At 38.9% G+C, this 72,089-nt stretch overlaps 1 protein-coding gene across 2 annotated transcripts; it reads left to right on the top strand.

Annotated features, from left to right (window-relative positions):
• Positions 1–29,498: 29,498 nt before the first annotated feature.
• On the top strand, positions 29,499–47,893 carry LOC309803860 (dual specificity protein kinase CLK4-like; the record flags this gene model as incomplete). Of its 2 annotated transcripts, XM_082620702.1 has the most annotated exons (14): positions 29,503–29,659; positions 30,427–30,493; positions 34,495–34,581; positions 35,347–35,482; positions 36,533–36,623; positions 37,020–37,086; positions 40,040–40,156; positions 40,249–40,415; positions 40,622–40,716; positions 40,968–41,097; positions 43,873–43,955; positions 46,768–46,847; positions 47,570–47,660; positions 47,744–47,893. In XM_082620702.1, the coding sequence occupies 14 exons, from the start codon at positions 29,557–29,559 to the stop codon at positions 47,882–47,884; spliced, it is 1,455 nt and encodes a 484-aa protein (XP_082476828.1). In that variant the 3' UTR covers positions 47,885–47,893. The 2 variants fall into 2 exon arrangements, with proteins under 2 accessions (XP_082476827.1, XP_082476828.1); XM_082620701.1 differs by lacking the exon at positions 30,427–30,493 and having other exon boundaries at positions 29,499–29,659.
• Positions 47,894–72,089: the final 24,196 nt, after the last annotated feature.

Raw genomic sequence — 72,089 nt, 5'->3', positions numbered from 1 at the left:
CATTTTTGTATCAGTTGTTCCCCCAGGTTCATCACTGTTAGCAAACACGTTGATGTATTGTCATGAAAACAACCGTGCCAACGATAATAATACGTACATAAGTGTAGGGTCCTGCGAATAAGAGCAGAGGATTTAGGAGACTGGAAGGTGATGAGACTTATGGCACATGTCAACAGACACAGAGAAGATGAACTTCATTTAGGAGATGAAAACCAAAGGAGACATTTACAGACAGCAGGAATTACATGTTCTGATGTCTCTAAAAGAGCTCTCATGAGTAACAGAGATTGGATGAAGCCAAGCAAGGGAGTGGGAATTCCGCCAGGCACAAGAAGCTTCCTTCATCTCTCATAAGGTTTTGATCTCCTTTCCCTAGCATCTCTCCTCCACACACAGACATTCATAACTGTTCTCAAGAATGACTATGTGTGTTCACCCTCTCAACAGATATAAGGAAATGGCACACTACTAAAACACCAGTTAATAAACAAAAGTTTGAACATATCCTGTCTTTAAGAAGAAAGGTACCATTGAGGGTGCCTGGGAGGGGATATATTGTCAAGCAACTGTGACGACACATATACATATGCATATGTTTGTATGCATACATACAAATCTGTTGCGTGTGCATGGGTGCATTATTCCACAGAAATAAATTTTTGTCAGAAATTTCATTACCAGAGTTGAGGAATACCCTCTAGAGCCTTGCTATATAAAGTGTGGTCATTGAGCAAGCACCATCATCACCTGGGAGCCTTTTAGAAACTCTCAGGCTCTAACTCAGACCCACTGAATCAGAATCTGCATTAACAAGATCCCTTATGATTCATGTACAGATAAAATGTTGAAAATGCTGATCTACAATACTTTTTTCAAAGAGCCTAATAATCACTCATGAAATCAGTTTAGGCTGTTGGACCCAGCCCTTGAAAGAAAAATCAGGACAGGGGGATGGAAGAAGAGATGGCAGGAGACGGAAAGAGAAATGGAGAGAAGGCGAATCAAAACAAATAGGAGATATGAGAGCATACTGCAGTTAATATGGATAAGTATTATTTCATGAGCATGTGGTTTCCAAGGTCACCATAGCAGAGGAGCAGATATGGAGGCTGCACACTGGCTTTATACAGCCTAAACCAGAAATCTATGAATGCCCACAGTCCATTGGCCAGATTTAGTCACATGGTTCCAACCTCACTGCAAGGAATGCTGGGAAAAAGAGAGGAGCACATGAATATTCAGTGAACACTGTCTCCTCCACAACCCATGCACTGTTTTACCCCACAAACTTGAATGTGACTTCTATGAGAGATTTATCTGTTAGGCCTCCCTGCTGGATCCCCAGCCATGAGCTCTGTACCTGGCACAGAGTATGCCCTTGTTAAATGTGTAGAGAATGAATAAATGTGTAGAGAATGAATAAATGTGCCTTTACCATTAAGTTAACTAGATACTGAGATTACAAAAATAAATCTGATGCCGTTCCTCTTTTCAATGAGCTCCCAGGATTCTTCTCTCACATTTTGGAAAAAAACAAAACAGGTTTCAGAAAGTTCACCTTGCCATCTCTATATCTCCTAAGAACTTCCTTTGGCCTTAACTACATCAATCATCACTTCTCTCCCTTGGTCATTACTCTTACTCTACACTTACAGGATTCTCCTGCTGCTCTCCAAGTGACTTCACATCGTCCCAAACCTAAAATAACCTTCTCTCAAAACTGCTTCCCCTACATGGCTCCACACCTCCCATTCACATGCCACAGTCTTCTATCCTCACCTATTTATACTCTATTTAAAATGCTTCCTCAAAAGCTATTGGTGACATCCTAATTTTTAAAGCAGATTTATTGATATATAGTTCACATACCATACAATTCACCAACTTAAAGCTCAAAATTCAGTCATTTTTAGCATATTCACAGATATGTGCACTCATCACCACTCAATTTTAGAGCATTTTCATCACCTCAAAAAGAAACCCCATACCCTTTAGCAATCACTCCACATCTTCCCACCATCCCCTACCAGCCCTGAGCCATCATTAATATACTTTCTGTCACTCTCTTTTCTTTCATATGAATGGAATCTTATAATATATGGCCTTTTGTGACTGGCTACTTTCCTTAGCATAATGTTTTCAAGGTTCACTCATGTTGCAGTGTGTATCAGTACTTCATTGCTTTGTTTTTTTTTTTTTTTGGTGTACATGGCCCTCTCACTGTTGTGGCCTCTCCCGTTGTGGAGCACAGGCTCTGGACCCGCAGGCTCAGCGGCCATGGCTCACGGGCCTAGCCGCTCCGCGGCATGTGGGATCTTCCCGGACCGGGGCACGAACCCATGTCCCCTGCATCGGCAGGCGGAGTCACAACCACTGCGCCACCAGGGATGCCCCCTTCAATGCTTTTTATTGCCAGATAATATTCCATTGTATGGATATGCCACATTTTGTTCATTATTCATCAGCTGATGGACATCTGGATTATTTCCACCTTCTGGGTATTATGAATAACACTGGTGAGAACATTCATGAACAAGTTCTTATGTGAACATGTGTTCATTTCTCTTGGATATATACCTAGAAGTAGAATTACTAGGTCATATGGTCATGTGGTAACTCCATATTTAACATTTAGATGCTATCAGACTGTACCATTTTAATTCTCTCAGCAGTGGACAAGGGTTCCAGTTTCTACATGTCTCACTAGACTAGTTATTCTCTAACTTTTTGATTTTAGCCATCCTAGGGGCTGTGATATCATACTTTATTATGGTTTTAATTTGCATTTCCTTGAAAATGAAAGACTTCCTAACTTTTTAATTCATTTTTTTCCTCATTCTTTATCCAATGTGTCCTTTCCTTAGCTTTTAACACAATTCTTGACACAACTCAGTTCTCTCCCCTTATATGGTACCTGAGATCTGCTGCTCACCCCAGGTTCTGTTCCTGAATCTCTGGCCTCTTTTTCTCAGTCTCCTTCACTGTCTCTTACACCCACCCCATAAACTCTGCTGCCCCCCAGGACTCCATCCTCACCCATGCCCATGTCCCTCCATTGTCCGTCCACTGACCCTGTCCCTGCCTGTGCCTCCAACCATCACCCAGATGGAACTTTGGAATGTATATACTTCCCAGGTCTTAATACCAAATTTACTTTTAAAGTAGTTTTAATAAGAAACCCAATTAAAAGTTCAATCAAATATTAATAAAACGTTCATGGCTAAGATGCACAGAAAATATTATAAACTATAATTAGTGATATGATCCCTTCATCAAGCTATCAGTTAAAAATAGGTACATAGATAACATTATATATTAAAACAAATCCCCAGATAAAAGAACATTAAGTTGTATCGTACTGTTTTCTCAGTGTCTTTGTGGTCCAAGAAGGCAATTCATGCTGTAGCCCAGGAGTCAGTAAACTTTGCTTAAAGAGCCAGATATTCGATATTTTAGGCTTTGCTGGCTATATGGTCTCTGTCATAACTTATCACTCCATCTTTGTAATACAAAAGCAGTTATACACAATATGTAAGTAAATAAGCAAGGCTGATTTCCAATAAAACCTTGTTTCTAGAACAGCCAGCCAGCCCACGGGTTGTGGATTCCTGCTCTAGCGGATGTGATGACATCTGCATCACAGCCAGCAGGAGGAGGAAGGAGAATAGAAATGTATACCTTCAACATTTAGGAACATTTCTACTTACTTATCATTGCCTGAAATTTGTTCACAAGGCCTTACCAATCTGCAACAGAGTTGGCAAAATAGAGTCTTTCGTCTGACTATCAGCTGCTAAATATTGGGGAGGAGAACTATTACTGAGGAAGTAGGAAAGAGTAGATTTAGGGACAATTAGCATTCCCTGCATCAGTAAGCTATTTTTATGGGAGAAAGACACGTACTATATGACCTCACATGTAGAATGTTTAAAAAAAAACAACAGAGTTCATCGATACAGAGAACAGATTGGAGGTTGCCAGAGGTGAAGGTGGGGTGAGAGGTGGGGAGGGGGAAACACAGTGTGGGGGGAAGGCCAACATAGGTGAAGAAGTCAAAAGGCACAAACTTCCAATTATAAAATAGATAGGTCATGGAGATGTAACATACAGCATGGTGACTCTAGTTATTAATACTGTATTGCATATTTGAAAGTTGCTAAGAAAATAGATCTTAAAAGTTTTATGACACAAACACAAATGTGTAACAACATATGGTGATGGATGTTAACTAGACTTCTTGTGATCATTTTGCAATATATACAAATATCAAATCATTACATTGTGCACCTGAAACTAATATAATATTATATGTCAATTATACCTCAATAACTTAAAAAATGAATATCAGGTAAAAGGGAAAATGAACCCCTACCATCAGAACATTCCACTATAGCTCCTGAAAATTAATATAATATTACTATTCCTAGGTTCATTTTACATTGGAATAAAATGAGAACATGTATCTTTAATAAAAAAAATCATTATTCTTATGTTGATCTAATTTTTCTGAAAAGTCTTTCTGGTAAACTTTCCCCAGCTTGGGATTGGCTTAAGAAAACAGAAGTTATGGAAACATATGGTCACTGAAGACAACTAATCCCAATCTACATGGCACATGAAGACATGAACAAAAGAATCAGCATTAACAGAATTCTTGGCCAAAAGCAGCCACATTTCTTATTTAAGAAAAATAATATGAAAGTGACATAATGCAACTTCACATTAAGGATGTTAACCAAGAATGGGACCCATCCCTTCACTAGATGCAGATATGGCTCCTAATATTCTAGTTGGGAAGTCTACACCTCATTCTTGCGGTTATATTTTGCAGTTCTATCATCTATTTTTCTCCACAAAATACTCTCTACCCTATAAGAAAGAGAACAAAAATAAGGAAAAGTGAGCTGTTGGCTCAAAAAGGTAGCTTCAACCTGATTGAGACCAAGAAGACCTAAAGTTGTCACCAGCCAGCTCAAAAGCTTCTCTCAGGAGCTTCCATTCACTGAATTCCTTAACTCCCCGTCTGAAATATCCTATCCCTAAATCTCTCAGAATGCCACCGCTTCCATAGATACCTAAGAGCCTGAGTTCCCTGTGATTCAGCTCAAAATATGACACTACCCTCACCCTCCTTCTCAGCTGTTTAAAAAGGCAATACTTATAACAAAGCAGGGAAGGGGGAAGAGGAGCAGGGAGAAAAAAAGAATATAGATCTACCACAGCAAAAAGGATGCAAAAAAAGGCCAGTTTTCCCATCACCCTTGTAAAATATCTTCATGCATTACCATGACATATCCCTCCCCCTTCATTAAACACACACACACACACACACACACACACACACGGAGGAGGGGGCTGTAGCTACCACCTCTTTATCATTCCCCAAGGAATCCACCCCTGTATTAGACACATAACCAGAATTGTGTGTTAGTGAATATGTTCATGCACAAACCTATTCAATCTTCTCATGTCTAGGTAAAGATCTCCAGTGACCCATCTGCTCTTTTACATGCCTACACTCCCATGTTAAAAAGATATTATGCCCCCGAATGGTAAACACATATCACCTTTCCCTTGAACAAGTCACCTCTGGTAACTCTCCCCAGTGTTGCCCTATTCCCAAGGTCATGTCCCAGATACAGAAAAGAACTTTTCAGATCACTTTTGATGGCCCTCAGACAGCTATCTTGTGGTGCTCCTTGGACTGATGAATTAGCCTGCAGCAATGTGAAAGGGGGTAAGACAGTGAGACAAGATTTATGAGTTCCAGGTTTCTCTAGTATGACTCAAGTAATTCCCAAGACCAAATTATAGGCTATTGTGTGATGTCTCCACCATGAAAGGCATTTGTAAATATTTAGGCTGGTTTTATACAACAAAGAATTATTAACATGAAAGCATAATAATGGCATGTAATATATACATTCTCAGATTATGTAGATAACGGAAAGGTTTTTTTTTTTCATTTTAAATTGTGAGATATAATGCATGCACAGAAAAGAATATATTGAAAAGTAGAAGCAAGGTTTTTGAAATATTTGGGGTTTTTAAGTTGTAACAGATATGTTCATTTTAAAGCAAGGTATATTTTTTTGCCTATTGACTTGGAAAACATAAAAAAATATCATCTTGTGATATAAGGTTTTTGGGGTATGTATCAGAAAGTCTTAAAAAATGTGTACACACTTCTACTGGAATTCCACTTCCAGGAAGTTATCCCAAGGAAATAATCTGACCAATGTATAATTATTTAGTTACAGGGATTATTGCTATGTTTTTAAAAAATCATATTCCGAAATTGGAAAAAAAATGTATCACAGAATCAATGAAATAAGTATAAAAGCAAATGTAAGATCTGGGAAGGAAAAAAAAAGAAATGTATAAGCAGGGTTGACAAACTTTTTCAGTATAGGGCTAGATAGTAACTATTTTAGTCTTTGTGGATCATTCAGCCTGTCACAGCTTTTCAACTCTGCAGTTATAGTGCAAAAGCCACTCTAGAAAATATGTAAGTGAACAAGCATTGGAACTGTTCCAATAATACTTTATTTACAAAAAACAGGCTGGATTTGGCCACGTTGGCCATAGTTTGCCCATACCCAGGGTAAAGAAAACTCACAAGGCAAATACATAAGCAATCACTAAGTCCAGAAAGAGTGCATAGCCAACATTCACAAGACTTAATTATAAGAGTAGTAGAAATTCAGAGGTTGACTTCTCAACCCCAGTAAGTCTTCTATGCCGTGGTCAGGACCCTATGTGGGAAGGGGTAGGACCTGACACTTGGAATAAGGCTATCTGAGTTGATGCACTCAAGTATCTTGAATTCTTAGAATGCTCTGAGCCTTCTGGGCATGCAGAAGTAGCCTACTCTTCCCTGTAAAAGGCCAGTGCTGCCCCCCATGCTTGAAGATACTGAGACTTCTGCTTCACAAGTCAGCATGCGCCTTACTCAGGGTCCTCCCACACCTCCCCTCAGGTGACCAACAACTAACCTGGCCAGGGAAGTCCTAGGCCTGTTAAGTGAAGAAAGGGACTGTGGGAAAAATAAGCTCCAGGGCCTTGCCAACAAATACTGGTGAGAGCTGAAAGAGTATATATGGACCTGGATCCTCCAGGTACTAGATAAAGAGGCCAGGGTGAGCAGGTCGGTGAAACAGAAGCTTGGAAGAGGGAGAGTTTATCAATATGGGAGAACTCACCTGTGACACAGGATTTTAATATCCTGGCAAGGACCCTGAGAGACAAATCTAGTATGCTTCTAGAATTGCTCTTAGAAGCTTAGAAAAAGTGCCATTCACACTATGTAAAGTACAAATGCTGGAAATGCTGTGGAGAATGGTAGAGGAAGGAATCAAAAGACCCAGAAGTGGGCATGCTAGAGGGAACATATTCTATAAGACCAGAAAACTCATCAGCTGACTACGTGTTGTAGGAGGGCCTGGAGGATGCTGCATTTACCAAAGTGATAAGAGAAGTGCTATTGAGAGGGTCACCAGCATCACCAAGAAGCTCAGTGGTGAATATCCTCCAGTGACAGCACTGCCATAGAAGAAGTTATTCAGAAATGGAGCTCAGAGCAGGAAATGGCTATGTAGTAGGTCTAGGCTTCGGTGTACACAGCCCTGCCACTTGGGCTATACAAGCTGGCTGACCTATTGGTATTAGAGGTATCTGTGGTGGGGAAAAATATGCTATGAGGGGAATTTGTGCTCTATTTCCCCACAACTCTATGCTCCGTTGTTCCAGAGGTCTTCATTCTCAGAGGGAGAGTGCTCCCACATGGACACAGAAAGAGTCCCATAAAACTTTAAGCTACGACTGCTGCCCATTCCCTTTGTGCTGCTTGTGCCAAGAGGGAAAGGAGTGAGTCAGAATACTGACCCCGACCATTAGGAGGAGGCAGGATTGCTGTTACACGATGGAGACAGGACGAACATGTTAGACACTGAGATGATCCACTTGGTGCTCCTGGGACTCTATTTTCCAGTCTTGACAGTAAATGGACAAGTATAGCAGCGATGACCTGAGAAGGACACAGTGACTAGGGGCTCAGACCACACAGGGTTGAAGGTCTGACTTACTTCACCAGGTGAGTCACCAAGATCAGTAAAGGAGCTAGCCAAAGACGAAGAGAATCTTTCTTTTCCCCTTGGTGAAATCTCTATTTTCCTACCTGGTATGTGAACAATGTGAACATGAGTCATAAAAGTCAGCTGCACTGAAACACTTCAGCCAGTTGTGGAAGAAGGAGAACATGGTTACCAGCTGTGACCTGGGAACCAGCTGTAGTGGAAGGTGCTATATATACTTCATCCCACTAGCCTACCTCTATTCCTCAGGAGAAGAGAACAACCAGAATCCTGGAAGAGTTGTTCTGGATGGAGTGGATTTATATGAAGGAGGTGGATCTGAGTAGTAGAAGAGGATAGAGTGCTACCCAGATCCCACTTCAGGACCAAGGCACTCGTTCCTCCAGCTGCTAGAAAGTTTGGGCTTTGCTGGCTTATAACTCATTCACTCTCCAGAAAACGCCTTCAGCCAAAAGAAGCTTCTTATCTGAAGTAACATGCTTTCCCTGGTGTCAGCCTACTTCTAATGGCTAGTCAATGTGTGAACATAAATATCTGGACTCAACTGGGACAACTGTGAAAGGTGACTTCAGAACTAGATTTCCTAAGAGGATCAGCTGGAGATCACCTCCACCCAACCCTGCTTCTCTTACATTTTTAGAGGTGTTATGCCCCAAAACATTCCTTAATAAACTTCTTGCCACAAATCTCAGAGTCTCAGGGTCTGTTTCCTGGGGGACCCAACGTATAGATTTCTGTTTCTGGGCTCTCTATTCTGTTCCATTGGTTTACCTCCCTTTGTGCTAATACCATACTCTGTTAATGACTATAGACTTACTATAATATTAGAACATGTCCCCTACCTTATTCTTCTTCAAGTCACTTGGCTATTTGGGCCCTTTGTACTTTCATAGATCTTTTAGAATCAGCTTGTCAGTGTACAAAAAAAGTCTCATTCTGATTTTGCTTGTGACTGCTTTGAACCTAATGGGTCAATGTTTAAAGAACTGGCAGTTTTTTTTAAAAAATATTGAGTCCTTCACCCAGTGAATTTGGTATATCTTTATTTAGGTCTTTCAAAGGTATCTTAGTAAAGTTTTTATCATTTTTGCCATAGAGGTTTTATGCATATTGTGTTAAGTTTACTCTCAGCTATCTGACTTTTTAAAAATATTTACTTATTTTATTTATTTAGGCTGCACCGGGTCTTGGTTGCGGCATGCAGGATCTTTAGTTGTGGCATTCAGACTTCTTAGTTGTGGCAGCATGCGACTCGTAGTTGCAGCATGCGGACTCAGTTGCGGCAGGCATGTGTAATCTAGTTCCCCAACCAGGGATCAAACCCGGGCCCCCTGCATTGGGAGCACGGGGTCTTACCCACTGGACCACCAGGAAGTCCCTCAGCTACCTGATTTTTTATGTTAATGAAAATGGCATCCTTCAAATTTAACTTTCCAACAATTTGTTACTTGCATATAGAAATATTTGATTTTTTTACATGATTTTACATCCATCAGACTTGTTCATAATTTATAGGTTATATTGCATTTTCTACCTATATACACTAACATCCACAATTATGATAGTTTGTTTCTTCCTTTGAAATTCATTTATTTCTTTTTCTTGCTTTGATGTGCTAGGATCTCCAGAAAAATACTGAGTAGTGTTGAAAAAAGCTTAAGGCAATGGAGAATAGCATAAGATGCAGCCAGATTTTGTAAAGCCTTATAGGTCCTAGTAATGAATTTGGATTTGTTTTTAATTAAAATTTAAAATTATTGATAGCCTTATATAGAGTAATCAGTTTAATATTTTTCAAAGATTACTAGAACTTCTGTGTGGATAATGAATTAAAGGAGAGTAGAGAGAGACCCAATTTATTTCATGGACACAGATACAAAAATCCTTTTAAAAAAAGTTTGCAAACCACAACAATGACCAAAATGTATAGATATGAAAGTTTTATCAGAAATGCAAAGGTAGCTTAAGTTAGAAAATATCTAAATATAATTTTTATATTACTATAAAAATCATATGACCATGTCAGAAGAAGCATAAAGAGCAAATTAAATGCCTACCAAGAATGTGTGTGTGTGTTTGTAAATTAAGCAAATTAGAAATAGAAGGCAACTACCTTAATCTAGTGAAAAGTTGCTACCAAAAACCTGTTATACATATCTATCTTAATGGCAAAATCTTAGAAATAGTTCCTGTAAAATCAGACAGGACAGTGTTGCCCACTATTACTGCTTCTATTTATAACTGTCTTAGACATCACAGGAACAGAAGAAAAATAAGTGGTGTAATGGTTGGAACAGGTGAAACAAGTCCATTATTATTTGCAGATGATATGGTCTTATATAGAGAAACTCTAAAAGGATCCAAAGACAGAAAATTAGACATAACAAGAGAGTTTAACAAAGTGACCAGACATAAGATTGATATTAAAAATCAATTGCTTTTCTCTACTCTAACAAATGTTAGAGCTGTATGCTCAGTATAGTAGCCCCTAGCCAATATGTCTGTTAGACACTTAAATTGTGACTAATCCAAATTAAGATGAGCTGTAAGTGTAAAATATATATCAGATTGCAAAGACAGCATTTAAAAAAATGTAATGTATTTTATTAATAATATTTATATAACCAAGTCAACATACAAAAACCAGTTGCATTTCTATACACTAGCAATAAACTAGCTAAAAATAATCAAATAAAACACTCCCATTTACAATAGCATCAAAAACAATAAAATATTGGGAATTCCCTGGTGGTCCAGTGGTTAGCACTCTGTGCTTTCACTGTCGAGGGTGCGAGTTCAATCCCTGGTTTGGGAGCTAAGATCCCACAAGCCACGAGGCACAGCCAAAATAAATAAATAAATAAATAAATAAGTAAATACTTAGAAATAAATTTAACCAAGGAGGTGAAAGATCTCTACACTGAAAACTATAAGACAGTGATGAAAGAAATTGAAGAGAACACAAATAAATGTAAGAATATCCCATGTTCATGGATCAGAAGAATTAATATTGTTAAAATGTCCATACTACCTAAAGCCATATAGATTTGATGCAATTTCTATCAAAATTTCAATAGCATTTTTCACAGAAATAGATAAAAACAATCCTAAAATTCATAGGGAACCACAAAAGACCCCAAATAGCGAAAGCAATCCTGAGAAAGAAGAACAAAGCTGGAGACATCACACTTCCTGATTTCAAACTATACTAATAAAGCTATAGTAATTATGACAGTATGGTACTGGCACAAAAACAGACACAGAGACTCATGGGAACAGAATCAAGAGCCCAGAAATAAACCCACATGTATATGATCAACTAATATTTGACAAGAGAGCCAAGAACACTCATGGGGAAAGGATAGTCTTCTCAATATATGGTGTTGTGAAAACTGGATATTCACATGCAAAAGAATAAAATCGGACCCCCCTCTTACACTTCTCACAAAAGTTAACACAGAATGAATTAGAGACTTAAGTGTAAGATCTGAAATCATAGGACTTCTAAACGAAATTACAGGAAAAATCTTCCTGGCATGGCTTGGCAATGAGTTTTTGTATTGGACACCAAAGCACCAAGCAACAGAAGCAAAAATAAACCCATAAGACTATATCAAGCTAAAAAGCTTCTGCACCAGACACACAAAAATTAACAAAATAAAAAGGCAACCTACTGAATGGTAGAAAATGTTTGAAGCCATACATCTGATGAGGGGTTAATGTCCAAAATGCATAAGAAGTCATACAATGCAATAGCAAAAAAAAACAAAAACAAATAATCCACTTTAAAAATTGGAAAAGGGCCTGAATAGACATTTTTTTTCCAAAGAAGATATACATGGTCAACAGGTACACGAAAAGGTACTCAACATCACTAATCATGGAAGTGCAAATCAAAACTACAATGAGGGCCTCCCTGGTGGCGCAGTGGTTGAGAGTCCGCCTGCCGATGCAGGGGATACGGGTTCGTGCCCCGGTCTGGGAGGATCCCATATGCCACGGAGCGGCTGGGCCTGTGAGCCATGGCCGCTGGGCCTGTGCGTCCGGAGCCTGTGCTCCGCAGCGGGAGAGGCCACAACAGTGAGAGGCCCGCATATCGCAAAAAAAAAAGAAAAAAAAAAAAAAAAAAAAAAAAAAAAACTACAATGAGATATCACCTTACACTTGTTAGAATGGTTGTTATCAAAAAAAGAGAGAGTGAGAGAGATAAGTGTTGGCAAGGATATAGAGAAAAGGGAATCCTTGTGCCCTGTTGGTGGGAATGTAAGTTGGTGCAGCCACTATGGAAAACACTATGGATGTTCCTCAAAAAATTAAACACAGAATTACCATATAATCCAGAAATCCAACTTCTGTGTATACATCTGGAGAAAATGAATTCACTGTCTCAAAGAGATATCTGCACCTCCATGTTCATTGCAGCATTATTCAAAATAGCCAAGACATAGAAACAACCTAAGTGTCCTTCAAAATTTAAATGAATAAGGAAAATTTGATATATGTACAGTGGAATATTATTTGGCTGTAATAAAGGAGAAAATCCTGCCATTTACAACATGGATGAATCTTAAGGGCATTAACTAAGTAAAATAAGTCAGACAGAGAAAAACAAACACTATATGATCTCACTTATATGGACTGTACAAAAGCCAAATTCACAGAAAAAAAAAAAGGTAGCTTGGTGGTTGCCAGGGGCTGGGAAGTAGGGGAAATGGGGAGATGTTTGTCAAATGGTACAAGCTTCTAGTTATAAGGTACATAAGTTCTCTGGACCTAATGTACAGCATGGTGACTGTAGTTAACAATACCATATTGTATACATGAAAGTTGCTAAGAGAGTAGATCTTAGATGTTCTCACTGCACAAAAAAATAATGGTAACTATATGAGGTGATGAAAGTGTTAACTAACCTTATTGTGGCAATCATTTCACAATATATACTTGTAGCAATCATCCCATTGTACAACGTAAACTTACATGATGTTATATGTCAATTATATCTCAATAAAGCTGGAAAAACTATATAAGTTACATGTTTAAATGATAATTTGATATATTGGATTAAATAAAACAATTTAATATTAATTTTACCTGTTCTTTTTATGTTTTAACCATAAATATTAGAAAAATTTTAATTATACTCATGAAGAGTTTCCAGAAGAACAGATAGAAGACCTTGACACATCTTTTCTCCAAAAGAAGCAACTAAAAAACTGATGAATTACTAGAAACAACCATTTCAGAACTCTGGAAATTAACTAAAGGTATACACGTTGAGAAACATTTATTCAAGAAAAACTACTGAGCCTCGGTTAGAACAATAGGGTCTGTGACATTTTAACTTGGAACTTGTTCCATCCTCACTTTCCCCGACTCAGCAACATGGTATTATAGACCTTGCTGGTGCCAGAAGGGATTGATATGATTTGGAGTTCCAAGGAAAAGCCCCATGTCCACAGCTCTGTTAAAAACAATAGTGCTTGGTAGCAAACAGTCAAAGGCCAACACGGAAGCTGCCTAAGGCTGTAATAACAATAGGGGCAAGCAAGAGACCAGCCAAAAGTTTAAAATGAAGGGAATAAGACAGTTCAAATAAGGATATGAAAACTCTGACTTTTTCCTGCTGATTTGGAACGCTGTGCACACGGGTAGGCCTACATTCACACACAGGAAACACCAGAGAGGACCCCAGTCTACTGTTCATATCTGACTGACATTTAGACCCTGTGCAAGCAAGAAGTGAAAGCCCAGGCAGACTTGTTAACTCCCTGAATTTTGAATGCATTCCCTAACGCATACATAGATCACCTTTGCACTGAATGGAAGCCTAACCAACTCAAAGTGATAGAGTAGGGTAATTAAATGGTTAATTTGAATATCCCACTGGAGGATTGAAGACAGAGAGAGAATTTTAAGGGAGTCTGCAAGACTGTTGTAAGCTAATGACCATGCAAGAAAAGAATCCAGTAACCTAGCAACAATCTACACTACTTGAAGGAAGACCAGGCACATTCAAGCACCAGGCACACTCAAGCCACAAGTCCTGATAATTAAAACGCAAGACAGTAGATATGGGTTCTGAATCTTGTTACATGAATTCAGGGAGTTAATGGTTCTTGAAGAGTAGCATTTCTGCATGTGGCCAAGGCAGGAATATAGGTGAAAGGGGAAAAAAAACTAGGTGAAAGGGGACATTATACTGAAACCTGATATGAAGTACCATATTTTAGTATATGTTACCACCCCTCTGCTAATATACGTATGTTTAACTAGTACCATGACAGTCCCATTTAGACCATATAGGGCCAAAGGAGGAACTAATGATGTAAGCCTTGATATCCACCACAAAATGAGGAAGAAGGTGGTCTTCTCCCCTCCCCACTTTTTCTTTGATTATAAAAACATAGCCTGCTTTGTTCTTGGGGCTGCTGTGCTCCCTTGCCTGCCCATTTGTATCTCTCACAAGCATCCTATGCTAATAAGCTCACTCTTTGCCAATCACTTTGCCTCACACTGAATTCTTTCTGCATTGAGAAAAAAGAACCTGAGCTTCAATAAGTCCTGACACCAGGTGAGCAGTTTCAATTAAAAGACAGTGGGTGTGAGTCGTCTCCTAAGTCAGGGATCATGGGTTCAAGTCCCAATCTGAGTTTTGGCTGAGTTCGAGTCACATTCAAGAAGGAGTGCGGTTTCAGCAGCATTCAATCTGACTGACTACTAAACTATGCTGACCCAAGGTAATCCCTAGGAAGCCAGAAATGACAACAACCCCAGGAGGTGGTATCAGAACAATATATTATCTAAAATGTCCAGTTTTCAACAACAACAAAAATAAGACGTGCAGATAACCTGGAAAGTGTGGCTATACACAGGATAAAAAGGCAGTCAATAGAAACTGTCCCTAAGGAAGCCCAGATATTGGGTGCAATTCATAGAGACATCAAATAGGTATTAGAAATATGTTTAAAGAACAAAGTGAACTAAGTGAAACCATATTTAAAGAGTTAAATGAAAGCTTGACAAAAATTCACACACACACACACACACACAACCAAATAGAAATTCTGGAGTTGAGAAGTAAAATAACTGAAATGAAAATTTTACTAGAGGGTCTCAACAGCACAATTGAGGCTGCAGAAGAAAGGATCAGCTGAATTTGGTGTAGATCAATGTAGATTATTCAGTCTAAAGAACAGAAAGTTAAGGGATGAAAAAAAATAATGAATGGAGTCTCAGAGACTTGTAGGATACCATTCAGCATATCAACCAACGTGTAATGAAAGTCCCAGAGGAGAAGCAAGAGAAAAAAGGGCAGAAAAAATATTTGAAGAAATAATGGTTGAAATTTCTCAATCTGATGAAAAACATGAATCTACACACCCAAGAAGTCAATGAAATTCAAATAGGATATAATCAGTGTTACAACACTTTGACACATCACAGTCAGACTGCCAAAGGACAAAGAGAGAATCTTGAAAGTATGTGGAGTATCTTTTGATGTGCTTCTCAGTCATTTGTATATCTTCCTCGGAAAAAATGTCTATTCAGATCCTTCACCCATTTTTAAATTGGGTTCTTTGCCTTTTTATTATTGAGTTGTAAGAGTTCTTTACATATTCTATATACAATGCCCTTATCAGATATATGATCTACCAATATTTTCTTCCATTCTGAGATTGCCTTTTCACTTTCTTGATAGTGTCCTTTGAAGCACAAATGCTTTTAGTTTTGATGAAGCCCAATTTATTTTCTTTTATTGCTTATTCTTTTGATGTCATGTCTAAGGATATATTGCCAAATCTGAGATCCTGAAGCTATACCCCCATGTTTTCTTTTAAGAGTGTTATAGATTTAGCTCTTAGCGTTTAGGTCTTTGATACATTTTGTGTTAATTTTTGTATAAGTTATGAGGTAAAGGTCCAATTTTATTCTTTTACATGTGGTAATCTAGTTGTTCCAACATCACTTATTGAAAAAATTACTCTTTCTCTATTGAATGGCCTTGATGCCCTTGTCAAAAATCAGTTGAGTATGGACCTATGAGTTTCTGAATGCTCAGTTCTATTCTACTGTTTTAGATATCTACCTGTATGCCTTTACCCTTCCCCCATCTTCATTACCATTGCTTTGTAGTAAGCTTTTATATGGAGAAATATGGATCCTCCAACTTTTTTTTCAGGCTTGTTTTGACTATTCAAGGTCCCTTGCAATTCTACATGAATTATAGGATCAGTCTGTCAGTTTCTACAAAGAAGCCAGCTGGGATTTGGATGCGGATTCCATTGCATCATTAGATTAATTTGGAGAGTACTGTCATCTTAACAATACTGTTCATCTTCTGATGAACATGGGATATTTTTCCATTTATTTAGACCCTCTAATTTCTTTCAATGATATTTTGTTATTTTCAGCATAGAAGTCTTCCAATGTTTTTGTGAAAATTGCACCTAAGAATTTGACTCCTTTCAATGTTATCATAAATTGAATTGTTTTCTTATTTTCATTGTTAGATTATTCATTTAAAGTGCATAGAAATACAATTGATTTTTATTTATTGATCTTGTATCCTATGACCTTGCTGGACTCATTTATTAGTTTTAATAATGCTTTATTGGATTCCTTGAGATTTTCTGTACATAATTTCATGTCATCTGTGAATAGATATAGTCCTACTTCTTCTTATTCAATACAGATGCCTTTTATAACTTTTCCCTGTCTAAATTGCCCTGACTAGAACATTCAGTACAATGTTGAAGGAAAATGATGTGCACAGACATCCTTGTCTTGTTCCTGACATTAGGTAGAAATCATCCAGTCACTTACCATTCAGGATCATGTTAAACATGAATTTTCATAGGTGCTCTTTATCAGGCTGAGGATGCTTCCCTGTATTCATAGTTTCCTTCTATTTATTTATTTATTTATTTATTTATTTATTTATTTATTTATTTATTTATGGCTGCATTTGTTCTTCATTGCTGCTCACGGGCTTTCTCTGGTTGTGGCGAGTGGGGGCTACTCTTCATTGTGGTGTGCAGGCTTCGCATTGCGGTGGCTTCTCTTGTTGTGGAGCATGGGCTCTAGGCACATGACCTTCAGTAGTTGTGGCTCACGGGCTCTAGAGCGCTGGCTCAATAGTTACGGTGCATGGGCTTAGTTGCTCCACAGCATGTGGGATCTTCCTGGACCAGGACTGGAACCCATGTCTCCTGCATTGGCAGGCAGATTTTTAACCACTGCACCACAATGGAAGCCGTATTCATAGATTCTTGAGTGCTTTTATCACATTGAATTTTGTCAAATGCCTGTGTCTACTGAAATGATTAAGTGGTTTTTATCCTTTATTCTATTGATATGATGCATACCCTTTTCTCCTCAAATAATTTTAAAAACAACTGCATAAAACAATAATTATAGTGCTCACTTCAGCAGCACATATCCTGAAACAATTATAAAACATTGTTGGTCTCATAATGTTAAAGATATACTTTACAGTAAAATAGCACAAAGGAGGGGGTAGGAAGAGAAACATATTTGAACAGTTTCTGTGTAATATTGGAATTAAGTTAACATTAATCTGAAATTGTTTTTTAACTTAAAATGCATATTTTATTCCTCACTTGAAAATATCTGTTTAACACAAAAGAAGAAAGTAAAAGAGGATAGAGGCACCAAAAAAGATATGAGATATATCCAAAACAAATACCAGGAACACCCCACCCCCACCCCACTCAAAGCCTCCGCCAAGCAGCACAGGTCCTGGTGGCCTGCGTGCTGCCCTCAACAAAGCCTCCTTTGGCCATGCAGGCCCCAGTGGGCTGTGCGCCATCCCCCTCCAAAGCCTCCTTTGGCCATGCAGGTCCCAGTGGTTTGTGCCATGCCCATGGAAGCCTGCACCCCAGATGGCTTACACTAGCACACATGCTCCAGGCCAGCTTCAGGAGCAGAAGCAGGTGAGAGGAACACACGCAGAGGTGGGTCCGACAAAGCAGGTCCAGAGACCTACCTAGAGGTCTTGCAGGGCCTCCTTGGGAGTCAGGGGTTGACTGTAGCTCTCTGTGGGTGCAAGGACAATAATAGCGGAGGCACCAGGGAAATTTTTACTTTTTAAATTTTTTTTATCTTTTAATTTTATTTTTTACTTTTATTTTTAAAATATATTTATTTCTACTTTTTTGAACATAATCATATAATGCTTTTAATAAAGGCAAATAATATAACACAACAGGAGCAAGATAATTCAAAGTAACATCCAGGAACAAGCTTCACAATGTCCTTATTTGCCTGAAGACATGATTCATCATCTCTGAATGAAACTGCTGTTATTTGTGCTGATGTACATGCGCTGAAACTTGGTTTCAGGAGAGCTCAGGCAGAAGTTTCCTGTAGAGTCTAGTCACCTAGTGAAGATAGGATATCTAACTGATTACCTCAAGTGAAAATTATCAATAAACAAATTAGTCATATGTTCGACTAAGGAATTCTTTTTTTTTTACAACTTTATTGGAGTATAATTGCTTCACAATGGTGCATTAGTTTCTGCTTTATAACAAAGTGAATCCGTTATACATATACACATGTTCCCATATCGCTTCCCTCTTGCATCTACGTCCCTCACACCCTCCCTATCCCACCCCTCCAGGCGGTCACAAAGCACAGAGCTGATCTCCCTATGCTATGTGGCTGCTTCCCACTAGCTATCTACCTTACGTTTGGTAGTGTATATATGTCCATGCCACTCTCTCGCTTTGTCCCAGCTTACACTTCCCCCTCCCCATATCCTCAAGTCCATTCTCAAGTAGGTCTGTGTCTTTATTCCTGTCTTACCCCTAGGTTCTTCATGACATTTTTTTCCTTAAATTCCATATATGTGTGTTAGCATACGGTATTTGTCTTTCTCTTTCTGACTTACTTCACTCTGTATGACAGACTCTAGGTCTATCCACCTCATTACAAATAGCTCAATTTCGTTTCTTTTTATGGCTGAGTAATATTCCATTGTATATATGTGCCTCCTCTTCTTTATCCATTCATTGGATGATGGACACTTAGGTTGTTTCCATCTCTGGGCTACTGTAAATAGAGCTGCAATGAACATTTTGGTGCATGACTCTTTTTGAATTATGGTTTTCTCAGGGTATATGCCCAGTAGTGGGATTGCTGGGTCATATGGTAGTTCTATTTGTAGTTTTTTAAGGTACCTCCATACTGTTCTCCATAGTGGCTGTACCAATTCACATTCCCACCATCAGTGCAAGAGTGTTCCCTCTTCTCCACACCCTCTCCAGCATTTATTGTTTCTAGATGTTTTGATGATGGCCATTCTGACTGGTGTGAGATGATATCTCATTGTAGTTTTGACTTGCATTTCTCTAATGATTAATGATGTTGAGCATTCCTTCATGTGTTTGTTGGCAATCTGTATATCTTCTTTGGAGAAATGTCTATTTAGGTCTTCTGCCCATTTTTGGATTGGGTTGTTTGTTTTTCTGTTATTGATCTGCATGAGCTGCTTATAAATTTTGGAGATTAATCCTTTGTCAGTTGCTTCATTTGCAAATATTTTCTCCCTTTCTGAGGGTTGTCTTTTGGTCTAGTTTATGGTTTCCTTTGCTGTGCAAAAGCTTTGAAGTTCCATTAGGTCCCATTTGTTTATTTTTGTTTTTATTTCCATTTCTCTAGGAGGTGGGTCAAAAAGGATCTTGCTGTGATTTATGTCTTAGAGTGTTCTGCCTATGTTTTCCTCTAAGAGTTTGATAGTTTCTGGCCTTACATTTAGATCTTTAATCCATTTTGAGCTTACTTTTGTGTATGGTGTTAGAGAGTTAAGTGTCAAGACACTTTTTAAGAGGGACCTCATTAAAATGGAAAAGAATTTCTCATTTGACGTAGGTAATTTTTATGAAATTGCCAGGACTATCTTTTGAAATGGATTTTATTACTTGAAAAACTTTATTTTTTTTTACCTAGAGTTTGATGAAGAGATGCTAAGTAATACTGAAGAATGGAAAGATCGTATTATGCACTTCAACAAATCAAATTGGAAGGTCAATTCTCAGTTACCAATTTTATGCCAACACATGTTCAGTAGAGTGGGTCATAATGCTGATTATGAGAGTCTTTTTTCACTAAAGAATAGTAGTGGACAAAAGAATGAAATAAGGGACTTCCCTGGCCGTCCAGTGGTTAAGACTTCCCCTTGCAATTCAGGGGATGCAAGTTCAATCCTTGGTTGGGGAGCTATGATCCCACATGCCTTGCAGCCAAAAAAAACAAAAACAGAAGCAGTATTGTAACAAATTCAATAGACTTAAAAAATAGTCCACATTAAAAAAACTTTAAAAAAAATGAAAATTTATGTACAGTTTAAATAGAACACAGATTATAACTGCATTAAATGTCTAAACAAATTCTACAAAACAAGGAACTGTTGAGATCCAAACCATCAAGGAAATATAATTAAAGAGATGTAATTTAGATATGTAGAGTTTGTTTCAGATAAATAATAAATTATTTTGTAGTAGAAGTATGTCCCATGTAATGTTTCTTTTATTTTAATATATGTAGTTGATTCTCGTTATTTGCAGGAATTAGGTTTTATAACGTTGCTGAAAACACTGAATTGGTGACTAGATACTCATCACTCCTAGGAGAAATAAGGTTGGGTTTCTGTGAGCCTCTGGTTCACAATACTTTCATCATCCAATCAGCCCATAATTTTTGAAATGTGGTTTTCTGTTTACAAATACCTCATCTAGGGCTTCCCTGGTGGCGCAGTGGTTGAGAGTCTGCCTGCCGATGCTGGGGACACGGGTTCATGCCCTGGTCCAGGAGGATCCCACATGCTGCGGAGTGGCTGGACCCGTGAGCCGTGGCCGCTGGGTCTGCGCGTCCGGAGCCTGTGCTCCTCAACGGGAGAGGCCACAACAGTGAGAGGCTGGCGTACCGCAAAAACAAACAAACAAACAAACAAACCTTACCAAATAAACCTTGTTGATTCATTAACATTCACCTCATGACCAAAAGCACTATTACTCATGTCTGAATGAAGCTTATCTAACATTCATATTTTCTCCATAAGGTGCATGATAACTTTCTTGCTTTTAGAAACACTACATAGCACTTCAGCACTACACTTAGGGGCCATTTTAAACAGGGAAGTCACCAAGAAAAAGCACAAAAATGTACTATTAAATAGACTGCGAAAAAGGCACTTCTTTTCAGTATGAGAACTGGAAAAGAAGGCAGAGCATTGCCTTGCTTGACTTCAGCTGGGAATGTACACATTGAGAAATTTTTTGCTGCTCTGCTCATGCCCATGAATAAGCATGAAGGCACTATGAGTATTGATTTGGGGGGTTACAGATAAATTTTAATGAGTAGCTGAATCCACCAATAATGAGGATTGGTTATATATAAGTATTAACTGGTATGGACCTATTTCCACAATACATTGAGAAGAAAAGTTACAACATGAAACTTAACTAAAACTTTAGAAGCATTCCCTTTACAAAGAGGAATAAGGCAAGGATGTCCCTTATTGTTGCTTCTAAGAGAGAAGGTGGTGAAACAGAATAAAGAACATAGCCCTTTGGGTCCAGGAAAAAACTCTCACTGGTGGTGAACTGGGATGAGGTTCAGATGGAGGTGAAACATCAGCTTATGCAATAGCTGGAGGCACTTGAATAGTATGGGGACAATTGCAGTTGTAAGAGTTATTGAGTTGTCTGCCTTTGGTCAGTTGTTTTAAAAGCTCTGAAAATGGAAACTGAGAAGATCAGGTCAGCCAGCTGTCAACTTAAGGCACACTATTGACTCAGCTGTCTCCTGTAGCCACAGGGAAGACTGTGTTGAAAATTAGACCCAGGGCAACAAAGCTACAAAGTAAACTGAGTGCATAGCCTAAATGGTCTCTAGGCTAAAGTTCAGAACTCTGAGAAGCACATCTCTAGTGTATTTAATATATTGTCTTTCCAATTCACTCTCTAACCTTTATTTAAATATATATGTATCCTCGAAAACATGTGGTGTAGTTGCAGTTTTTAAATATCTGCCTAAATGATATTGTTTTATAAATCACATTTTCTTCTTCATTCAGCATTAACTTTTTAGGTCTATTTATATTGCTATATGTCAATTTAGCATAAATTTAGCAAAATTGTTCATTGCTTTTAACTAATGTGTAGTATATATCCATTTTACTTATATCCATTCCCCTAGTTGAGTCCTAAGGAGATGAAGGCCAGTAAGAAATTATATGTGATAAGAAATGATTGGGACCTTCAGAATTGTGAATTCTGATACAAAATTTCAGTTCTTTTTGTTTCTGTGCTGTACCCACCCTCTGGTATTCTCAAAATTTTAAGCCTATTCCTCATAAAAGGTACCTAGTCTTTGGAGAATCAAGGAGAAGTCTGTGTCAATACTTGGTACAAAATGTTCTGAAGCAAAGACAGCAACTGCAGATGAGATGGTATAAGGGAATTGAGGGATAGAGCCAGGAATGGGAATTTAGAGTGAGAGGTGACAGGAAGCCACCAGAGAAGTTAACACCTCTATAGAAATCATCAGAATACTCTGAAGGATACTGTACTTCCTACAATTACATGAAATAGGAGCTTGATATTTATACATTAAAATAAAAGGTAACCCCAGAAGATTTGGAGACAAATATATATTACATGTTTTCATATGCTTATGTAAGATTCTACAATATTCATAGGAAATTTAGAACTTAGGAATTTACTTAGGCAAATATATTTTCCCTTCAGTGGTTTCACTGGATGGTTGATAGTTGAGACTATTGGTAGCAGGTGTTGAGAAACTAATTGATTAACCTAGTTCCAAAGCCCTTTCATTAGAGGTAGTGAAAATTGACGAGGAGATTGGAAAGATCAGCTTATCCTATTCCCAAAAGAACCTCTGAATTAAATCACTCCTGGCACCCCTCCACTCCCCACCTTTGATACACTGCAAAGTGCACTGTGTATCAGGGAATGTTTCTGGCACTGTTTGATGATTGGATCCTGCTTCATGGTGTGCTGTATGAATCTCCTCACAACCAGTCTCAGGAAATATTGGAGAAACCTGGGATGTTATCCATCTTAGGCAGCATGGGATGCACGGGAGACCCTTTGTGACTTGCTGTTGAACAGTGAATAAGGCACCCTGGGACCTTTGATGACCTTGATGTGCTGGAGATAAACTGAGTCATTGTTTCATCATGAGGAGCCCTTGATGATATATCACCTTGAAAAGTGCTTTTTTTAAGACGAACTCCTTTGATCTTGCTGAAAGATGAACTCAGCCTGGTTTCCCTAATGACTAAGTAAAGTAAGTTGCTTTGTACTTTGCTGTATGAGTTGAAGCAGCCAGTAGAACGGGTTAAACACAAGAGCTTTGGAGCAAGTAAGTCCTGAGATTGAATCTCGGTTCTGGTACTTGATAACTTGACTGCAAGCAAGTAACCAATGATCACTTTACAGTGTTGTTTAGATTATTAAATGAGATCATGTATACAAAGTAGTTAGCACATAATGAGTATTTAATTGATAGCTAAAAACACAAAAAAATCTAATTAAATACAGATTGGTAATTATCAGTAATAGCAACTTAGAAATTATAAACTCATAAAGGTTTATAGCTTTGTAAAGATTTCTCCATATAGCTGAAAATCTTCTGTTAAACGTAATTTACACAACAATTTAGACTTTTACTCTGGAACTCTGCTTTCAGAGATGACTGTTTCCTATATCTGAAGTTAAACTTGTAGAATGTCTCTGCTAGAATATATGATAAGAATATTCCTCTGGTTGCTCTTCAAAGCTAAGATTTTCTTTATATATGGTTTAACTTAAGGATTTCTTAGACATACTTGTTCTTGTGTTGAGACAAAGTTACCAGATTGGACAGATTTTCTGGTGTTAGTAGTAGATTCTGAGAAATTAGACAGACTTTTTTTTTTTTTTTTTTCTTTTTGCGGTATGCGGGCCTCTCACTGTTGTGGCCTCTCCCGTTGCGGAGCACAGGCTCCGGATGCGCAGGCCCAGCGGCCATGGCTCATGGGCCCAGCTGCTCCGCGGCATATGGGATCCTCCCAGACCGGGGCACGAACCCGTATCCCCTGCATCGGCAGGCGGACTCTCAACCACTGCGCCACCAGGGAGGCCCTAGACAGACTTTTTATTAAGTCCTCTGACACAAGGTATTCATTTTCCAGGTAACTGACTTAATAGAAAGGGTTAAGGTGCCAGGTAAGATTATTAAGCCAACTGGCCCAGGGATTCTGGGAGTAAATTTCAACCTTTGATTTAATCCAACTTAACCCAACTGAGCAAAACAACCAAAAGCAGCTTCCATAAACAACCTACAAATATGTACTGGGTTGTAGCCACTGAGATACCAAAGATAATATAAATCAGGTCCTTGTCTCCAGTCAAAGCACATAAGCCACAGAGAGTAAATAGGAGCACCATACATGTTGACCTCCTCCTGATCATGACACTTTCAAATATTAGACCTTAATATTTAAGTGGCAGACAAACTTGAAGATTCAAAATGACACTAAAATAAGATAGCAGCAACTACAAAGCAGACTCCACTACTGGGTAACATTGTTTTGTGATGTCTATAAATCCCTCTGTAGGGGGCCTTTCCACTTGGCTGTCTTTTAACTTTCTATTGTTGTTTGAGCAAAACTGTGCACTGTCCTGACCACATTCTCTTTTAGCCTCACAAGACAAAGATCCTTCATGTGCCAGGAAAAAAGGGGAACTTTTCTTTGCTGCCAGCTTAATTTATGCCTCTATATGCCTCAAGCTGAGTCCCACTTTACCTCGCAAGATGGCCCAGTCTACTCAGATAAACATTCCAACTGATAGATGTCCCTGAAATAGTAGGTGTAATCAATTGTAGAACCAATACATTTCACACTATGGGCAAAATTGGTCATCATATTTTGGTGGTTCCAGGCACACCAGTGTGCCTTGGCCAACTGATTAAGGACCTCATCTCTAACCAGAGTAGTCAAGAGCAGGGAGATGGGTGGGAACTCATGTAGTCAGAGATAGCATGTTAGAGATAGACCTCAAAGGATGGGTAAGATTTACAATTGTAGATGCATAAATGGTGGCTATTCCAGGTGAGGAGAATAACGTCTGTTTCATTCTACAGCATAAAGAATTTTCACTTCCAATTTTCCAAGTATCTTTTCAACTTCACTTCTTCACTTCTTAACATGGGGTACAATCTCCATAACAATTCAATTTATCCAAAGTACGTGGCACACATTTTCTACACTATTAGATCATGAAATGACAGGGCCCTCCTTTCACCTAACAAGGTACAAGGTACAAACCCACATGTTATTGGATTTATGCCTGCAAGAGTCCAACCGTGCCCTCCCAAATCTGATTTCTGACTTTCTCTTTTATCCATCGAATGTTTGTCAGAACACAAAATCCCCTTGACACTTTTCAGGACCAACCCTACCTGACTCCTTCCCAGCATTTGTCACTGTCAGCCTTTCCCTCATTTAAACCCTTTTCTCACTTACTCTGACACCAAACTCTTGGTTCTCCTCTCCTTCTGATCATTCCTTCTCAGGCTCTTTTCCTCTGTCCCTGAAGTGCTCCCCAGGGCTCAGATTTTGGCCCTCTTCTCTCTTCTCACTCTACACGCTCACAACGGGAAACTGTCTGGGGATCTTTAGAACTGCGAAATACCTTATTTGAGGTAAGCAAGCCCCTTAACGGGGCTCACTAGCTCTCAGACATTACTCTGCATTGGTTAACTAAAACTGACTCACAGGAATAAATAATGGGGAAAAATTTGTTAGGGAAACTTCCAGCTACCGAATCTGCCCAGGAGGCAGGGATCACAACAGGAAAAATTTTGTAAGGAGTCTCAACTGAAACTTATTTTTTTTGTTCTTATCAGGAACACAGGCCTTAAAAAGATAAGCACCTCTGAGCTTGTTTCCTAAGACATCTTATTTATCAGAATCCATTTTTAGACAGGACGTTCCAAGCGGGCTGGACTACACAATCGCGTTCACTGAGCTAACCCCAGCACCAGCCTGGGCCTAGCACCGAGACGGTTTGGGGTTTGTCTATTGCACGGTGGCTCTGCCTGACAGTTCAGCCATGCTGCGGCCCACTGGGGTGGGAGAGCAGGAAACGGAGCCAAGGTTGGCTCGGCTAAGAGGTGCTGCATTCAGCATAACTCCTCGAGTAGCAGCAGACACGTGCCACAGGCTTAAGTCGTCTCCTCCTGACTTCACCCAGGTTCTCCCGCAATGAAAACAATCTAAGGAGTCGCCTCAACCACTGCACATCTCAGGGCCGGGACTGCTCCGCCCACGCAGCAGCGTGGTGGAGGGCCGGGCGCGGCCCTGACGTCACACTGGGCCCCGCCCCTTAGGGGCGGGGCGGGAGCGCGGGAGCTCTGTTACGCAGGCGCCTTCGTCCTATATAAGTGGCGCTAGAGGCCGACGGTGGGGTTTTGGGGAGATGGTTTTGCTGTCATTTTGTAGGGTGTGTGTCGCAGCGACAGGGATTGAAGACGGCGGTTTGGTGACAGTTATTGGCCAAAGGGCCTTTTGCTTTTGAGGAGGTAAGGTTTCGGATAGGGTGTTCTGGGCTGGGCGGTTTCCCAGTGTTTTAGGTCTCGAAAGCCAGGTGTCAGAAAAACGACGGGATTCGGGGCCTCGGCGACCGGGGTTTCTTCGGGACACAGCTCTGCTCGTGGCATTTGAAACCTAAAGTTGCCCCGGTGTCATGGTAGATTTAAAATCCTAGGGCGGAAAGGCCTCGGCTCTGCCGCTGACTCGTCTCAGAGAGGCCAGGCCACTCATATCACGGCTCCTTAGGCCCGTGACCCGTCCCGCCGATCAGAGTGAGACCCTGCGAGAGCCTCCTGGGGCAAGTGTTGTCCTAGATCAAGGCTTACTCTGGGTCCCTGGTCTCGGCCGTTTGTAGCATTCTGGGATTTTCCGAGGTCAGACTTCTGCCTCTGAGTGCGCCAAAGGCCCTGGCCAGGTGCCCTGGCGGAGAGGCGAGGGGTGGGGACTGGGCGTCCGAGGAACTGCTCGTTTGCGAGTCCAGGTGGTGGAATTTAGCTCGTGCTTGTGAGAGGTAAATACGGAGAGGCTCATCCTTTGTGCGAACTGTTTTTTTCCTAAAGTGGAGCATAGTATTGTTGCATCAGATGTGCATTTCTGATACTTTTGGATCACCCTGTCCTTGATTACTTAAGTAACCATGAAACGCTTATACTATTCTTAGGAAACAGCGCTCCAAACTGACCACGTCAACCACCTGGTCTTATTTTAGAGCTATCTTTGTATGATTGTGCTCCATACATACACCCACAGGCTTCTTGTTATCCATTCCATACAGTCCTCTTGGAGCCATCTAATCATAACTTTAACCTACATAGATATTTTTATATAGATAACATCAAATTGTCGGGTAATATAGGGTGTTAAAGGGCAGTAGAGAATCAGGTTTCTACGATGGATATAAACATCTGATGTTTGTTGTATCTGATGTTTTTATTGAAGGATGTCCGATGATTCTAACATGTAGGATTCTTTGTTAATAAGAAATAGTGTGATAATTCTAGCTAGTTTTTCTCTTTTTTTGTATGCGAAGGAACCTAATCTGTATAACCTGGATCTGGGATTCTTCTCTTGGCCTCCTGAGAAAATATTTCTGAACAGTAGTGGTGGTGGGGGGGACGGCTTCCTATCAGCTGAATTAAATTTAAAGTAATGAACTTGGCTAGAGAAATAAAAACCTTTGGCTCTCCCAAGATGCTTATTTTAATATTTGCATATTGATAACTGTGGTTATTTAAGAATTCTGCCTTGGTGAGCTAGTTATGGCCTACTGATAGTAGAAGGAAAAAACCAAAACTGAAGCAGACACACGTGTTTTGCAAAAAATGCATTATAATAATCATAGTAATAAACCTCAGTCATCAGATGTTGTAATTTTGCTTGCTATGATTTAAGAATGCTTAACTAAACAATTTTAAAGAGTTCCTATGTGGTTAAAATATAATTTGGGTAATTGAAGGGTTAGAAGAATTCCACTAGAAATATAATTTTTTTGATGGCTTTTCTGATGGTCTTTTGGCTCAGGTTAATTTGTAATGTCATTTATTTCAGTTTCCCATATTCAAATGACTATGTAAATCAGAATGCTCACTTATCAATTTCCAGTGAGAACCCTGACTCGAGTTTTAGGATTTTTGTTGGACCTAAGAATCAACAAGAGAAGTGAGTTAAAAGATCTAAATATTTGGTGGCTTCGGTCCCTGATGGCATGATACCTACATTTTCTTAGGGAATACCTCCCAGGAGATGCCTCATTTTAAAGTCTTTTAATTCATTTGAAATCTTTTAAATTTTTTACTTGAATTTGTCTGCTTGTTACTGAGTCATTTGGGCTAACTGAAGGAGGTTAACTAAGTTGGTTTTGCTCCATTTTACCTGTTTTCAGCTCCTTGCTGAGTTGTGAACCTCACCCTCTTCAACAGTTTGGACATCACTGTTAAAAACTTAACTGCTTTGTGAAAGAATTAAGATGGGAAGAGGCAGATAGGGATGGCATTGTTAGAACACAGATCGTGATCCTGAATGCAACCTGTGAGGATGTAGATGGAGTCAAGGAATTGTCACAATTATCTGATTTCAGTGTGACCCTATTCATCCTTATAGGTTCATTTCTTTAGTCACCCCAGATCTATAACAAATATGTTTAATTTTAAGAATGGTTGCAGGATGATCTGAAAATAAACAGTCATCTCCTATATTCTATCCCTAAGTGTTTCTCTGACTTCAGTTATTTGTATCACAGTATTTCAACAAAGCTGCATGACACTTGTGATATTTGTTTTAAATTAGTTCACATTTAAAGTTAACATCAATAACTTAATAATTTGATTATATCAATAACTTAAGAGATTAGTAATAATTTGCCATAGAAAGAAGGTAATGATAAAAATAAAACCAAAAAAGTTATTAATTTCTAGCTAGATATTGTTGTCTACTGAAGGCTGTAAGCCTGAATCCTGACTCTTTTTTTAAAAATGGCAGTTAGCAAGTGTTAGTTGAAGATATGCACCAAGCTGAGAATTTATCCAGAAGAATGGAAAGAAAATGCATTCAGGTCTCACAGTGTTATCATTTAGTGCTAGGTGTGTATGCCACTTAGAATCATCTGACATACCAGTGGGACAGTGCCTCCATGCCTTGGGAACCATTACCTACGAAGATTTTAGAACCTGTAGGACCCCATGTGCTGGGGTTTTTCTATTGAATTAATAGTAATGTGAAATATTTTATTTACTAAATATAACCATCTGTAAATTCCACAACTCACTTTTCATTTCCATTAACAGATGAGTCATTCCAACAGAACTCACTGCCCTGACTGGGATAACAGAGAAAGCCTGGGACATGAAAGCTACAGTGGAAGGCACAAACGGAAAAGGAGATCCCACAGTAGTACACAAGAGAACAGACATTGTAAACCACATCACCAGCTTAAAGAATCTTATTGGTAAATTACGCTTGAACTAGTACCATTTTAACACTAATAGTTGTAATGACTTGTCATTAGCTTATATAACTTTCATCTGTCAGATTGTTTTATAAATCAGTCAACAAATACTCATTCAGAAAATATTTACTGAGTGCCTATTATATGCTAGCCACTGCTGTGAATAGAACAGAGTTCCTGCTCTCACATATCTGTGTCCATTTGGGAGCTGTAGGAGACAGTTGATGGAGTCCCAGCTGCCAGTAATATAGTTGTGGGAAATGAGACACACGACAGTTAAGTAAGTGATTAAAGGACCAGTGAGTGCCTTTAACTTGTATGTAGTAGGGAGAGCTGTACATTGGGGCACTTATTTAGGGTTCCACAAATGAGAGCTAATGAAGGGTGGGGAAGAGTTCATCCAGATGAGAAAAATAGCATGTGGTGTGTGAGAATGTTAAAGTGTGTTGGGGATTAGTTGCCTATACTGTATTCTACAGGTTATATTTGTAGATAAGGCCAGTGGATATGTTTGGGATTTTTAGAAGCTTGGCTGTTGTAAGAAGGGCCTCAATAAAAACTTCCAATGGCATGTGTCCTGTTCTGTTGTATTCTTACCCGTGTAAAATTTGGAGGTACTACGTTTATATAGAATTGAAGGAATTTTTCAAGTTCCTAAATGATTAAACAAAGCCTAGGTGAATAGAGTTTCTTTCATTCTGTCCTCCATTAATTTCCCTTTCTCATTTGTTTTTGTTGGTTCTATGTTTTCTCCTTGTTTTGTGCAGATGTTCCACTGGGACTGTTTGCCAGATTGCTTTCTAAATTAGCCAACTGGGGTTACTTTAAAAAACAGTATGCAATTTTTTTCCTTCTCCATGCCAAAACAGACTTGTTCTGTAGAACAGTGAGCTTGTTGTTAATCAGTGCAGACTAATCATTCTTCACACACTATCATATGGAGGGAAGAGGGAGAATCTATGCCAGGATTTCAATGACCTGAGCTAATTAATGTATTATACAAGAATATCTGTACCCTATATTAAGGTAACTACAAAATACTCTGTAAGGCTGAACATATAGTACTAACCATTCATGGATTTATTATGCATTGTATGTGTCGAAAGGAAGTGATATGAATGATGAACAGTTATTCATATTCATAATTAACCACAGAAAGATGATACTGAGTCAGTGCAATAACCACTAGGCCAATAGTTTCTTCTTTGATATTGGCACCAGAGATGTCTGGTGGTAATTGCTCTCCGTAATCTGGAGTAATCTAATAGTCATTTTCAAGATTCAAAACTTTATAAGAGTGTTTTTTTGTAAAATTATAGGAAAAAAACTGAAAAATACAGAAGCATATAAAGAAGGTACTCTTGGTAGGATGCTAGTCCCCCATTTGGATGTAAAGTTATTTCTTCTGAAAACTATCTTTGTATACAAATCTTTGCCTCTGAATATTTCCTGAAAATAAGTTCTAAGAAGGGACAGTTTCAAGTGAAAGGGTGTGAACTCTTATAAGGCTCTTGCTACATATTCACATATTTTTCCACATATTTTTCTAGAAAGTTTGTACCAAGTTACACTCCCTACGACATGCTGTCACCAGTCTTGTCTATTTTGAAATGCCAAGAATAGTGTTTTCTTTTCATTTGAATGTTTAAATTTCTGCTGAATTTGTCCTCTGTCATGTGCTTATTGAACACTTGAATATTTTTTTAATTGAAGTCTAGTTGATTGTGAACATTATGTTTGTATTCTTAGCCTATTTTTTCTATTAAAGCATATTTTTCTTATGAGTTATCAGCGCTTTTATTGTAGATCAATTATCTTACCGTTTTTCCTATATATTTCAGAGTGTCTTTTCTTTCTGATTTGTAAGTAGCCTGTGAATTGCTCCCTTCCTACAAGCTGAATCAATTAATTCTACACAGGAAGACTGATGTGGCTGTGAACACTGTGAATACATTTTATATCCTTAAATGTCTTGTTGTAACATAGAGTATCAAGCCTTAAACCAGTGATTCTCAAACTTTAGTGTGAATAGAATCACTTTGGAGGTATGTTTAAAATGCATAGTACCAGATTATTCAGTGAGTCTGACCTGGGGTCCAGGGATCTTCATTTTTAAAAATTCAGTATTTCGATATTGTTAATAAACAGACCACCCTTTGAGAAACACTGTTTTAAGCCCTTTAGCCTGGCATGCAAGATTTTGGATGATCTGTTCCCAGCTTATTTATTTGCCTATGTTCCCCTATGTGAAAATTGCTCTTGCTGAAATTGTCTACTTACTAGTTCCTAAGTAACATGTAGACAAACTCATCTCTAAACCATTCTGGCTAAAAGTACTCTATAAATGTAAGATGGTAATATGCCATTTTTCTTTCCTGGCACTTCTTCTACTTCCTACTTTATCCAAATCCTGATGTCCCTCTAAGATGCAACTCTTCCCTTCTTTTTCACGAAATCTTCCCTGACCATTTTAAGCATTATGAGTTTTTTCTCCTAAGCACTCATATCCAGGCTTTTGGCATTTCCTGCATGGTTGAGTTTTGTTTTATTTTTGTGTGAGTAATCTCAAATTGAACAGTTATTTGTTGGCAGGGATTTTGCCTCATATATTTTTTATCTTCCACAGGACCTGTGTGGAAATAAAAACGAATGCCCATAGCCTCATTAGTCTTGGCTGTTTTAAAGAACTACAGTGAAATATTCACTGGACATTCAGTGACTCTTTTTAGAAATTCAGTCAGTCTGTTCATCCTGTTCACTCTGTCCATATAGCCTTTATAATTCTGTAGACTTTGTTTATCTAATCTCTAAGGCTCGGTTGTTGTAGGCTGAAGAGGTCCTCATCTTTTTAGTTTATCCTCATAGTATTACTTCACTCCATGTTTGTTATTCTATAGATTATTTATGGATTATCAGCAGCTCTAATTTCATGCACTAGTCCAGCTAAGGATTATTAGTGTTAGAGTTTTCCGATACATTTTAGACTTTTATGGGAAGGATGCCTTACAGAATTAAACAGATGCCCTTTAGAGTATGGTAATTTCTAGTTTGACGTATTGTAGATCTCTCCCTTAACGGTTCCAAGCAACTGATCAGATCCCTGACTTAGACCCAGATTTAGACCCTAATATCCTGAGTTGTTTCTCCAATGGCTAGAACTTAAGGCTGACACTGGGGAAAGGGGGCTTCTGCATCTCCCCAGCCTGGATTTGATGCCAGCCCTGTTGAGTAGCAGTTTTAGAGATGCTTCTCCTTTATTTTTGCATAAACCAGCCTCCTGAGCAAAAAGAATGACAACATATTCTGGGAAAAAGAACGAGGTTAGTGAGGGCAGTCTAGTTAACATCTGTCACTCCATTGCTTGTCAGGATTATTTTAGCTGGTGTGTCTGACTGGGCAGGTGTCCCCTCTCTCCCTCAGTGCTCCACGTGCATCCCTCTTGAAGCTTCACACTGTTGAAAAGGATACTCATCCCAGGTAGAGAGGGGGACGGGAAACTGGGTCAGTTGGCTCTGTCTTTTTCTTTCCATCAAATCAAGGCTGCTTAACTGGAATCCATTGACTTCCTGAGGTCCATGATCTCTGAAATTCCTTGCCAAGATTTGTTTACGCATTTGTGCGTTTCTTAGGGGAGAGGGCCCATACCTCTCAATTAGATTTTCAAAGGGATGTGTAGATTCAGCAGTCAAGCACTATGGGGCTTACCTGGTGGTGCAGTGGTTGACAGTCCGCCTGCTGATGCAGGGGACACAGGTTCGTGTCCCGGTCCGGGAGGATCCCACATGCCACGGAGCGGCTAGGCCCATGAGCCATGGATGCTGGGCCTGCGCATCTGGAGCCTGTGCTCCACAACGGGAGAGGCCACAACAGTGAGAGGCCTGCGTACCGCAAAAACAATAAAAAAATCAAAAAAGAAGGTAAGCACTATGGCGCCAGATGATGCTGTTTTCCCTGAATTCTTGTTTATTTCACAAGCAGGAGTGACAGGAAATTCAAAATACAAAGGGAAGTAGGTGGTTGGGAAATCCTAAGCAAGCAATTATAAGAACCTTTTCTCATTTGAGGGGCATATATTTTGGATATTTTTGGCACATGAAGCAGCGTTCAAAAACTGTGTTGACTATTTCTCAGAAAGATACAGGAAGCTCGAAATAGAGGAGAGGAGATGGAATAGGTGGTGTGTATAATAATACTGGCACATACAATAGGATTTAGAATGTGCTCTACAACCATGGCAAATCGTTTTCCTTCAAGGGATCTCAGTGTAGTCATCTGTAAAATGAAAGGCCTGAAATATATTTAAGATTCCTTTTAGCTCTAATACACCCTTCGTGCAAGAACTCTGTGTGCCAGAGATACCTAACTTACATTAAGAAGGAAAGGAATCCTGTTTTGCCTGCCTCATGTTGTGTGTGGCTCTGCAAAAAGGAAGAGAGCTTAGTTACAGATGCATATATCATAAGATTGATGAATTTCAGAAGAGCAGTTTTGTGAATTTTTGGTCTTAACTTTCACCAGAAGGTAAAGGGACACTTAATCAAGTAAACACTGAATATGTTGAATGATTTGACCCAAGGTTTGTTCCTTCATAGCAGTATATATTAATAGAGATATATGTACCCATTTGCTTGTTGGTTAAAGTAAAATTATTTAAGTTTTGTGAGTTAAGTATAAGTTCTAATTCATCAATTTGTATTTTTTTCTTTTATTGAGTTAGCTGTTGAAACCAGGAATTCTTGAGAGAATGTTTTATTTTAACCACGTTAAAATGTGGTTAAACGTTAAAGCGTTCTAGAATGAAGAGAGTAATTTTAAATCCTTTAATGTGTTTGCAGTCATTATTTAGAAGCAAGGTTCTTGAATGAGAGATATTATCAGGACCGGAGATACATGGCTGAATACAGAAATGACTACTGCAAAAGATATGTTCTTAACATTGCTGAATACAGAAATGACTACTGCAAAAGATATGTTCTTAACATTGCTGAATACAGAAATGACTACTGCAAAAGATATGTTCCTAACATTGATGAATACAGAAATGACTACTGCAAAATATATGTTCCTAACATTGATGAATACAGAAATGACTACTGCAAAATATATGTTCCTAACATTGATGAATACAGAAATGACTACTGCAAAAGATACGTTCCTAACATTGATGAATACAGAAATGACTACTGCAAAAGATACGTTCCTAACATTGATGAATACAGAAATGACTACTGCAAAATATATGTTCCTAACATTGATGAATACAGAAATGACTACTGCAAAATATATGTTCCTAACATTGATGAATACAGAAATGACTACTGCAAAATATACGTTCCTAACATTGATGAATACAGAAATGACTACTGCAAAAGATACGTTCCTAACATTGATGAATACAGAAATGACTACTGCAAAAGATACGTTCCTAACATTGATGAATACAGAAATGACTACTGCAAAAGATACGTTCCTAACATTGATGAATACAGAAATGACTACTGCAAAAGATACGTTCCTAACATTGATGAATACAGAAATGACTACTGCAAAATATATGTTCCTAACATTGATGAATACAGAAATGACTACTGCAAAATATATGTTCCTAACATTGATGAATACAGAAATGACTACTGCAAAATATATGTTCCTAACATTGATGAATACAGAAATGATTACTGCAAAAGGTGTCTTCCTAGACGTTATCACAGAGACGTTGAAAGCAGTTATCGAATCCACTGCAGTAAATCTTCAGTCCGAAGCTGGAGAAGCAGTCCTAAAAGGAAGCGTAATAGACAATGTTCAAGTAATCAGTCACGTTCGGTATGATTGATTTTGTTTTTATTTTGGGTGGATACTTATTTGTGTGTAAAAGCTCTTACTGAGCCAATAAGTTTGAAAAAGTTTATAATACTATATGAATATAATTGTGTTTATATTACTTGAATCCTTAAAGGAAACTTCCAAATTCTTACAACTAATCTGCATTTATTAGTTAGTCCTCATTTGCCCACATTTACTCATTTTCTGCAGACCAGATCATGAGGTTCTTGATTTTAATGTTAAAAATATTTTTATCTTTTATAACATAATCATACGAAAAGATGAAGCACCCATCTTTTCTTTCATCTTAAACATTTTTTACTTTAAAAGAAACCCCTTTCCCAGTACTTGGAGACAAATGTAGAAAGTTGCACTGGTGGATACTTACCCTGTGTATAGCACAATCTGCAATTAGTTCCATTGGAGTTCTGAAAGTGGGTGCTGAAGGGGAAATTATTGTCCAGAAAGCCTGCCTTTTTTTTTACACTCATGAATCTTCACTTGTTTGCAGTAAACTATGAATTATTATTTTCCTCCCCAAGTTTTCTTCAGTAGAACTATCATTGATTAGATCAAACATTGACATTAGCCTTTATTTTCCCCTTTTATTTTAATAAGTATGTTTAAAAATATTGGTAAGTATCAATTTGAGCTAATCTTGACGTTTTAAAACATTTTCCTGACAAACTAGACATCTCAACTCACAGCATAGGCTATTTTATAACGAGATTAATAGATCATGACATTGCATTCTTTAAATTTCAGACTTCAATTAAGTCAGTATTTTAGAGACAATTGTGTTGTTTTTTCTATTGCCACTTTAAGTAACTTATCTGAAAATCTTGCCATGTTTTTCTTCTGTAACATAAACTGTGTCCTGTGAATCTCTGGGGACTGAATTTGAACTTGCTCCTGCCAACTCTTCGTGGCCTGGTTCTTATCGGAATGCCTGAATATCTCCCCGCTGAATGAATTGCGTATTCTGCCCTGAATTCACTCTGCTATATTGATTGGCTGGACGATCTTGGTGCTGCCCACTTGCCGTTCCAGAAGAGCCACCAAAGGAAAAGATCCAGGAGTATAGAAGATGATGAAGAGGGTCACCTTATCTGTCAAAGTGGAGCCGTTCTAAAAGCAAGATGTATAGAATATTTTTCAACACTTTTTAAACTTTGCAGACAGAATAATCTTTTTAAGAATAGTTTGTCAGCGGGGGGCTAAAGAACTCTTCATTGCTTTTTTGTTTTGTTTTTTGTGGGTTTGTTTGTTGTTCTTTTGTATTTCTTCTTTTCTATAGAGTTTAAATATTTCTACTCTAAAGTTCCAAAATAATCAGTGGAATTTGAGATTAGAGCAAGAAAGATAGCTATCTACATTATTTTTGTAGCATCTGAAAATAAAATAATTTGAGGGCTGGAACCTTAATTATGCTTTAATAGAGAGCATTTGAAAAAATTCCACACTTAAGCATTCATTATTTGAATAACTGATAATTTGTACTCAGGTACTTACACTTCTTTCTCCCCCCTCACTTTAGATGAAATCGTGAACACTTTGGGAGAAGGGACCTTTGGCAGAGTTGTAGAGTGCATTGATCATGGCATGTAAGTTTGTTGTTTTTCTTTTTTGAACATTCTGATATTTTTGGTGGAGAAGGATCCATAATTTAGATGAAATGGAATTTAAGTGGTAGCTATGTGTTTTCCTGGGAGGTATAAGTATTCAGAAGTTCTTGAACTGTGTACGATTTATTTACCATAAGTATGGATTTTGACCAAGAATGCTGAAAATGTTTATCAGATGGAGTTCATGGAAATTAATGTCAGTGTTCAAGTGAAGACTTTCCCAGAACTTAGGTCCTTAGCTTTCTATAAGAGATTTGGAGTGCTTTACCCTACTTTTGAATTGCAGAGACAATAAATTAGCATGTCTAATCTTCTTGGTTCAAAAACTTTTATTTCCAAAGGATAATATTTGCACGTTAGGGTTAGCTTCTCAAACTATAAATAAATTATATTACTTGAAGCCTACAGAATAAAGTCCAGATTCTTTAATGAGTTATACTAAACTTTTTGTTCTTTGACCCTCTCTGCTTCATTTTCATGTTTTCCTCTAGGATCTCTATTCTGCGGTTGCAAATTTTTTTGTAAGTGAACGTCTTACAACAGTTTAGTGGAAACTGCACATTTCTAAATTGACATCTATACTTTTCATCATAAAATAGTTGAGGATGTAATTTCCAGCTTATTGTAAATGGTGATTTTTTTTAAAAAAAACATATCTCTCTTTCTAAATATGTTTGGGGGAATCTAAATACAACAGCTTGATACCTCCTGTCATCCATGAACAAACTTTTCTTGAATACTTAGAAATGCTTTATCTTGAACTTAACTTTTACTTCACTTTTCATAAAGAATATTATCCTAAGTGTCTTTTATTATCACCCTTTCCTCTCTATGACAAAAATGTGAACATAAAGTAAAATTTTAAGATATTTTGAAATACTTTGACTTAGGAAAGTTGCTAAGAATTCCCATCTATTCTTCACCCAGATTCCACAAATGTTAACATTTTACAGTGTTTAATCATTCTCTATATTTACATGTTATATGTATTTTCAAGTTTTGCCAGCTTATCTACAACCTGATTCACATTTCACTAGTTGTCCCATTGAGGTCTTTTAAAAATTTCTTGAGGTTCCAAGACTTGAGTATTTGAGATATTCCAATGAAGAGTATTCAATTGATCAAGTACAAATCTGTTACAAATTTTGATACTTATTAGACCTAAAACATACAATGTAATTGTAAATATATCTTTTATCGAGATGGTTGGGGCCTTTAAAAAAATGAGTTCATGTGTCCATAGATAAATCTTACTGTTTTAACATTAAGTTTCCATTTTTCTTTTTTTTTAATTGACAAGTAATATGAAAGCTTATAAGTTTAAGGTGTATAACGTTGGTTTGAACATTTATATACTGCAATATGATTACTATAGTAGCATTAGCTAACACCATTATCCATTTTTCATTTTTATAGCTATTAGCACTGTTCATTTTTATAGCTTATTAGCAGTTAGAAAACTTGTCCATATGATGAAATAGATGAGACTAGAAGAAGTTTTGTCACAGCAGTTTTATAGTAATTCTTTTAAGTCTTGAGATATATGCTATACATCATAGGGAGATAAATCATTAAAAATTTAGTTTGATGATTATATATCAGCCCACAACTTCATTGGGACCTTGTCAAAAGAAATGAGTTCGGAATAGGTTTGCTATTCAGCCACTAGAAAAATTTTTGCCTCAAAGAATTTTTTTTTCTTTTTTATAAACAGCCTGGGGCACAAACCTTGCCATATTAATTTCACGTGCATGGGGTTCTCTTTTGTAATGTGGGAAGGCCATAGTGAAAAATGCAGGGTTGACTGCTGGCTTGTATTCAAGAAGATCAGGTTTAGAAAAGAGGACAGAAGGAAGCTGAAGATTTGGAAATCCTTTTCCTCAAAATCATTTACGGCTTTTTTTTTTTTTTTTGGCCGCACCACATGGCTTGCGGGATCTCAGCTCCTCGACCAGGGATTGAACCTGGGCCCACGGCAGTGAAAGCTCATGTCTTAAGCCACTGGACCACCAGGGAATTCCCTCTGTACTTTTTAGGAAGTACTACAGATGCCCCGGTCTAAAACACGCTGCCCTACATTGTTGCTATTTATACCTCTTCGCATCCGTGAATGCACTAAACATTTTTTTGGCTTGATGACTTATTGCTGGTGTCTCCTTTGCCAGAATTATCTAACAAACTGATAGTTGTCTTTCTTCTCTGAAGAAGTCTGAGCTCCCCTAACTCTGATGGTTAGGTTCTTTCTTCTCTCTATACCTTATCCCAGGCACTTCTAACCTAATGATAAGTTGTTCAAGTGTCTGTCTTTTCCATTAGACTGTGAGGTACATGGGACAAGCTCTTTTTAACAGTGATTCCAATGCAACATCTGGCACATTCGGTCTAGCCTGGCGAATGAGTGAATGTTTTCAGCAGTAGTATCTTCAAGGTTTATATTTTTATCCTGTTTTAAAAAAAAAACTACTTATAAAATCTAGGTCAATTTAAACTTTTGGAAACAAACATTAACGTTCTTAAGTATTAAGAGAAATCATCACTCTGTATAATGTATATTTTGTCAAAATGTTTTGAAAAAATGTTTATAGATCTGCTATAATATACCCTGAAAGATTATTTTAGGAAAATAGCATAGAGTGATTGGTACTTAACAAGATGATGCTTTAGAGCAGGGGTCCCCAACCCCTGGGCCGTGGACTGGTAGGAACTGGGCCTAACAGCAGGAGGTGAGCAGTGGGCGAGCGAGTGAAACTTCATCTGCTGCTCACCATAGCTTGCATTACCACCTGAACCATCACACCCTCCCCTCAACCATGGAAAACTTGTCTTCCATGAAACCGGTCCCTGGTGCCAAAAAGGTTGGGGACAGCTGCTTTAGAGGATACATGTCTTCAACGCCCTTCTGTACATTTACCATTTTCATTTTGTTTTTAAGGGGTGGCATACATGTAGCAGTGAAAATCACAAAAAATGTGGGACCATATCGTGAAGCAGCTCATTCAGAAATCAAAGTATTGGAGCATTTAAATAGTACTGATCCCAATAATGTCTTGTAAGTAAGAAACTTGGAACTGTGATCCATTATGTTACATGAAATAATCAGAATTCTGTGAACTGAATTATTTGTATTCGGATCTGTTTCAGCCGATGTGTCCAGATGCTAGAATGGTTTGATCATCATGGTCATATTTGTATTGTGTTCGAACTCCTGGGACTTAGTACCTATGATTTCATGAAAGAAAATAGCTTTCTGCCATTTCAAATTGACCATATCAGGCAAATGGCATATCAGATCTGTCAGTCAGTAAATTGTAAGTATACTTGTTAAATTTTTAAATACCAGTCAATTAAAGGTTTTATTGGACAAGCAACATATCAAACCATTGTCACTAAAAATGCACGTTGCAAGTAAAGATGAAACCACTTTTGATCCCTACCTCTACTACTAATTCTCCTTTCCCCCGGTACAGATTAAATTTGTAAGTGAAACTAATAATGTCTTTTTGTTCTTTTGTAGTTTTGCATCATAATAAATTAACCCATACAGATCTGAAGCCTGAAAATATTTTATTTGTGGAGTCTGACTATGTAGTCAAGTATAATTCAAAAATGGTAAGTTAACACTTGTTTTAATTTTGGTAGTTGTCTTTAAAATGAATTTAGCTTGGTGATCCTTGGATGAGGAATTTTACCTTTGAGGCTTATTATATCCTGACGTTTAACCCCAAAAGGGTAATCCTTTGCCTTTCTCATGGGGTTATTTTGAAAATCAAAAAGAGAATTCATGTGCAAGCCTTTTGGATAGTGCTATAAAATATTTCATATCTTTATTGATCTTTGTGTTTACTTAACTGTATCTCTAGAAACGTGATGAACGCACACTGAAAAACACAGATATCAAAATTGTTGACTTAGGAAGTGCAACATACGATGATGAACATCATAGCACTGTGGTATCTACACGGCATTACAGAGCTCCAGAGGTCATTTTGGGTTAGTAGATACCAGACTTCCTGATATTTTAATTGAAAAAGAGATTTTTTGTTCTCTATAGCTTTTATTGGGGGGCAGGTAGTTGGGGGATAGCTGTAATTTTCTTAGCAGTGTACAGAAAATGTTTTCTGTTTTCATAAAAGCTGTCTGGACATTGCTATAAATAATTTTCCTGAGTGGGAAAAATGTGATATCATCTGTAAAGATATTCCAGGTGGTGGTTCTTTTTGAACAAGTCAGTCTTACAAGATCATAAGAGAACAAGCTGTATTGGCTAAGTCCATGACAGCAGTGTGATTTTGAAGCGATGTGGGCACCTCTTTTCGTCTCATCACAAAGCATGGTGCTGGTGAAAATGCTAAAGATTTGGCTGGCAGACGTCTAGATGTAGGGTGGACGGAGGTTAAGAGGAGAAGAAAGAGGGGCTAGTCTAAGAGGAGAGCTTCTTTGATCATCTTTGACATGGGAAAGCATGGAAAGGAAAATTAGTTAAGGTGCAGGGTTTTTCAATATTAATAAAAGGGAACTCAGTGAGGGAGAGCACATCTTAGGCCTCAAAATTTAAAAGTTCGAGACCGAGTCATGTTGATAGAGCAAGGAAGTCAGGGATGGATTTGGGGGCTTGGAGACAGTGGGAAAAATTCAGATCAGGTGATATTGGGAGATAGTTAAATGGTATAAGCATATTACTTTGCCAAAAGTAAGTTTCAACCGAGGTTGGATAGTAAAACATCTTTGTGGAATCAGTCTTTTCCACTTTTTACCTTTTGTCGAAGAGGACTGGGTAGTTGAGAATATGAGTGTGAAAGCAAACTAATGATGTTTACCTAGAGTAAAGAATTAGTAAAAGGGACAGGAAATTAAGAATAGTTTGTAGTGCTGGCTAGTAGAACTTTCCATGATGATAGAAATGTTGTATATCTGCACTATCCAACATGGTAGCCATTAGTAGCCACACGTAGACTACTGTGTACTTTCAGTATAGCCAGTGTGACTGAGGAACTGAATTTTAAATTAATTAAACTTTTAGATTTAAATAACCACATGTGGCTAGTGGCTACCACATAGGATAGCACAGGTTTGGAGCTCATCTTTGAGATTGATGTTACTAGGATTTCTGCTTAGTATGGTCTGAAAGGAGCTGCTATGTTGCAGTAGTTTAGAAAATGTATTCATGGTTGAGGACTGAAGCCTGCAATGAAGGTAAAAGAAAAGAGTGTGGGAGGAGATTGTGGACAGATAGGTATTTTCAGAGCTTAAAAAGAGATAACTTGCTGTGTTTTATCAATTTTAAGAAGAAGATTTTTCTCCACATTTTAACATGTGAGGAAACATAAGACAAAACAGCATTTTTTCTTGGTTATTGGTTCATAAAACAGTGGTGTATCTTACAGTTAGTTAATGGCCTCCTCCTAGATTGCGTAAGATACAGTGATTCTTAGTAATAATACAGTCCCATGTGTGGCCAGGCTGGGGATAGTTGATATAAATCTGAAATTGGGGTTATTGGTGTTTAGGGAAAGAAATGAACAGATGGGAAGATTAGAAGGGTTCTTTGTGTGTTTGTGAAGTGTTACTCCTGAGGATTAAGGCAGAATTAGGTTGAAGAGGAAGATGTTGTCAGGTGCCACCACTGAGGAGGGCAGTTGGTCTCATGTCTTGGGTGTTGGTAGTAAACAGAAGTTGGTCAAAGTGAATGATGTGAAATTCCAAAGAGTATGAGAGCTGAGCCATAAGAGAATGAGGTAGTTTACAGTCACTTGGGAGAAAGCTGGACTGGGAGACAGGAGTGGCTGGAAAAGAAAACTTTCATCTTAGATCCAAGCTCTATCATTTGCAGATTTTGTATGTGTTACTGTAAGTAGAAACCATGCTCCATTATCCTTTTGTTCAAGTGATAAGTACGATGAGGGTTAACAAAAATGGCTAAATCATAGTCAAGTTCCTTGAATATATTGTTTCTTCCTTTGTCTTTAAATTCAGTAATGTTACTGAAAGTAATTGAAATGTCTTTTAAAGTAGGTTTTATTTGTACATTATTTTTTTATTAAAAACATAATCTTTAAAAGGTTAAAACATCTGTATGGTTTAGGTTTACTCTTTTCCTTTCTACATAGATAGAGACTTAAGGCTAGGTGTTTTTTTCTTTTCTGAATAATGTTACTATTGAGAATTCTGAAGGAGAAAATATATGATCATGTCTAGACAACCTGAAAGTACATATATAGATACCTCTCTATGTGAACTTTAAATATCTGTATAATTCTGCTTATGGGTGACACTGCTTATAATATCCATTATAATTCTTACATAATTTATGTGACAGTACTATTTCTTTTAATGGAAGAAATAAACTCAGATATCAAGCTGATGGTAAGTGATAAGGGGTTAGTAACTACACTCTGAGGATAATTATTGACCTATGTTTGCACTAATAAAATGTAAAATTTCATAGAACAACCGTTAAGTGGGTATAACAGTGCTCCTCATTGCACAAGCAATTCAGAGACTATGGACTATTTGCTAACCCCTCTTACTTTCCATAAAATGCCTCCTCCCCCAGGTTAAAATACTGTAAGTTGATACAAGGATATGGAGGACTCTGAAAGCATACTGAATCATGTTTGGTATAAAACTAAAAATGTAAACCCTGAATTTACTATCATATTCTCCTAAATGGGCTATATAAAGAGAGCACCCACATAGGAAAAGATATTGTGTATTGGCAATTAAAAATTGTTGCCTAATAAAATGTTTGGTTTTGTTTTTAAATAGCTTTAGGTTGGTCTCAGCCATGTGATGTTTGGAGCATAGGTTGCATTCTTATTGAATATTACCTTGGTTTCACAGTCTTTCAGGTATGTATTTAGTAAATGTTACTTACTGATTCATAATGAGCTTTAACGTTAAAGGCATGTTAAAGTTTTGGTTTCCATATTGGAAAGTTGCCATAGTGTCATTATTCTTAAGATGTAAACTTCCATGTGCAAAATAGTCATCCTTCTCTAAAACCACAGTTGAATGAACTACTCTCAGTGAATGGTCATAATTCATTCTGCATGTGGAGCTTTTAAACACATGGTTCATATTGACTTCATATGATCCATTTTATTGTGATGCTCCTTCATAAATTTACATTAGTGTTACTATGGTCAGTTTTAATTCAGCGCTGGTTATGTTGCACTTTTATTAAAAGAATTCAGAAACAGTAAGTTGTATTAAGCATGTATGACACCCTAGGCACATTTCTAAGCACTGTGTGTATAAAAATGAAAAGACAGCATCTCTCTCCTCAAGGAAGACATACACAGGATAGACATGGGAAAACCTACAGTACAATATGATACTTGCTATAATGGAACAATGTAGAAGGGAACCCAGAAAAGGTGAACGGTTAAGTTTCCTTCGAGAAGGCATCACTGAGGAATAGGGAGTTTAATCCAAGCTATAAGGAAGAGTAAGAGTTTGTCAGAAAACTAGAGTGTGTGATGACCATATCAGGAAGAAATGGTATTCATAAATGCAAGAGGCATAAAGGAAGCTACTCTAGTTGAGGAAGGATGAATAGTGCTGCCGGAGTGTCTTGGATAAATAGGAAAATGGTGTCAGTAGGCAAGTACTGATTCATAGTGGACTTGTTTGCCATAGAAAGGTATTTGTTTTATCCTAGGAGTCAGTGGTTTCCAAATGTAGACCGGTCTAAAATGAAAATGATTTTGTAGGGTTGCCGTTCTGGCTTTCATTTAGAAATTATCTCTCCTGTTTTTTTTGGTATTAAAATGTTCTTTCTATGCAATGATAATAGTTATTGGCTTACTTGGCAGAACAAAAAGGAGAAAATGTTATTTAGGTCTCTACTTGTTTTTCTCATAATTTTGCTTATGTCGGAAAACTAAAAGTCTTGAAAGCTTCAAGTGGTGTAAGCATTGGAGAACTTTAAGAAGGTTGTGATTTAATCAAGGTGTGTTGTTGGATGGGGTGAGGGTGGTTAGGAAGTTCCTGGCTAATACTGTCAAGGTTGCTTTGAGGTTATGGCAATGCAGGATGAGGAGGGAGGAAGCTGTGATGAATTATAAGTCACTTAGGTGGCTGTTGCAGAATATATGTGTTCGCCGCTCTGGGGCACCTCACCAAACTTCTGTCTACTCCGTAGAGATCTGTTAAAAGTACTCTGAGTTTGTAGACAAGTTTGATATCTAGAACATAGCTGTCGGACATTTCTAGGGGGTGGTGTCTGGTTTTGTGGTAGTAAGCTATAGGGTCAAGGAAAAAGTTGAGCACAGTGCATGCTTTCTTCATTCTGACACATATAAAATCCTTCAGATGGTTTTATGATTGTAAATCATTCTGAGACCTTAAGCGTCGATTATTAACTTTGGTTTGAGATGTGGTTTATATTTTAATTGCACCCTCCAAAATAGTCTTCAACTAAGGAACTTTTTGAAGATAATGGAGCTTGTATTATTTATTCCTGTCATGACTTAAGAACATTTTGAAAGCAGTGTGCTAGGCACAGTAGTTAATGGATTTAAAATGCATTGCACATAGACTCTGCTCTTCAGAGCAAGGATTGGCAAACTATATCCTATCTGATGCCTGCTTTAAAAAATGAAAAAGAATATGTGGTGGAGACCATCTGTGACCATCCAAGCCTAAAATATTTACTATCTGGTCCTTTATAGAAGAAGCTTTCCAGCCTCTGCTTAGGAGTGTACCATTTAGTTTAACAATTTATTCGACTTTAGCCAAAGCTCTGTTACTGTGTAATTTAAGAATATGAGTTTTGACTTGGGTTCACAGCTCAGGTTTCCTCATTGATGAGCTATATGAGCTTGAGCTAGTATCTTAACCTCTTTGAAAGTTATGTTCCCACATTCCTAGCTCAAGGTTGTTGTAAGAATTATTGGGACTGTATTTTTATTGTCTAGGATTAGTGTTACAAAGTTGCTATCCATTGGGTAATGGAGGTTAGTTAAGCAACCGATAAAATGAGTAGCCAGGTTATTGGTAATCTTCCCAGTCATCCCTCAGTTAAACAGTGCAAGTAATACAAATAAGGAAAACTGTTCTGTTTTACATTAAACAAATTATTCGAACATTGTAAATCAACTGTACTTCAGTAAAATATACTTAAAAAGTTGTTCCTCAATCAGCTCTACAAACCTTACCAATTCATTTCAGAAATCAGACAATCAGTGTAGCTCATTCAGTTTTATTCCATCTTTGAAGTAGAGTGTAATATAAATTGTATAGCTGTCTAATCTAGTCCTTTTATGGAAACACTATTTTCTTTTTTTTTTCTTAACATTTATTTATTTACTTTTTTTGGGGGGTTGCATTGGGTCTTCATTCCAGCACGTGGGCTTCTCTCTTGCTGCGGTACGTGGGTTTTCTCTCTCCACTTGTAGTGTGCGGGTTCCAGAGTGTGTGGGCTCTGTAGTTTGTGGCTCGCGGGCTCTCTTGTTGTGGTGGGCAGGCTTAGTTGCCCCGCAGCGTGTGGGATCTTAGTTCCCCGACCAGGGAGCAAACCCACGTCCCCCGCATTGGAAGGTGTATTCTCTACCACTGGACCACCAGGGAAGTCCCGGACACACTGTTTTCTTGTGTTATCCTTTTATGTGCGTGTAGGGAAATGGAAAGTGCTAAGTTTCTTTTTCCTATTTTTTTTAGACTAATGATAATAAAGAACACCTGGCAATGATGGAACGTATATTAGGACCCATACCAACACACATGATTCAGAAAACAAGGTATGCTTTTTAAGATTAAAGTCCTTATTGGGTACATGCAGTGGCCTATATTCAAACTATAGAAAACCCATCTTTGTTGTTATTGCTTATTCCAAAGACTGTAGATTTTGAATTCTTTTTCATGAAGTCAAGTTTTTGAAAAGTAATGCAATATTTACTTTGTGATCCAGTAAATAAAGTGGTGTTTTTATACTCAGGTTAACCTTTGCATAAATGTTTTCCTAGGTTGATTTAAAAATAATACATAGAGTAGTAAAAAGAGCTTGATTTTGGAGTCCTATCTAAATTTGAATTCCAGACTGTTGCAAACCACATGTACGTCTTTGGACAAGAATACTATAAGTGGTTTCAAAACATAGCTTCACCGCAGAAGTCATCCAGGGAATTGTTAACGATTTCTAGCCCCATTCCAGATCTAGTGAAATCAGAATTTACAGGAATGGATCTAGGAACCTCTGTTTTTGAAGCTGGCATTGTTTCACATATGGTACAACTTAGGTGGGATACTAAAACTTCAGAGGGTACAAGATTAGGAAAAATACCATATAAGGTATCCAATATAATTATTGCTGAGATTTTTAGAAATTGTATGTTTATGTATATATAGAGAGATGTCTATGGTTCCATCTTTTCCCCCAATCCCCTGTTTGGGGCAGGGTAAGAATGTGGGTTTGGGGTTTCTTTTTTTCTTAAAATTTAATCCAGACTTCTCTTTCCTATAGGAAACAGATGTATTTTCATCATAATCAGCTAGATTGGGAGGAACGTAGTTCTGCTGGTAGATATGTTACGGGACACTGCAAACCATTAAAGGTAAAACAAAAAAAAAAACAAAAAAAAACCTGTTTTAACTATTTTTTATTGTCTTTCTTAAACAAAGTCATTTTTCCCCTCAGGAATTTATGCTCTGTCATGATGAAGAACATGAGAAACTGTTTGACCTGATTCAAAGAATGTTAGAATATGATCCAGTGAAAAGAATTACCTTGGATGAAGCATTGCAGCATCCTTTCTTTGACTTATTAAAAAAGAAATAAAATGGAAATCAGTGGCCTTACTATACTTCTCTAGAAGAGATGATTTAAGACTGTGTCAGTCAACTCTAAACATTCTAATATTTTTATAAACCTTAAATTATTTTGTACAGTTAAGTGTAAATGCTGTATGTTTTGTATCAATCGCATAATTATCTTGTTAAGCAAATATGGTCTTGATAATGAATGAAATATAAAAGCTAAAATTAATTTTCCTTTTTTGAGATTAATTACCATTTTTAAAGACCTTTGGAATATCCTTTGTGTCCAGTGATTGATCTTGCCTTTTTGTACATGGAGGTTGACTCTTGGAAGTGATTTTTGTGTTTGGTTTTTTGTTTTTTTTGAGTAAAAGGAAATCTTGACTATTTCATTCTTAAATGAATATTCTTTATTTACCTCAAACTTTCCTTAACTTTAAAAGATTTTTCTGTAATTGTTGAACAGGTAATAAGTATTATTAACTTTAGGTAGGCAGGTATTAGAAACCAAAACCCATAGGAACTGTTTGCTGTTGGAATTTCATTAAATTGTAAGTATTGTGTTCTGTTTCATTGGTTGATGTCAGTGGTGGTAAGTAGCATTCATGGAAAGACATCCAACTTGTGCATTGTAGTAGATTAATAAAACCACATACACACTTCGTTTAAGATTAAAGTCTAACTGGAAAGTTAGCTTGGAAAGTCCTGTTTTCCAATGGTTATTTATGTAGTTAGTCACAAACGTAGAAATAGGAATTCTGATGACTGAGGTTTTTGTTTTTAATGCCAAATCTTCAGGAGTCTAGAAATTGTCCAATATCTGTCTCCTTACCATATGAAGTATAAATACTTAAACCTCAGCCTATGAGACTTTATGGTTATTATTAAACAATTTGTATTTATGTTACTGTTTACTGGAAAACAAAAAAAAAAGATGATTTGATCGGAGAACACTTGGGAAGAAAACTGCAGAAGTTTCCAGACCCTGATTGGTTGGTTAACATAATGAACTTTTTGTTTGTCTGTAGGTATTTTTTTCTGCTTACCTGTTTACACATGAAAAACTAAGTGGTAGGGGCTTCCCTAGTGGCACAGTGGTTGAGAGTCCGCCTGCCGATGCAGGGGACACGGGTTCGTGCGCCGGTCCAGGAAGATCCCACATGCCGCGGAGCGCCTAGGCCTGTGAGCCATGACCTCTGAGCCTGCGCGTCTGAAACCTGTGCTCCGCAACGGGAGAGGCCACAACAGTGAGAGGCCTGTGTACCACAAAAAAACAAAAAACAAACAAACAAACAAAACTACATGGTAAATGTTAATTTAGTAAAAAAAAAAAACCAAAACTATTGATCAGTCTGCCAGGTAAAAATATTTTTTGTTGTAGAATTCATGATTGCTTATCCAGATAAAGATTTTTGTTAAAAGTATTCCCATTTCTGAAGTGCATTACCAAAGATTTGAGTTTCATCTGTATTCTGAACATAAGATGCATGTAATTTTTTGGTATGACAAATGGTGATACCAAGTGGGTTTCTCTACATGATCCGCTGGTAGCATTTGCACATAGAGTAAAGCTATGTTCCTGACGTTGACTAGGAATTTAAGAGAGCTGAAATAAGTTTTGCCATAGAATCACTGCCTAAATTATTCTTAGGCCTCTGATACAGTCCACATATAGTTCAACTATGTTATATGTTATAAGGTTTTTTTTTAAAGGAGCATTTGATGTAAAGAAAAGGTTTTTCCTTAACACAGCAATCTCGTTATAGAGATTAAGAAGTCAGCCATCCTTTATTTTCCTCTCCATTTCCATACTGCTAGAGCCACTGCACTACCGAAGCCTCCTGACCTTTCCCTACAAGTGCTCCAGGTTCCCAAATTAATGTTTACATTCTCCCCCATCAGAAACTCATTCCTTTGGAGTAGCTGATCTCAGGATATAGGAGGAAAGAAAACTATCCACACTCTTTCTTACTAAGAAGGTAATGATCGCTAACCCCTTTCCCTGCTGAAAAGTATTTACAGTCTTCACTAAGGGTATTTGCTAGTTCCCAGGCCCAATTCACGGAAGTTTAGGAATTAAAGTGAAACGTCAGTGAATTAGGTAGGATAGAAGAAAAGTTTAGTGGTGAGGATGGTACCTCTGGTATCATATGAGTGTCTCCTGCTAACCTTCCTTCCCATCTTCTGTGAACTCTCAGGTTCCTACTCTTACTTGCCTTTTTCCTTGTACTTCTGGACTCAATTTCTGAAAGCACCAGGTTTTTATTTGACAGTGTTGGGAGCTTCAGCACTAACAGGAAAGGTTTAGAATGGCCAGTGTATAAATATGGATCGTTTGTAACTGGGTATTTTCCCTCATGATTTGATGTCTCATAGTTTACTATTTCTAGAAATTCCACTGACGTCAAACCTAGTTTTAAAAGTGCAGCTAAATAGGTTATTTCCAGTGTTTGCTGCTACTGCTTATTTGCTCAGGTGTTCTCATCCATGCATTCATCAAAATTTTTGGAGTAGACGAATAAAATTGACTTATGCAGTTGACAGTAGAAAAATACCCAGTGGAGTTTTGTAGTTTGTACAGCTGAAAACTATTCCTCTGAATAATCTTGAAGGGCTTGATGCTAGAGAAATTAGAAATGACTCAGCCACGACTCCTAATAATTGCGGCTGAATTGTGACTTAAACTCAGGTATCCTAGATTCTAGCATTGTGCCTTCTTGTGATAATACACCTTACTGAGTTAAAAACTTCAGTTTGATTCTTGTTCATGGTTCTGTGAAATGGGATGAAATGAATGTAATGGCTAATAGTTTAATTACTTGGATTCCATTTTTCTCACGTTTTTCTTTAGTAGTTGATACATAGCTTCAACCATCAAAATGGTTAAAATGGTATGATAATTTGAAAATATACTCTGTTTTAAGTAGATAGGCAGATAACCTATATTTAAACTATCTTGACATCCTGGAATGAAGAAACACTTTGTCAGTTAGTGGCCTGGCTTTTTAACTCATTCCCAGTTTGAAATTTCTGATTCCCACAAAATTTGGTGCAAGTAAGGTATTTTAAATTTAAACATCCAGGGACTTCCAGGGTGGTGCAGCGGTTAAGAATCCACCTGCCAATGCAGATGACGCAGGTTTGAGCCCCGGTCCGCGAAGATCCCACATGGCGGAAGCACCTAACTTGGTGTGCCACAACTGCTGAGCCTGAGCTCTAGAGCCCGAGAGCCACAACTACTGAGCCCATGTGCTGCAAGTACTGAAGACCGCATGCCTAGAGCCTGTGCTCCTCAAGAGAAGCCACCGCAATGAGAAGCCTGCGCACCGCAACGAAGAGTAGCCCCCACTCACTGCAACTAGAGCAAGCCCACACACAGCAATGAAGACCCAACACAGACAAAAAGAAATAAGTTTTAAAAAATTTGTAAATTTGAACATCTAGTACTTCGTTTAACAAGCTGCATTTTCTGGGAATTCCCTAGTGGTCCAGTGGTTAGGACTCTGCTTCCACTGCAGGGGGCACTGGTTCAATCACTGGTCAGGGAACTAAGATCCCACATGCCAAGCAGCCAACAACAAAAAAAGGCAACCTTTTCAAATAGAACAGAAGAATTCATGAGTCATTAACAGTATTAATAGCGTCAGTAATTGTTGGCTTAGTAGATTGCACGTTTGCAAATAAATAGGTAGAAACAATTTTAATTCTTAAAAGAGTTGATCCAATTAGTTGGTTAATTGGTTTTATTTTTTCCATATTTTCATAGAGGGAAGGTAAAGTTTTAAGTCAGGTTGGCTTTACAACTCCTTGGCCAGTCTAGCTTTTGCGGACAGTTTTATGTTAGTGATTTTTAAAAATAACATGCAAAAGTTGAATAATGAACCTCTAAATATATATAGCCCAGCTTAAAAAATCAAAAGCATTTTGCAAATTTTGTTTCATCAGTTCCCCAACTTATTTTCCTGTTGCATTTAAGTACAAATGTCAGATACCATTTCATCCATATTTCTGTACTGTATATCTTTTACCATGAGTTTCTAATGCGAGTATCACACCTAACAAAATAATTCCTTATCTGGTAGGGTCTATAAAGTTTCATGATTGTCTAAAGAGTTATTTTAAGTTAGTTTGAATCAGTACCGAGTCAGGGTCCACACATAGCTAATTTGTCTCAGATCTCTTAATCACTATGTGCCTTTTTCTCCTCTTTTTATGTCTTTGCTAATTGAAACTTGGTCATTTGTCTTTAGAGAGTTTCCCATATTCAATATTTCATTGGAGTGGTGTCCTTTCCTCTAGTCCCCACTTATCCTGTAAACTGAGAGTTAGTGAAGTTTTTTTTTATAGTATTCCTTCTGATAAATACAGAAGGGATGTTAGAAATACACTGTGTTGCTACTCTTTATGAAATACTATATTTGGGCACCAATCATCAGTGGATGCTAAAACCATGAGGGGAAAACTGATGGAGAACTTTAAAATGAAGGGATCAGGCTGAACCTCAGGTTGGCAACCAGATAGATGTGTTGATATGCGTCTGAGGTGATGCAATAGGAAATACACAGCACCTGTGGGGTATCACTGCCTTTAAAACAAAAACATTGAATTTGGATCTAGTCAAGCCTGTAGATTGAAATTGAAATATAAAGAAGCATCCCGACCCTTTTTGTTCATTTCTTACCTGTCTGTTAATTCTTTGGGGTAGCAGTTCAATGAATTAAAAGAGCTCAGACTTCTTACTAGCATGGTTTCCACTTTAGTCCTAGGTCTTCTCTGTGTTTGGAGGAGTAAGTTACTTTAAAGTAACTGTACTTCCTTACTTGGAATTACTGAGGGATAATATCTGTTATCTAATAGCCAATGCAGGGGACACAGTTTCAATCCCTGATCCGGGAATATCCCACATGCCACGGAGCAACTAAGCCCGTGCGCCACAACTACTAAGCCCACACACTGCAAATACTGAAGCCCATGCACCTAGAGCCCGTGCTCTGCAACAAGAGAAGCCACAACAGTGAGAAGACCGTGCACCACAACTAGAGAAAGCCCGCACTCAGCAACAAAGACCCAACACAGCCAAAAATTTTTTTTTTTAATCTAGCAGATTACCTGGCTTTTAGTTGACCCACTAGTAGATAGCAGTTATGTACTTTGTTTTCTATAAATGCTTTAACCCCTAGTAAATAGCAGTTACTTTGCTTTCTATAAATGCTTTAACCCAGGTGACTTCATGTTTTTTAAATTTTCCCAGTAATGTTGGTTGTTCCTCTTTAGGGCACCAGGAATTACAAAACTATCAAGAATTCTACTTTTTTTTTTTTTTTTTTTTTTTTTTTGCGGTACGTGGGACTCTCACTGTTGTGGCCTTTCCCGTTGCAGAGCACAGGCTCCGGACGCACAGGCTCAGTGGCCATGGCTCATGGGACTAGCTGCTCCACGGCATGTGGCATCTTCCCGGAGTGGGGCACAAACCCGCGTCCCGTGCATCGACAGGCAGACTCTCAACTACTGCACCACCAGGGAAGCCCAAGAATTCTAGTTTTGACTCCCTATCATAGCAGTTTTTATTGTGACATTTCACTGAAACTGGAAGGGGGAATAGAATTTTCAAAGAATTTTCAAAGAATTTTTCCTTTTTTAACCAATCAAGAATGGTCAACTATTCAGATATATTTTCTTATATTCACTCCTTTCCTGGTTTTAGTTTGTTTTTAAACGTTGCAATTCTGGGGAGAAGTTATATATAATTAAAAGACTTTAGCATAGATTTAATTGTAAAGGGACAATTTGTGGTCCCTTTGGGATATTTAATCCTAAATCCTAAATATCCCAAAGGAGCAGACACCTCATAGGTCTAGTTCTTTAGATACTATCAACAGCAGTTACATGTAATGAGATTAAAGATTAATTGTAGATTTGGAGGAGTTCCCATGCACCCCCTCCTCCCAGTGACTTAAAATGTTTCCCATTACAAATATAAATGAAAATTAAGGTTTTTTTAACTTAAAAAAAAAACAGTGCTCCTTTTTTTATCATGAGCTTTGAATTTTATTTTTATTGAAGTATTAGTTTCAGGTATACAGCAAAGTGATTCAGTAATATATATATACATATATATGTGTGTATATATATATATATTCCTTTTCAGATTCTTTTCCATTATAGGTTACTACAAGATATTGAATATAGTTCGCAGTGCTATACAGTAGGTCTTTGTCATTTATTTTATATATAGTAGTGTGTATCTGTTAATCCCAAACTCCTAATTTATCCCTACCCCACTTCCCCTTTGGTAACCATTTATTTTCTATGTCTGTGAGTCTATTTCTGTTTTGTACATAAGTTCATTTGTATCATCTTTTTAGATTCCACATATAAGTGATATCAAGATATTTTTCTTTGACTTATTCACTGAGTATGATAACCTCTAGGTCCATCCATGTTGCTGCAAATGCCATTTTTCATTCCTTTTTCATGGCTGAGTAATATTCTAGTGTGTGTGTGTGTGTGTGTGTGTGTGTGTGTGTGTGTGTGTGTGTATCCACTCATCTGTCGATGGACACTTTGGTTGCTTCCATGTCTTGGCTATTGTAAATAGTGATGCTATGAACATTGGGGTGCATGTATCCTTTCCAATTAGAATTCATTTTCATCTTTTCTGGGTATATGCCCAGGAGTGGGATTGCTGGATCATATGGTAGTTCTAGTTTAGTTTTTTGAGAAACCTCCATGCTGATTTCCATAGTGGTTGCACCAAATTATGTTCCCACCAACAGTGTAGAAGGGTTCCCTTTTCTCCACACCCTCTCCAGCATTTATTTTTTGTAAACTTTTTGATGATGGCAATTCTGACTGGTGGAGGTGATACCTCAGTAGTTTTGATTTGCGTTTCTCTAATAATTAGCAATGCTGAGCATCTTTTTGTGTGCCTCTTGGCCATCTGGATGTCTTCTTTGGAGAAATGTCTATATAGGTCCATTTTTTGATTGGGTAGTTGGGTTTTTTGTTATTGAGTTGTACGAGCTGTTTGTATATTTTGAAAATTAAGCCCTTGTTGGTCACATCATTTGCAAATATTTTCTCCTAGTCCATAGGTTGTAGTTTTGTTTTGTTTATGGTTTCCTTTGCTGTGCAAAAGCTTATAAGTTTGATTAGGTCCCATTTGTTTATTTTTGCTTTTATTTCTTTTGCCTTGGGAGGCTGTCCTAAGAAAACATTGCTATGATTTATGTCAGGGAATGTTTTGCCTATGTTCTCTTGTAGGAGTTTTATGGTGTCATGTCTTATATTTAAGTCTTTAAGCTATTTTGAATTTATTTTTTTGTATAGTGTGAGGGAGTGTTCTAACTTCATTGATTTACATGCAGCTGACTGTCCAGCTTTCCCAACACCACTTGCTGAAGAGACTGCCTTTTCTCCATTGTATATTCTTGCCTCCTTTGTCGAAGATTAATTGACCATAAGTGGGTGGGTTTATTTCTGGGCTCTGTATTCTGTTCCATTGATCCATGTCTTGTTTTGTGCCCATACCACACTGTTTGGATTACTGTAGCTTTTGTAGTATTGTCTGAATTCTGGGAGGGTTATGCCTCCAGCTTTGTTCTTTTTCCTCAGGATTGCTTTGGCAAATCTGGGTCTTTTGTGGTTCTGTATAAATTGTAGGATTATTTATTCTAATTCTGTGAAAAATGTCATGGGTAATTTGACAGGGCTCGCATTAAATCTGTAGATTGGTTTGGGTAGTATGGACATTTGAACAATATTAATTCTTCCACTTTGAGAACATGGGATATCTTTCCATTTCTTTGAGTCATCTTCAGTTTCTTTTATCAATGTTTCACAGTTCTCAGCAAATACGTTTTTCACCTCCTTGGTCAGTTTTATTCCTAGGTTTTTTGTTTTTTGTTTTTGATGTGATTATAAAATGAATTGGTTTTTTACTTACTCTTTCTGATATGTCATTATTACTGTAAAGAAGTGCAACAGGTTTCTGTATGTTAATCTTATATCCTGCTACCTTGCTGAATTCATTTATCAGTTCTAATAGCATTTGTGTGGAGTCTTTATGGTTTTCTATATAGAGTATCATTGTCATCTGCATATAATGACAGTTTTCCCTCTTCCCTTCCAATTTAGATACCTTTTTAAAAAGAACCCAGTGCTTTTAAACACTGCTGGATTTACTCTTAACTAAAGGCAACATGGGTAGGTACAGTTTTGAGAATGATTGATAATAACCAGCCTAAATGATTAGAGCATGTCATTAATAGAGGAGTTTAATTTTTAAAGATCTTGCTATTATTTTTTTAATATTTTTCCCATTATTTTTAGGAACATTTAAGTTATGTTGTGTGTCCTCACAATAATTGCACACGTGAGAACAATATGACTTGTGTGACAATGCTTGCCTGCAGAGTCAGATTGAATTTAGACCCTGGGATTCCCTGTATAGGTAGACAAATTAGGTATTCTCTGTAGTCTCATCTATGAGTTGAAATACTAATACCTAACTTCCCAAGAGTGGTTGTGAGGATTAAATAAGGGAATTTATATAAAGTAGCTGTTATTTTCACCATTTCTTGATTTATACCCTATATTCTTGATTTATACAGTATTCTATAGTCTATAAATGATTTTCCTATCCTTTTGGTTTTAGTCCTGTAGGAACCATATGAAATGAGCACAAATAGATACTATTTCCATTTGTATGTTACCATGGTACATCTTTTTTCCATCCATTTATTTATTTATTTATCTATGAAGTGTTTTATGTAGGAAGTATATATTTGGGTCTTGCATTTTTATCTAATCTGACAATCTTTTTTAAAAAACATCTTTATTGGAGTATAATTGCTTTACAATGGTGTGTTAGTTTCTGCTGTATAACAAAGTGAATCAGTTATACATATACATACATCCCCATATCTCTTCCCTCTTGCATCTCCCTCCCTCCCATCCTCCCTCTCCCACCCGTCTAGGTGGTCACAAAGCACTGATCTGATCTCCCTGTGCTATGTGGCTGCTTCCCACTAGCTATCTATTTTACATTTTGTAGTGTATATATGTCCATGCCACTCTCTCACTCTGTCCCAGCTTACCCTTCCCCCTCCCCATATCCTCAAGTCCATTCTCTAGTAGGTCTGCATCTTTATTCCCATCTTGCCCATAGGTTCTTCATGACCATTTTTTATTTTTTTTAGATTCCATATATATGTGTTAGCATATGGTATTTGGTTTCTCCTTCTGACTTACTTCACTCTGTATGACAGACTCTAGGTCCATCCACCTCACTACAAATAACTCAATGTCATTTCTTTTTATGGCTAAGTAATATTCCATTGTATATATGTGCCACAATCTTTGCCTGTTAGTTGTGTTTAGACCATTTATATTTAATGGGATTTTTGATATTTGGGGGTTTAGATTACCATCTTCCTATTTTTTTTATTTTTCCCATTTCTTCCCATTTTCCTTTTTCTGCTTTATTTTGAACTGAGTATTTTTCATAATTCTACTTTATTAGCTGGTTTATTAGCTAAACCGTGTGTATGTGTTTGTGTGTGTGTGTGTGTGTGTGTGTGTGTGTGTTTAGCATGTGCTTTAGAGTTTGTAGTATACATCCTTATCACAGTATGCTTGTAATTGACATTATACTATGTCACATACAGTAAAAGAATCTTGTAACAGTACACTACCATTTTCCCCTCCTGGGCTTTATACCATTTTGCCATACATTTTACTTAGCCATATGTTAAAACCCTGCAATACATTGTTATTTTTGCCTTAAGCCATCTATTATCTTTTAAAGAGATAATACATGTTCTTTTTTTTCTTTTTTTTCAAGCTTTTTCCTTCTGTTTCATTTTAGATAGTTTCTACTGCTATATTTTCCTTTTCTAAAATATATATATATTTATTTATTTGGCAGTGTTGGATCTCCATTGCTGTGCACGGGCTTTCTCCATTTGCCATGAGCGGGGGTTACTCTTCGTTGCAGTGTGCGGGCTTCTCATTGCGGTGGCTTCTCTTGTTGCAGAGCATGGGCTCTAGGTGCACGGGCTTCAGTAGTTGTGGCTCATGGGCTCTAGAGCGCAGGCTCAGGAGTTGTGATGCACGGGTTTAGTTGCTCCATGGCATGTGGGATCTTCCCGGACTAGGGCTTGAACCTGTGTCGCCCGCATTGGCAGGTGGATTCTTAGTCACTGAGCCACCAGGGAAGTCCCATCTCCTGCAACTATGTTAATCTCCTGCCATGTCTAACCTACCTTTAATCCCATAGAGTTTAATTTTCATCTCAACATTGTCATTTTAGCCTCTAGATTAGACTTTTAACAAAAATCTTTTGTCTCTACTTAACATGTTCAGTCTCTCCTCTTAGTTCCTTGAACATATAGAATACAGGTATAACCTTTAATATCCTTATCTGCTAATGCTATCATCTCTTTCATTTCTGAGGTGGTTTTGATTGATTGCTTTTTCTCCTATCATGGGTCATATTTTCTTGCTGTTTTGTGTGCCTGGTAATTTTGGCTTTTTGTTTTACCTTGTTGGTTATTGGGTATTTTTATATTCACTTGAGCTTTATTATGGAACATGATTAAATTACTTGAATCATTTTGATCTTTTCAGGTTTGGGGTTTAAGCTTTATTAGGCAGGACGAGAGCAGCATTTAGTCTAGGGCTAGTTTATGCCCACTGTTGATGCAAAATCTTTTGAGTACTCTACCCAATGCCCTCTGAATTAGAAGGTTTTCCATGCTGGCTGGTGGGAAGAAGAGCTCTCCCTGGCCTGTGGGCTGTGGGGATTGCTTCCTCTCTAATTAGAGTCTCATCCTTTTGAGTGGTTCTGTCCTGGCCCCAGTAGTTTCCTCACAAATGTGATGATCTCAGGCGGAGAGTTCTCTTTCTGTGTGCAGCTCTGCTCTCCAGTCCTCTACCCTGCAAATTCTAACTGCCTCAGCTTCTTTGGACTTGCAGCTCCTTCACCTTAGGGTGGCTCTGCCTGGGTCCCCCTTCCTGCACTGTGGCCTGAAAACATCTCTCCATAGAGTAAGGTGGGACAATCCTTGGGCTCACTTCATTTTTCCACCATCTCCCAAGGGTCACTGTCCCTCATTGCCTGATGTCCAGTATCTTGAAAACTGCCGTTTCATATAGTTTATTTAGTTTTCTAGTTTCAGATTGACTAAGTCTAGTCCCTGTTGGTATATCCATTTTGCAAACTAGAAAATTGGGGGTCTGAAATAGTAAGTAGCTGTGAGCTATTAGTGGAATCAGAACTGGAATTTAGGCATTATACATCAATACCTGATGCTTTTTCCACAATATCATACTGCCTTTTCTAAGTAACAATTTCCTCATGTAATTGAAACTTATCCTTTTAAGACTTAAAGCTTAATTTGAACCATTTTTGTTGGAAATATAAAAAAAATGTTTAAGTACCCCTGCCTTCTTAAACAGAGCATTTTGAATATATCTGAACCTCTTCATTATCAACATTATTTATAATCTTATACAGTGGTTATCAACCCTATCTGACCCAAGTAATCCCTTTTGAATAAGATATTTTATAATGCCCTTTTATTCTGAAGAGTCTGAGCCCTTGAGAAACATCAGGCTGGGTTTCTGCACTTGCTATTTACAGTTAGGATGGGCAAAGGAGTGCCAGACGGTGCCTGGCATATTCCTCCCTGTCCCCACTGTATAAAAGCAGCCTCCTCTCCCTACTGTTGAGGGTCAGGTACTCCTGCCAAAATGGTGACTGTTAGACTTCAGGTCCCTGGACACAGAGTTCAAAGTGCCCTGGGGGGCAGCCATAGCTTGTAGTTGAATGGATCCCTGCTGTGTGCCCTTGCAAGTGTAACACTCTTGAGGAGTAGGACCTCCAATCCTGCAGGGCCCAGCTTTGTGAGGACAGCAAGCACAAAATCCCCCAGTGAGTCACGGGACATGATGGTGAGTGGAGCTACTCTTGCTTCTACCCGTTGGTTCCTGGACCCATGCATTATTGGAAAAAAAGGGTCATGTAGAGGTCCCTCTTTTTTTTCTTTTTTTTTTTTTGTGGTACACGGGTCTCTCACTGCTTTGGCCTCTCCCATTGCGGAGCACAGGCTCCGGACGTGCAGGCTCAGCAGCCATTGCTCAGGGGCCCAGCCACTCTGTGGCATGTGGGATCTTCCCAGAGCGGGGCATGAACCCATGTCCCCTGCATCGGCAGGCAGACTCTCAACCACTGCACCACGAGGGAAGCCCGAGGTCCCTCATTTAATGCATATTCCACATCCTGAAAGATGGCACTGCAGTCTTTTAGCATATTGTCTCTGAATACTCTGAGTTGGTGCTTCACCTGTGCCTTCAAAAGGCAGTTCCAGTGTTCTGTGAGGCTGGCTGCTTCTGGCTGGTGCAGGATGTAATACAACCAGTGGATTCCATGGTCATGGGCTCACTCCCCCTCTTCCTCTGCTGTAAAGTGGGTTCCCTGGTCAGATGCTCTGTTATATAGGACTCCACACCTGTGGAATGGGGAATCTGTATGGATAGTGGTGCTGCCTGAGGCTCTGCAAACAGGGAAGACAAGCCCATACCTAGTATAGCTATCCACCCCTGTGAGGGACAAAGTGCCGGCCCTTCTGGGATGAAGGGAGTCCAAAGTAGTTGATTTGCCACCAAGTAGCCAGTTGGTCTCCCTGAGGACTAGTGCCTATCGCTGACAGGTTAGCCATTTCAGAGGCAGCAGTAGCTAGATTGACCTTGGTAATCTATATACATGTTAGGGAATGCAGTGGATTCCTGCCCAGCCCCCAGATCTGCTCTCCACCACTCTGACTCAGCTCTCTGCCCTTAGGAGGCTGACCTCTTTGCATTGCATCATCTGGGCTCCCTTGCCCTGTAGGTTTGGTCAGTGGGAGGCCCAGCAGATCAGAGAGTAAGAGGAGAGAGAGATTATCCCCCAGCTCCTTACCTTCCAAGCCATGGTTTTGCAGAGGTGGTATCCCTTGACCAAAGGCCACAGCTCCTGTTGAGCTGACCTTTGTTGAGCTCCGAGCATTCACAGGGTTCCCACACAGTTCGTTCTTCTCCCCCCTGTAGCTAGAGATGATAGTGGCCTCCCACTGTTTGTACTCCAGAGTGCTTCTTCAACATCCCCTGTTGACTTCCCTTTATCTGCCCCAGCATGTAGACAGTCTCTACAATCAGACTGTCTTCAGTCTGAGGATGCCATCTGTTCCTTCCAGGACCCCAGCTTACAAAATAGAGTATTTTCTGCCTTGTCTTTTAAATTAAGCTGTAGACAGTAAACATATTTTCGCCTTTCCTTAATTCACTTGACAAATATTTGCCAGATCCTGTACTGCTCTTTGAGAAAACAGGGGTGAACAAGACAAATGGATAACTTTGTCTTGTTAATAAAAAGGTAACTTCAAACAGTGATAAATGATCTTCCTGAGTAATCCTTCTGAGGACTGCGAGTGAAGCCTCCTTAGATTGGACAGTCTGGGTAGGTCTTTTGGAGATAGTGAGGTTTAAGGACCTGAGGACCTTGACCTGAAGGAGGATCTTGCTCAAAGATCTGAGAGCAGGATATTCCAGATAGTGAGGCTGTAGGCAAGGGCAGAGGCCAAAGAGACCAAGGAGCTTGGCTTGTTTAATACACAGAAGCTTCTGGAATATGGTGAACAATACTTTACAGGTGATGGGCAATTTAACTATCTGTTTGTAGCAAGAATGATGTGCCCACTTGTAACATGGTGTTGGCCTCTTTTCAAAGAAGACAATCCAGTTTGCTGAGCAAGTACTTTTCAGACAATTTATTGGGCATATGCTAGATCTTAGCAAGACCTATCTCTGTATAACCACTTAACTGTGACCCCAAGTTACCTAAGGTCACAGCTACAAAGTTGCAGAGGTGAGATGCCAACCATTTGTTTTATTCCAATCTTGGAGGTAACTTTCCCCTCCAAATTCAGGAGTTGAGGAGGAATATGTCAGCTGAAGGTCCTCAACCGCGTTCAGAGATAAGTAATCTATCCAAAGACGCTAATAAATCCAAAGATACCCAGAGAGTGGGAAGATATAACAGGTCTTGTTTTCAAAAACGGCTGTGGATTTGCCCAAATTACAAAGGTCCAAGCAAGTCTGTTGTTTTTATTTGATTATTACTGGAGTTAGTGGGAGAGTTATGTGGGACCCATTTTAGGATACAATATGCCTGGTAGGAATCTGAGCCAGCAGAGAATGTGCTTGACTTCCAGCCTTGCCCCCCTTTCTTGAAAAAGACTGTTCCGGCCATTTGATTCTCATTCAGGCTTTCCTACTTTACCCCTGGGGTGTACATTTGCATCAGAATCGCAGTATAGGTTAAATGTGGTGCATACTAGATGATTATTTTTGGCCAAGTTGTGTTTCCACTACAGAATTAAGCCATCCGCTCATCAAAAGTTGGAGTTCTTTTCCCCTATCTTTTGCATTTGTTAAAGCCTACATTTTCTCAAATGAAAGACTTCTCTAGGTCAGGAACAAGGTCTTTCAATTTGTTTCCAGCACCGCATGTCTGGCACATAATAAATGGTGAGAGTATTAAATATTCTAAGAGGCATCCTTCCACTGGGCTCAATCCCGACCCTGACTGCATCTGTAAGGATGAATGCACAAGAGGTCGCTTTCCACCACCAAGCGGCGCTAGGGCACCATCTAGAAAGGATTCACTAAGTTTTCCACAGGGTTTGAAGTTTCGTACTTCAAAACTTCTGACACTTCAAAGCGTCAGGTTAATTCACAAGTCGAGGGGAATTTTCCCAACAAATGAATGATGCCGCAGCCAGGGGTAGGCTGCAGAAGGCGCTCTGAGTCTCTGGGTGCACCACAGACCTCTTGGGATCGCAGCTGGAACTCGGGCTGCGGAGTCGCAGAGGTGCATGCACGGGAGTGGGTGCAGCCCGGCGTCCAGGTGAGGGCGGAGGTGCGTGCTGCGCGCGGGGTCAGCCAGGTACGCGCTGTGGGGCTCCGAGGAGCCAGCTCCGTTTCCGCCCCCGCCCCCTCGCCACGCAGTTCTGGCCTGGCCGCTCCTCGCCTGGGTGGGTCCCGGCCCCTCTTCTGGCAGGGTCTATTTGCATAGAGGAAACTGCCCAAAGTGGCCGCTGTGGAGGAGCTGGCGGCAGGGAAGGGGGCGTGCGCCGCGGTCCGCTGCTGCCTGGAGGCCAAGCCCCGTGCCGGGCCGACCTCGTTCCTCGGGCTCTCCAGCACGCTCAGCCAGCGACCCCGGCTCTGTGCACCGTCCTCTCTGAGAGTCCACCCGCGATGAGCTCACCATGAGTCCAGGCCAGGGCGCCGGCGGCGACGCGCGGAAGGGCTGCCGGACGGGCGGCGGCGGTGCGCAGCTCGCCGCGACAGCAGCCGGGGCCTGGGCGGTGAGCGCGTTGTGCTTGCCGCTCTCCGCCGGCTCAGCGGTCGCCTGCCTGCTGCTGGGCGTCCAGGCCGCCACGCTGCAGGGCCGGGTGGCGGCGCTCGAGGAAGAGCGGGAGCTGCTGTGGCGCGTGGGGTCGCCGGACACCCTGGTCGCCTGGGCCGAGCCGCAACTGGAGCACCTGCTGCGCGAGGTAAGTCGCTGAGCATGGGGCTGGGATTGTCCGTGCACCGGGAGCCGTCGCGGTGCGGAGCGGCCGCCGGCCAGCCGTGAGCGCCTGAGTCCGTCCGAGCAGCCTGCGTGGGGTCGGGGGTGGGGTGGGGTGGGGAGGGAGGCTGGGGTGCTGGCGGCCGAGGGGTCCTGCTGTCCCTGCTCCAGCCTCAGGGTCGGCCTACGTGAAAAACAACCTAGAAGGGCTGTTTCGGGGACGAGCAGGGGAAGAGGAAAGACTGCGGGCTTTGAAATAACAGATCTGGGGGCGAGTCTCCACAGGTGTGTGCACTCGGACCGGTGGCTTCCCGCCAGCATTAAGGGCCTGCCTTCCTACCTGTGCCGGGATAATGAAGAAGCTCTTGCGGGAAGTGTGTGGTGACTTCTGTCACTGGTAGCAGCTATAGTTCCCAACGCTGATATACCTGCAGAGGTGTGGGGCCCCCAGCAGACCGGAGGTTTCCTGGTGGCAGGAAACCTCAGTCAGAACCTGGCCGGGGCCCTTGGAGGCACATGGTCAATCCAACCTGCCCTGTCCAGCCTACGGCCCCTCAGGAAATTGTTTCAGAACAGCTCCATCTTGGAGATGCTGTGCTGTGCTTGGGGTTGCTTGGGCTCAGCGCTCACCCAGGGCAACCCAGACCTGAGGGGGTGCCAACATCAGCTTGGCAGGGTGAGGGGAATCAAAAACAGTCCGGGCCAAAAAATACAGACTCTGGATTCGGTCGACGCCACCTAGGCGATGCCACCTGGGCATTGTGGACCCAGCAGATGCTGAGTTTCCTTGCTGGAAGCATCATATGAGACTCTCGGACACTTCTGTTAAGGTTGCTGCTATGTGTCTTCAAAGCAGGAGCCACATTTGGGACTTCAAATCTCTCACCCATCATGCTGATCAAAACCTCCAGCAGGGCACCTCCCCATAGAACAGTGGTGGTAGACTGGCCAGAGTGCCCCTGTTTGTGCTGGCCTCCCTTGCCTGAGCCATCCTCTTCTTCCTAGGAAAGGCAGCTACCCCAAGGTGGCAAGCATACTCCCCAAAGGGGCATCCTCAACTGTAGTATGAATAGCACCACAGTGTTTCAAGGTAGAGGAGAGGATGGGCAGGGCTGTTACTACCATTTCCCCTGAGCTGTGCCCAGCTGTGATCTTTATTACTGTAGCTGTGTATCCATTTTTGAGTTAATTTGGATTCTTTAAGGTGAATGGGAGAAGACTGTACCATGCCTTTGTGTTCACCATACCTATTTCTTAGTCACTTTAATTGAAGCCAGTATCACATCTCTTCTAATTTGGTTTTGGGCAAAATTGCTGCTTCATGAAATGATTTCCTATGTTCCTCTTGAAAGTGCCTGCAGACTTTAGAAATCTCTCTGGAGCCCTGCTGGCAACTCCTGGTGATGTTTTCATAATTGCAGCCCATTACCTTTAGGCAAGTCCTTAGAGACAAGGATGTTGAATTGATTTATGGAGGGCCAGTAAATTTTCTCCCTGTTAGTGATATAACTGAGGCTGTTCTTTCGAATGCGGGGCCCCTTTTACTTAATAAAAAATAAACTGCAAGCTTTGATTGAGTAAATCAGAAATCCCAGTAAAACCTTTTAGAAGGAACTTGCAAATTGTGTCCATTAATAGGGAGGGGAGTCCTGGGAAAGCAGCCACTGCTGAGATTTTCAAGTCCTGAACTATGCAGATCATAGGAGGCTTCATCCTGCTTCCAAGGAGTTATTGGGCAGAGTATTGCCCCTCTCCCTCTCTGTTTCTCTCTCTCTCTCTCTCTCTCTCTCTCTCTCTCTCTCTCTCTCCAAACCACTCTCCCCCCGCGCCCCCCACACTTCTTTCCTCTTCATTAGTAAGGGGAAGGGAAAATTTGAAATCCTGGGATTTCCACTTGAAATTCGCTATACCATTCTGCAGGCTGTACCATTAGCATAGGACACATCTTAACACTGCGTGCTACTAGCTAACCAAAGTTGGTGTGGAGGAGTCTCTACTTGGAGCATCTGAGATGCCACACTATGAATGCAGTTGGGGTTCAGCTTCTGGCTGTTTGAGTGTCCCTCTGAAAAGGCATCTCTTTCCCAGGGCACCAATCTGTTCCTGCTCCTAGCCATTCTTCTTACAAATGTCACTGGATGGGAAATGTGCATGGCCTGGCCAGTGATCCTGAGAGTCCCTGGCTGAGATGAGGGGACTCATGGGAGGTGCATAGTGGGAGTTGGTAATTGGGTTTAAATAGATGTGAAGATAATTTAGGAAAACTCTTCGATATGAAGGACAAATAAATAATGAACTGAAAATCTCTTAAAGAAAGAACCTTTGTACTTGAACATGTTTTTCAGTTCTAATTTGTTCTCAGTGAAGCATCCTTTCAGCCTGTGCTGAAGTAGTTGTGTATGTGAGGATGCCTGCAGCTTGTCCTTTTACCAACAAGCTTGTTTTCAGAGAATAGAAATCCTTACCAACCATACACAACTTTAATGTCAGAAAAAAATAAGGAAACAATAAGCCAACAGAAGCCACTGTTAATATGGGACCCACTGTCTTTGTTCCCTTGGGAACAGAACTGTGAAATAACTTCTTTGGGACTGGCTGATGTGCCTGATAATGTAGATATAGAAGCTACAAAAAAGGGATATTCATGATAACTCATCATTATTAAAGACCCTTCCCATGGTACAAAATAAAGAAATGGTTTTCAGAAAATAAAAGCAAGATTTTTGAGCAAGAGTCATTAACAATAGTATCTTCAGTATGACCCAAAAATATAAATGCAAAACAAGCATATGATATTATGCTTTTAAAGTGCTTTAAAGAGCTTGCCTCGGTAATCAACCCCCCCATTAGTTATACCTATAGTTACAGTATTACAAAAGCTTAAATTTTAGAGTATATAAAATAGCTGCTATACTACAGCAAAAAATTTAATGCAAGAATTAAAGAAATATTTAGTTGTATTCAGAGGAAACTATTTTCAGCTTACGAGTGATTTATTGTTGGCTGTTGGTCTTCCATTCTCCAGACCAATCAGTTTGAAAACAAGAAAAACCCAGAGACTCAGGGTAAAATTCAAGTCCTTTCCTTCCCTACCATCAACTATATATATTGGTTAAGTTACCATAAAACCCAGAATCAAATGTAGCTTTTTTTGGCCTCTGTGGCAGCTTTTCACTTATCAGGACTGCTCTAAGGTGTATGCTTTAATAAAAATGCCAATTTTTGAATCCCATGGCACAACTGGAGATGGAGTATAAATCAGAGCTACATTTGTTTCCTTGACATTTCCTGGCTCCCAAACCAAAGAAGTTTATAGTTACTTCCTGGCATGCTCACTTTATCTCTCCACTCTTTTTTTTTTTTCTTGTTTTATTTGGCAGAAGTTTAGGAGAGCTTTATAATAATAGCAGCATGTTTCGAATGAGCCAACTGTGGGGACATTCCTTTCACAGATATATTTTGGAATTGTTGAATTGGACTTTTACACATTAGCTTTGAAGATTTGCAACATCGCTCCTGAAGTTCGGGGATCTGAAAGCTGAATGAATTTATACCAGCAGGCAGAGAGGGGTAGATGATAAATGGGGTTTCAGTCCCACTATTTACTAGTCCTGGCATCTAACCTCTTCAACTTCCTGAGCTCCTGCTTCCTCTTCCCTAATACGATGGTCACAACTACCTGTGTACTGATGAGCAAATAAGATAATGTAGAGGAAAGTGGTGGTCAGTAAGTCTTTGAAGGTCAGTACGAAAATCCCCAAGTGTGATTCCTTAAACAGTACAGTCATTGAATTATCTTGCATAACCTGAGAATCCTGGAAGTCAGCCTGCAGATGCTGGGTTAGTTCAATGACTTGGCCATAACTGGGTGCCAGGTCATTCTCTGCCATTCTCCTTTTTTTTTTTTTTTTTTTTTGGTTTTGTTTTGTTTACCCTGTCACTATTTTTATTTTTTTTGTTTTTTTTTCCTCTCACAACTTTACATTTATTTTCTTTTTTCTTAACATCTTTATTGGAGTATAATTGCTTTACAGTGGTGCGCTAGTTTCTGCTTTATAACAAAGTGAATCAGTTATACATATACATATGTTCCCATATCTCCTCCCTCTTGCATCTCCCTCCCGATCCCACCCATCCAGGTGGTCACAAAGCACCGAGCTGATCTCTCTGTGCCATGCAGCTGCTTCCCACTAGCTATCTATTTTACATTTGGTAGTGCATATATGTCCATGCCACTCTCTCATTTTGTTACAGCTTACCCTTCCCCCTCCCCATATCCTCAAGTCCATTCTCTAGTAGGTCTGTGTCTTTATTCCCCTCTTACCCCTAGGTACTTCATGACATGTTTTTTTCTTATATTCCATTATATATGTGTTAGCATATGGTATTTGTCTTTCTCTTTCTGACTTACTTCACTCTGTATGACAGACTCTAGGTCCATCCACCTCACAACAAATAACTCAATTTCACTTCTTTTTATGGCTGAGTAATATTCCATTGTATATATGTGCCACATCTTCTTTATCCATTCATCCGATGATGGACACTTAGGTTGCTTCCATCTCCGGGCTGTTGTAAATAGAGCTTCAGTGAACATTTTGGTACATGACTCTTTTTGAATTATGGTTTTCTCAGGGTATATGCCCAGTAGTGGGATTGCTGGGTCATATGGTAGTTCTATTTGTAGTTTTTAAAGGAAACTCCATACTGTTCTCCATAGTGGCTGTACCAAATTACATTCCCACCAGCTGTGCAAGAGTGTTCCCTTTTCTGCACACCCTCTCCAGCATTTATTGTCTCTAGATGTTTTGATGATGGCCATTCTGACTGGTGTGAGATGATATCTCATTGTAGTTTTGATTTGCATTTCTCTAATGATTAATGATGTTGAGCATTCTTTCATGTGTTTGTTGGCAGTCTGTATATCTTCTTTGGAGAAACGTCTATTTAGGTCTTCTGCCCATTTTTGGATTGTGTTGCATGAGCTGCTTGTAAATTTTGGAGATTAATCCCTTGTCAGTTGCTTCATTTGCAAATATTTTCTCCCATTCTGAGGGTTATGTGTTGGTCTTGTTTATGGTTTCCTTTGCTGTGAAAAAGCTTTGAAGTTTCATTAGGTCCCATTTGTTTATTTTTGGTTTTATTTCCATTTCTCTAGGAGGTGGGTCCAAAAGGATCTTGCTGTGATTTATGTCATAGAGTGTTCTGCCTATGTTTTCCTCTAAGAGTTTGATAGTTTCTGGCCTTGCATTTAGGTCTTTAATCCATTTTGAGCTTATTTTTGTGTATGGTGTTAGGCAGTGATCTAATCTCATACTTTGACATGTACCTGTCCAGTTTTCCCAGCACCAATTATTGAAGAGGCTGTCCTTTCTCCACTGTACATTCCTGCCTCCTTTTCAAAGATAAGGTGACCATATGTGCGTGGGGTTATCTCTGGGCTTTCTATCCTGTTTCATTGATCTAGATTTCTGTTTTTGTGCCAGTACCATACTGTCTTGGTTACTGTAGCTTTGTAGTATAGTCTGAAGTCAGGGAGGCTTATTCCTCCAGTTCCTTTTTCTTTCTCAAGATTGCTTTGGCTATTCGGGGTCTTTTGTGTTTCCATACAAATTGTGAAATTTTTTGTTCTAGTTCTGTGAAAAATGCCAGTGGTAGTTTGATAGGGATTGCATTGAATCTGTAGATTGCTTTGGGTGGAAGAGTCATTTTCACAATGTTGATTCTTCCAATCCAACAACATGGTATATCTCTCCATCTATTTGTATCATCTTTAATTTCTTTCATCAGTGTCTTATAATTTTCCGCTTACAGGTCTTTTGTCTCCTTAGGTAGGTTTATTCCTAGATATTTTATTCTTTTTGTTGTAGTGGTAAATGGGAGTGTTTTCTTGATTTCACTTTCAGATTTTTCATCATTAGTGTACAGGAATGCCAGAGATTTCTGTGCATTAATTTTGTATCCTGCTACTTTACCAAATTGATTGATTAGCTCTAGTCGTTTTCTGGTAGCATCTTTAGGATTCTCTATGTATAGTATCATGTCATCTGCAAACAGTGACAGCTTTACTTCTTCTTTTCTGATTTGGATTCCTTTTATTTCCTTTTCTTCTCTGATTGCTGTGGCTAAAACTTCCAAAACCATGTTGAATAAGAGCGGTGAGTGTGGGCAACCTCGTCTTGTTCTTGATCTTAGTAGAAATGCTTTCAGTTTTTCACCATTGACGACGATGTTGGCTGTGGATTTGTCATATATGCCCTTTATTATATTGAGGAAAGTTCCCTCTATGCCTACTTTCTGCAGGGTTTTTATCATAAATAGGTGTTGAGTTTTGTCGAATGTTTTCTCTGCATCTATTGAGATGATCATATGGTTTTTCTCCTTCAATTTGTAAATATGGTTTATCATGTTGATTGATTTGCATATATTGAAGAATCCTTGCATTCCTGGAATAAACCCCACTTGATCATGGTGTATGATCCTTTTAATGTGCTGTTGGATTCTGTTTGCTAGTATTTTGTTGAGGATTTTTGCATCTCTGTTCATCAGTGATATTGGCCTATAGTTTTCTTTCTTTGTGACATCCTTGTCTGGTTTTGGTATCAGGGTGATTGTGGCCTCATAGAATGAGTTTGGGAGTGTTCCTCCCTCTTCTATATTTTGAAAGAGTTTGAGAAGGATCATTGTTAGCTCTTCTCTAAATGTTTGATAGAATTCGCCTGTGAAGCCATCTGGTCCTGGGGTTTTGTTTGTTGGAAGATTTTAATGACAGTTTGAATTTCTGTGCTTGTGATTCGTCTGTTCATATTTTCTATTTCTTCCTGATTCAGTCTTGGCAGGTTGTGCATTTCTAAGAACTTGTTATTTCTTCCAGGTTGTCCATTTTATTAGCATAGAGTTGCTTGTAGTAATCTCTCATGATCTTTTGTATTTCTGCACTGTCAGTCCTTACTTCTCCTTTTCATTTCTAATTCTATTGATTTGAGTCCTCTCCCTTTTTTTCTTCATGAGTCTGGCTAATGCTTTATCAATTTTGTTTATCTTCTCAAAGAACCAGCTTTTAGTTTTATTGATCTTTGCTCTCGTTTCCTTCATTTCTTTTTCATTTATTTCTGATCTGATTTTTATGATTTCTTTCCTTCTGCTAACTTTGGGGGTTTTTGTTCTTCTTTCTCTAATTGCTTTAGGTGCAAGTTTCGGTTGTTTATTTGAGATATTTCCTGTTTCTTAAGGTAGGATTGTGTTGCTATAAACTTCCCTCTTAGAGCTGCTTTTGCTGCATCCCATAGGTTTTGGCTCGTTGTGTCTCCATTGTCAGTTGTTTCTAGGTATTTTTTGATTTCCTCTTTGACTTCTTCAGTGATCACTTCGTTATTAAGTAGTGTATTGTTTAGCCTCCATGTGTTTGTATTTTTTTTATTTTTTATTTTTTGCGGTACGGGGGCCTCTCACTGTTGTGTCCTCTCCCATTGCAGAGCACAGGCTCCGGACACAAAGGCTCAGCGGCCATGGCTCACGGGCCCAGCCGCTCCGCGGCATGTGGGATCTTCCCAGACCGGGAAAGGAACCCGTATCCCCTGATCGGCAGGCGGACTCTCAACCACTGCACCACCAGGGAAGCCCAGTGTGTGTTTGTATTTTTTACAGAGCTTTTCCTTTAATTGATATTTAGTCTTATAGCATTGTGGTCAGAAAAGATACTTGATACAATTTCAATTTTCTTAAATTTACCAAGGCTTGATTTGTGACCCAAGATATGATCTATCCTGGAGAATGTTCCATGAGCACTTGAGAAAAATGTATATTCTGTTGTTTTTGGATGGAATGTCCTATAAATATCAATTAAGTCCATCTTGTTTAATGTATCATTTAAAGCTTGTGTTTCCTTATTTATTTTCATTTTGGATGATCTGTCCATTGGTGAAAGTGTGGTGTTAAAGTCCCCTACTATGAATGTGTTACTGTTGACTTCCCCTTTTATGGCTGTTAGTATTTGCCTTATGTATTGAGGTGCTTCTATGTTGGGTGCATAAATATTTACAATTCTTATATCTTCTTCTTGGATTGATCCCTTGATCATTATGTAGTGTCCTTCTTCGTCTCTTCTAATAGTCTTTATTTTAAAGTCTATTGTGTCTGATATGAGAATTGCTACTCCAGCTTTCTTTTGGTTTCCATTTGCATGGAATATCTTTTTTCCATTCTCTCACTTTCAGTCTGTATGTGTCTCTGGGTCTGAAGTGGGTCTCTTGTAGACAGCATATATATGGGTCTTGTTTTTGTATCCATTCAGCCAGTCTGTGTCTTTTGGTGGGAGCATTTAATCCATTTACATTTAAGGTAATTATCAATATGTATGTTCCTATTCCCATTTTCTTAATTGTTTTGGGTTTGTTATTATAGGTCTTTTCCTTCTCTTGTGTTTCTTGCCTAGAGAAGATCCTTTAGCATTTGTTGTGAAGCTGCTTTGGTGGTGCTGAACTCTCTCAGCTTTTGCTTGTCTGTAAAGGTTTTAATTTCTCCATCAAATCTGAATGAGATCCTTGCTGGGTAGAGTAATCTTGGTTGCACTTTTTTCTCCTTCATCACTTTAAATATGTCCTGCCAGTCCCTTCTG

The sequence above is a fragment of the Mesoplodon mirus genome (assembly GCF_964341445.2).
Source record: "Mesoplodon mirus genome assembly, chromosome: 5".
Lineage (NCBI taxonomy): Eukaryota > Metazoa > Chordata > Mammalia > Artiodactyla > Ziphiidae > Mesoplodon > Mesoplodon mirus.
This window is presented reverse-complemented; position numbering and strand designations above follow the sequence as displayed.